The sequence below is a fragment of the Oryctolagus cuniculus genome, chromosome 1, assembly GCF_964237555.1.
Source record: "Oryctolagus cuniculus chromosome 1, mOryCun1.1, whole genome shotgun sequence".
NCBI classification, from domain to species: Eukaryota; Metazoa; Chordata; class Mammalia; order Lagomorpha; family Leporidae; genus Oryctolagus; species Oryctolagus cuniculus.
Window position 1 is genome coordinate 1669762 of NC_091432.1, and position 67864 is coordinate 1737625.

The following is a 67864-nucleotide window of genomic DNA, read 5'->3' on the forward strand; positions in this document are numbered from 1 at the left end:
GCCAGCCCAGGAGGGAGGCCTCGGGAGCCGGCAGTCCTCGGCCGCGGGGCTCTGAGCTCCGCCTACCCCGCTCTCCCGAGCAGACCTGGCTGTCAACCTGTCACTCAGGCCGCGGCCTGACACGCAGCGGGCGGTGGCCAGGGAGGGGCCAGCGTGAGAGTGGACAAGCGTGTCCTCCGGGGATGTGGGGCCCGTGAGGGCCGCCCCCAGCCTGACAGACACGCCAGCCGCCCTCGGGCCGGAAGCTGCTCTCAGGTGGCTCGAGGGGTGTCTGCTGGTCATCCCGGGGACCCCTGGAGCCACCAGCCCTGAGGGCTGTGGCTGGTGTGGGGCGCAGGGCGCGGGCAGGGGCGGCCAGGAAGGGACTCGGTCACCCCTTGTCCCTCACGCAGCCGGCAGTGGAGCCAGGACGGCACCTGGGTCCCTCCCAACGGCAGGCCGGGGGGCTTGGGCCAGGGGCTGCCGCCCTCTGTGCTGGCTGGCAGGAAGGGCTGAGCCCTGGGGATGCCTGGACCCCCAAGGACCTCCACGCCTCAGCGACCCAGCAAAGAGCAGCAGAGGAGCCTGGGAGATACCCAGGGGTGAGGGGTCCTGGGCGGAGGCCATGTCCTCGGGAATGCCTGGCTGGGGGTGGGGGAGACATCGCTCAGAGTCCCAGGGTGAATCCTGACGTGGCCACCTGGTGGCCCTGGCTCCGTCCTTGCCTCAGTGTTCTCGTCTGTGAAGTGGGCTGACAGCGCTGCCTCTCTCCACATGATGTCCCTCTGTAGCCTGTAGCCACCATGGCACCTCCTGGGCCTTGTTACCACGGATGAGGGACACCGGAGGGACAGGGCAGGTGACCGACTGCTGGCTAGCAGATTCGGTCTGACCACAGGGAAAGTCCTGGGAGACCAGGGCTGTGACACAGGCTGTGACACTTGTCCCCAGAAGCTGAGTCAACACCTCACAGCCCTGGGGGGGTGGTCAGAGGGCTCCACAGCGGCCATGTTGCAGGAGTGAACAGGACGGGCTCTCCGTGGGGCTTGGGTCCATCTTTCCGGCAGCCCCCAGGGCCCACAGGCCACCGTCCTCCTCCTCGCCGCCAGCCACGTGGCTTCCCCTCTGTCTCACTCTGCCACCTCCCTCACTCCACCCCCGGGACTTCCAGAACAATCTCCCCTCCCAGCTTCTCGTCTCACCTCTGCCCTCCAGGTTCAGGGTCGGGGGGCATGGACCTCCTGGGACATTTTTGGCCCAGGCCAAGAACGGAGGTCTTGGTGGCCAGGAGGGTCCGGGAAGGGTGTGTGGGAGCCGCGGGCAGAGACCAGACACAGCTGAGGTCCTGAGGCAGGAGGAGGGGGTGACGGGGCCACGTGGCTGTCCCGGGCCACAGGCTGGGCGCGTGGGCGCAGAGGCCCCTGCCCACGGGGAAGCATTGCTCTCGCCGTGGCTCCCCAGCTTGGGCCCTGGAAGCTGGGGCGGCTGGGGAGGTGCCTCTCAGAAGCACAGGCCGCCCGCGTGTCCGGGACTGCCCAGGTCGCGGCAAGGGGAACGCGTCTCATCCGGGCCCTGACCGTCATCCGCGGGGCTGCTGACTTCTGCAAAGCACCCACCTGACCTGGTGGGTGGCATTTCCTCATTGGGGGCGGGGACAGGGTCCCACCCCGCTCTGGGGCCAGCGGTGAGACGGGTGGGGGTGAAGCAGCTGCATGGTGGGGAGCTGGTGGCTGTTCCTGGGTGGGGTGCGGGGGCTGCCCAGTTCTCCCTGGATGGGTGTGAGTGGTGGGCGTGGTCTGTGGATGGATGTGGGTGGGGTGGGCGTGGTCTGGATGGGGTGTGAGTGGCAGTGGGTGTGGTCTGGTTGGGTGGGTGTGAGTGGGGTGGGCGTGGTCTGTGGAGGGTGTGAGTGGTGTGGGCATGGTCTGGATGGAAGATGTGAGTGGGGTGGGCGTGGTCTGGATGGGGTGTGAGTGGCAGTGGGTGTGGTCTGGTTGGGTGGGTGTGAGTGGGGTGGGCGTGGTCTGTGGAGGGTGTGAGTGGTGTGGGCATGGTCTGGATGGAAGATGTGAGTGGGGTGGGCGTGGTCTGGATGGGGTGTGAGTGGCAGTGGGTGTGGTCTGGTTGGGTGGGTGTGAGTGGGGTGGGCGTGGTCTGTGGAGGGTGTGAGTGGTGTGGGCATGGTCTGGATGGAAGGTGTGAGCGGGGTGGGCGTGGTCTGGATGGAGGGTGTGAGTGGGGTGGGCGTGGTCTGTGGAGGGTGTGAGTGGTGTGGGCATGGTCTGGATGGAAGGTGTGAGTGGGGTGGGCGTGGTCTGGATGGAGGGTGTGAGTGGTGTGGGCGTGGTCTGGATGGAAGGTGTGAGTGGGTCTTTCCGTTTCTGTCACTAAGGGTCCCTGCGAGAAGCCGCCGTGGGAGGCAGAGGAGTTTTGCCGTTGCCTCTGGCGGGTCTCGGCGGAGGTTGGCAGTCCCACCTGCCAGGCACCAGGCTGAGCTGCAGCGGAGAGACAGGGAGCACCTCCACCCGGCCCTGCCCATGAAGCCACGGGGATGCAGTCTGGGGCTGCACCGAGCGGCAGCCCCACCCCGCCCGACTCAGCGTCCACACCCGGCCTCTGGGCCTCCAGAGGACGCCCAAACTAATGACCAAAGTGCAGCACCCCCGGGGAGGCTGTGCCCACCCCTGCGGGTGACTCCGCACCTGCTCAGCCAGGACCCTGTCCCCACCTCACTCTGGTCTCCACAGCGGCTCTGCAGGCACCCGCTGGGTGGACGCCACGGCCAGGAAGGTCTGCCCCTCGGAGGAAGGGACGCTGAGTAGCCACGGCAGCCCAGGCCAGCCTCACGTGACCCCCACGCGGGGACAGCAGCCAGCCCTGCAAAGGGAAGGAAGTTGCCCAGAGCCAGGCTTCCGGCGACCTGAAGCAAGGGCCCGCACGCGCTCGGAGGTCAGCAGGATGTGGGCCAATGGTCACCAGGGCCGGGCACTGCCACAGCTGGGGCCCTTCCACCGCCCGGGGCCTGCAGCCACCACCCCGCCCACCTGTCGTCCCCTGGGGTCAGAGTGGTGCCTGCCCCGAAGTCCTGTTTGTTTTTTCTGTAATGCTTATTTGTTTATTTGTACCTACTTGAAAGAGCAACAGAGACAGAGAGACAGAGAGGATCTTCCATCCACCGGTTCATCCCCAAATGCCTGCAACAGCGTGGCCCGAGGCTGGGAGCCAGGAGCTCCATCCGGGTCTCCTACATGAGTGCCGTGCCCCAACCACTTGAGCCGCAACCTGCTGCCTCCCGGGCTCCTCAGCAGGGAGCTGGATCAGAACTGGAGCAGCCGGGGCTCGAACCAGCACCCACATGGGAAGTGGGAGTCCCAGGCGGCCCTCCCCCCTGCACCCAGGCCGTGCCTGCCGCCCTGCTCTCACGGCCACTGCCCCCCACTCGCCAGTCCTCACCGGCATCGCCAGTGCCTCCCCCAGCCTGGGGGTCTCCCGTGTCCTGCTCACTGCGAGTCCACAACAGAGGCACACACAGCCTCCCGGGGGACAGCGTCCTGCAGGGGTGGCTCCACCCTGGGGGCTCCGGCCTGCTCTGGGGCGCACACACTGCCTCCTGTCTGGCACGGAGTCCTCCTGAGAAGGGGCCCCAGGGGAGGCACCCAGGACGCGGGGCCGCCCCTGGACTTGGGCACAGCTCCCAGGGACTCGGAGGGGATGAATGGGCGGGGCCGAGCCACACAGCGAGGCGGAGCCGGGGGCCCAGCCTCCCATAAGCCCTGGTCCTCGCAGCCACACACAGACCCAGCGCCCTTCCCTGTCGGGCCAGGCTCCTTGTCTGCTGCGCACGCGCACGTGGCCGGGTCGCCTGGGGGGCTGCCCACTCTGGCCTGCTCCTGCGTTCCCGTCTGCCCCCAGCCACAGAAACTACAGCCCCGCTGCCCCACGGCCTAGAACATTCCGCAGGCTGCCCTGCCCCCACGAAGGGGACCACGGCCTCCCTCCAGCCAGCAGCAGGAGTGACCGGGAAGTCAGAGCAGAGGCCCTGGGTCAGCCACCGTGGATCACACCTTGGTGTCCAAGCCCACGTCCACACGAGCCCAGCACATGCGTGGACAGTCCCCCGGGGCTTGCCTCCTGAAGGAGCCTGTGCCACCCACAGCAGAGACGTGCTTTTCACATCTTTGCTGCAGGAGCTGGGGGTCCGTCTCCGCCCTCAGGGGCCCAGCCCCAGCCCCACCACTGCACCCTGGGATCCGGCCGGGCCAGCGGGAGCTGCTCACACCGGGCGTCCCCCACGCTTCCCCACCACCTGTGGCCCCAGCGGGCAGAGGCTGCCTGGCTTCCTGCCCGCAGCCCGGGGGTGGGGGTGGGGGGCGAGGGGTGGTGCCTCCCTGAGCACCTGCTGCTGGGCGTGGTCTCCTTGTCTCCAGAGCTGTGCTTCCTGCTGACCGAAAGGGGCTGGGCAGGGGTCCGTCCCGGACCCCTCAGGAATGGGGTCGCCACTGGCAGTCCCCGTGCCTGAACGTGGAGGTCTTAGGATTTGCCTCTGAGCGGGCCAGGCCCCGGGCCTGCTGCTCCACCCTGCCCCCAGCCCAGCTCACAGACCCCCTGCACCGTGGTCCCCCTGGGCAGTGCCCCCCCACCGTCCAGACAGGAGGAATCAGGACCCCACCCCTGCTCCCTGCCGTCCTTCTGAGTCACCACCCTCGAGGGAGGGGGCCCTGCAGCCCCAGACACGTTTGTCCAGCTGTCCAGGAGGGGTATGGCACCCATGTAGCTGGCCTTCCCGGGAGCCTGCGGGCACTGACCACCACCACCACCCATGGGTGGAGGGCGGGCAAGCAAGGCCTTCCGTGGATTGTGCACACAGCTTCTCCTGTGGCCAGCAGCTGCCCTGGGCACCCGACTCCCTCTCCCAGGCACCCACCATGGAACTGGAGATGGGGGCCTCTGGGGTGGACAGAAGGGCCCGGAGCCAAGACAGCCAGGGCCCCCTCCTGGGTGGGCAGCAAGGTCCTTTAGAACAACCGGCCCAGAGCTGGGCCGGGGCGGGAGGCCAGTGAGGCCAGCAGCCTGGCCGGGGTCCCGGCCACATCCGGGAGCACAGCACCCCCCCCCCCGGCCAGGAGCGGGGCACAAGCGCCTTTGTTCCAGGAGAAACTCCCACTCCAGCTGCGCCCCCACCCCGGGGCAGATCAACAGGTGTTGCTCAACTCTCCCTGACAGTCAGGAACCCAACTCCAGAAACAAGCTCAGGCTGGACTGGGGGCCAAACCACCCAAGCGCTGGGACCGCCTGCCCACTCTGTCCAGCCCCAGCTCATCCATCATCACTCCGTCATCCCACCAGCTCACTGATGGCCCCATCCTACCAGCTCACTGATGGCCCCATCCCACCAGCTCACCTGATGGCCCCATCCAGTTCTCAGGCTCAGGGTCCACTTCCTCCCACCATTTCTCTCCCCTTCCTCCCTCCTCCCTAGAACAAAGGGTTTGCTGAGTGTGCATTAGGGGGGCCTGCCCGGGGCGGGGGCTGTGGGGTGTCGGGCTGGGTGCCCCGTGGGGCTGAGCACAGGACTCTCCCGGGGAGCTGTCCTGGAGGACGAGACTGGGCCCCGGCAGGTTCTCGGGGTCTGGGCAGGACCGTGTGGGGTGGATCCTGGGCTGCTCCCCGGTGAGCTGCTGCTGGCCTTCATCTTCCTCAGCCCCGCGGCCCCGCGCGCACACACACACACACAGGCCGATTCCTGACCTCCTAACACATACACACACACACACACACAGGCCAATTCCCGACCTCCTAACACATCACACACACACACACACAGGCCGATTCCTGACCTCCTAACACATCACACACACACACACACAGGCCGATTCCCGACCTAACACATCACACACACACACAGGCCGATTCCCGACCTAACACATCACACACACACACACACACACATAGGCCGATTCCCGACCTAACACATCACACACACACACAGGCCGATTCCCCACCTCCTAACATCACACAGCACACACACACACACACACACATCACACAGCACACACACACACATACACGCTGATTCCCGATTTCCTAGCTGACACACACAGGGTCTGTGTGCTCTGTGTGCTCCTGGGAATCCTGCAAGCCAGGGCCCCCACTGTGTGGCCATGGGTCCCCCGCTGAGCAAGGGGCTGGACTAAGGTTCACAGGCACAGGGGCCCCAAGGCCATCATGGACGAGGCGGAGCACAGCGCGGGGCTGCTGCACCAGGCCAGGGCCCCACAGGGCACTCAGCAGGACAGGACCTGGGCCAGGACAGCGGCAGGAACAGCTACGCCGGCTCTCCTTGCCCTCCCCGCCTGTGCCTGGGCGCCCCCTCCCCTCCCCACCTGTGCCTGGGTGCCCCTCCCCCTGACAGTCCAGCCATCGCTGCCGGCCCTCCCCCTAGCCCCTGGCGGAGCTCAGCTGACCAGAGACTAATCCTCTCCTGGCCTCCTCAGCTGCGCTACCAACCCAGGGCCCATGGCCATGGCCCCAGGAAGCCTCGCCCCCCAACCCCTTCCTCTGGGGGCCGGCGGTGGCCTGGGCCCTGAGTGGGATGACTCAGGCTAACAAGAGGGAGGGGCCGGGACACGGGGGTGACTCAGGGCCCCTGGGCCTCCCCACCCACTTTGCGGGGGCCCAGAAACCACTTTCCTCTCCGCAACGAGCTGCCCCCAGTCCCACAGCCCCTCCCTCCCCGGGAGCCCCAGGAGGCGTCCCATCCAGGTGCCAGGGCCCCGGGGCTCCCCCTGCCCCATCAGCTGGGGCTTGGCCTCTTCCCGCCCCCTCCCCCACCCTCTGATCTAGCAGGTGTCCCAGGCCCGAGGGTTGGGGGTGTGACTGGGACTGGGGGCCCAGAGTGTACCCATGCCCCACCACTCCGCGGGGCAGAGCTGGGGCCAGGCACTGCATGACAGTGAGGAGGGAGAAGCCCGTCCAGGCACAGCAGGCCCCCTGACCCACGCCTCTCCTGCCCAGTGTGACCAGGTCAATTGGGGCCAAGTCCCGGGATATGGAGCTTGGGTGAAGACACGGCCTGGGCCGGGCCACAGCCCCAACCCGGCGCCCCGTCTGCCCCTAGCTGAGGGCGGGGGCTGGAGGAAAGGAGGACCACGACCCCTGGGCCCGGCCCTGCCCGTGGTGGCCGTCCCACCTGCTGGGGGCTTAGGGCCCCCTGCTCCGACCATCAGATTTTCCTTGACTCCATCACTCCCATTTGTCTACAACTTCACTTTTCTTTTCCTTTTTTTAATTTTAAGATTTTTACTTTTTTATTTATTTGAGAGGCAGAGTTAGAGAGGAAGAAAGACAAAGACAGATCTTCCATCTGCTGGTTCACTCCACAAATGGCCGCAATGGCCAGAGCTGGGCCAGGCTGCAGCCAGGAGCCAGAAGCCAGAAGCTGGGGGCTTCCTCCAGGTCTCCCATGCAGGTGCAGGGGCCCGAGCACTTGGGCCATCCTCCACTGCTCTCCCAGGCACATCAGCAGGGAGCTGGATCGGAAGTGGAGCAGCCGGGACTCGAACCGGCACCCATATGGGATGCCGGCGCTGCAGGTGGAGACTGAACCTGCTGTGCCAAGCGCCGGCCCCAGCCTCTCTTTCCTTAAGGTGCACTGATTTACTGGGAAGGCTATGGGACCCGTGTTGCGGCAGAGCCCGTGAGGCCAGCATCGAGTCCTGGCTGCTCCACTTGCGATCCAGCTCCCTGCCGATGGCCCGAGTGCTCGGGCCCCTGCACGCATGTGGGAGACCCAGCCGAAGCCCCTGGCTCCTGGTTTCTCCCTGGCCCAGCCCTGGCTGTTGCGGCCACCTGGGGAGTGAACCAGTGGGTGGAAGACCTCTCTCTGTCTCCCTCTGTGCCACTCTGGAAGCATCTCTGGCTGCTTCCCGTTCTTGATGGTTAGGAGTCGAGCTGCTCGAACACGCGTGGGCACGTGTGAACGTGTTCTCAGCATCTCCCAGCACACGCCAGGGCAGCATCGCTGGACCCCACGCCGAGAGCAGGTGCAGCCAAGGGGCTGTGCCCCGTCCACACCGGAGGAGTCCTCATTCTGGCCGTGGGCCCACCCGTCACTGCCTCCGCGTCCGTTCAGACCACTCGCCCACGGCTAAGTCGGGCTGTTTGTTTTCCTGCCGTCCTGCGGGAAGCCTGCTTTGTCTGGGAGACCAGTTCTTCACGCCAGGACGGGGCTCGGCTTCTCACTGCCATGTCTTCTCCGAGGCGTGTTGTTTTTGTGGGTGCACCGTTGAAACAACAAGAGGCTTTGCCGTGGCCGGAATCAGCAGCCATGTGCGTGTGTGTGTGTGGGAGTGTGAGTGTGCAAGTGTGTGTGTGCACGTGCTGGGGGAGGAGGGAGACACCTCCCGGCCGGCACTGGGCCTGTAACGAGCCACCTCCGGTGGTTTTGCGTGGACGCCTACGGTGTCCTCGCTGGCCCCTCCATCACACACCAGAACCATCTGTCGGGAGATTCTACCAGACTCGCTCCACGCACAGGGCAGCCTAGGTGATGCCCCGGTGGGCCCCGGCTCTGCCTCCACTCAGGCGCCCCGCCCAGTCCCACACTGCCCCTCCCCCGCGGCTGCAGGCCCGGTGAGTCACCTGGCAGGCCCTCCCCCGACAGGCCAGACCTGCCCCACCTCAGCGGCAGTGGGTCTTGCCCAGTCCTCTGACCCCTCACCTCCTCCAGGCTGCTCCCAGCAGGCCACTGGGTGGCAACACCGCCCCCGCGCCACTTCCTGTGCCGCGCCCTGCACCCACTTTCAAGGTCCCCGGCATGGCTCCTGCCTCGTCAGGTCTGCCCTGGTCTAGAACCAACTCCGCAAGGCGGCGACTTCCCTGCTGTGCCTGCCACGTCCCCAGCCCGGGGCAGGTGCCCCAGAGTCGAGTGTGGGACGAACGCGTGGGGGCTCAGGGTCCCAGCCGGCCTGGCCCAGGAGGCACGGTGGCACCTGGCTGAGGGCAGTGGCTTCTGGCCCTCTCTGGCCTCTGCCATGCCCAAGTGGACCCTGGCTGTGACACCTGGGGACACCCCTCAGGGCTCTTGCCGCCCCCGCCCCCGCCCCCAGGAGGGGCTGGCAGAGTGGGCGCCGGCACACCTGGCTCCCTTCTCTGCGTCTTCCCTCCTCACGATCCCCGTCCCCTGCTTCCTGGACGCGCCCAACGGCCAGGAGAGGTCTGGGGTGGAAAGCACATGGGCACCGGCCAGGCCAGCAGGAGCCCTGGCCAGCAGAGGCCGGGCCAGAGCCCAGGCCTGCCCCACACCTGCGCTGTGCACCACACAGCCCCACCCCTTCTCCCCAGCACCCCCACGGCTGCAATGCTCCCTACCCCGTGAGCTCCAGGCCCCGGCCTGGCTCAGCCCTGGCTTTTGAAGAATGAACCAGCAGATGGAAGATTTCTCTCTGTTTCTCCATCTGCCTTTCTAGTCAAATAAAAAAAAAAAAAATCCCTTAAAAAGAAGAGAGGGGGAGGTAGGCGCCCTCAGCTGAGGAGCCCCGCAGGCAGGCCTGAGGCGACCAGCGGCCCCGGGTCAGCTCGGCCGGGGCAGGGGGCTGCAGCCGGCAGGGAGACCGGTGGGCTCCCGTGTCTCTGTCCTCAGCGGGCAGGGAGACGGGTGGGCTCCCGTGTCTCTGTCCTCAGCGGGCAGGGAGACGGGTGGGCTCCCGTGTCTCTGTCCTCAGCGGGCAGGGAGACGGGTGGGCTCCCGTGTCTCTGTCCTCAGCGGGCAGGGAGACGGGTGGGCTCCCGTGTCTCTGGCTCCTGGAGGCGCGGCTGCAGCTCAGCCCTGGGTCATGGGGGTCCCAGCCCAGGCCTGGACAGGGCGGGCTCTGCCCAGGCAGCCGGAGGTCAGCGGTCAGAAGCCACCTCTGCCTCCTGGAGCCCAGGGCCTCAGTTGCTCTGGGACCTGGAGCACCCAGGCTTTCAGGCCTCCCAGAATCCTCCAGGCTCGGCCCCGGCTGCCGGGGAAGCAGGCTGATGATTCTAGTGAGTGGACTAGCAGACTGCACTGGTGGGAACCCACCCCCCCACCGCCCCCAGCAGCCGGCCGCAGCCCCCAGGGGCCAGGCGGAGCTCCCGGCCGGCCGGACATCGGCCCACTCCTGGAAGGGCCTCCCAGCCACTGTCCCGCGGCGCCTCTGCCCAGAACGCCTTGGGTGGGGCGGCCACAGCTCAGGGTCTGCTGCCTCACGGGTGAGCGCCTGAGCACCCGGGCACCTGCCTTGCTTTCTCGGAGGCACGTGACAAACCCACGCCGGTCCCCCTCCCCAGACGGCACCTTCCGCCACTGCCCAGCTGGCCTCCTGAGGACACTGTCATCCCCTGCCAGCTCCCCGGGCAGGTCTGGCACTCCCGCGGCTCAGGCAGGGAGGTACCGGGCCTCGCTCCGTTCCCAACACCAGGGAAGGAGTGGCCAGCATGGCCTGAGGGTAGCGCCGAGGGCCCCTGGCCCAGGGCACCCTGCAAACAGATCCTGGGGTCCCCCCCACCCCCGCCCCCGCCCGGCGCTGGGAGACCTGACCCCTTCTCTGGTTTTGTTCAGCCATCCTTTGAATGCCGGGGTGTCGAGAACAGGGCGCGGGTTACAGACTGGACGGACAGGGAGGAGGGCTCAGGACACCGCGCAGCCCCGCGAGGAGCTGCTCCCGGGAGGGGCTGGGCCAGGGTGGCCGGGATGGCGGAGGCACCGGGATGCTCCAGGGCACCTTGGAGCCCCTCAGCGCCAGGCAAGACGTGCGCACGCGCGCGAGGAGCAGGTGCAGGCGCTGCGGCGGGGGAGGGGGGGCTTCCCACGCCCGCGCGTGCCGGCCCCGGCGGCAGGCGGGGGCGCTCGGTCCGTAGAGGGCCTCTAGGGTGAGTCTGGCTGGGCCCCCGAGAGCCCGGACAGGCGCGGCGGCGGGCGCGCTCCCGAGGGCCGTGTGCGGGCACGGACGGGGCGCGCCTGCGCCGGGCTGGCGGGGGCGGGAGAGATGGGCGGGAGGGACCGGGTCGCCCCGCCCCGCGCACGCCGGCCGCGGCCACGTGACCAGCCCGGGGGCAAACAAGCGGTCAGCTGACCAGGCCTGACTGCGCCGTCATCCCGGCTATAAGCGCGCGACCTCGCTGCTCCTGGGCCACCGCCGCCATGCAGCCCCCCAGCCTCCTGCTGCTCGCCCTCGGCCTCCTGGCCGCGTCGGCTACCGCGATCATCAGGTGAGGCCCCGGGTCCCAGGAGCGCGCTCAGGGCGCCGCGGGGGGAGGGGGCGCGGCTCTGGGGTCCCCGCGCCCTGGTGGTCTCCCGCGCGGGAATGCACCAGCGCCTGCGGGCTCCGTAGGTGCAGGGGTCGCGCTCAGCCCTCGCCGGACGCCCTAACCCTCCTGCCACCCCTCCGTCTTGGGGGGTTCAGCAGCCCGGAGCGCAGCGCTGCCCCAGGGTGACAGGTGGGGCGGAGCTGCGCTGCTTCGGGTCAGGTGTGGACTCACCTGGGAAGGCGGCACCGGCAGGTGCAAGCCCTGGAGCCCCTGAGCCCGGGGAAGACGCTCCGGCAGCTTCCCCCAGGGGACCTTACCCAGCCCTGGGAGTCCCACAGGTGCCAGAGAGTGGAGAGGTCCCGGGGCGTGGCCCAGCCTGCCCACCCCGGGACTGGGGCTCTGTCGAGAGCCCTGGGGCCCAGGGACCTGTCCCCTGTGCTGGGGGCATTGGGCCTGTTGCACAGGACATTGGAGTGAGCTCCAAGGTGGCGGGCTGGGCGGGCTGGGGGCAGGCTGCAGCCTTGGGGGGGGGGGGTAGGCTCCATGGCAGCCACTGTGGGGCAGCAGGCACGGCGCCCGCCTGCCTGCCTGGGCCTTGCCTGCCCCACCCACAGCCTCCGCTCTGCCAGAAGGGCAGAGACTGTAGTAGGGAAGGGAGCCCAGGACTTCCTGGGGAGCCCGGCAGTTGAGGGAGAGGCCCACACACCTGACCCAGGTCCTGTGGGACTCAGGGCACCTGTCTCCTTGATCCCTGGCCACGCCCAGGACTCCCAGCCTACCCAGTCTTGGGCAACTGGGAGCATGCCCTTGGCGTGCCGGGAATAGCCAGCTGTGACCTTGGGCTCAACGACGACACCTCATCTGAGTGATTAGGAGCTGGGCGAGTGGGGAGTGAGCCCAGACACAGAGTGGGCGGGGCCCTGGGCATCAGAGCCCGCGGGACACCTGCCCTGGGCCTGGGGCGCTCTCCTGCACAGCAGTGCCCAAGGCCTCACCCCAAGCAGGGGCACGGGGGGTGTGTTAGGAGGAGGCCCAGAACCCCCCAGTGCCCCATAGTGGGGTGGGGGCCCCTGGGGCAGTCAGGGTTCAGGGCAGGGAGCTAGCGTTGAAGAGACCCCTCCGATGGCGGACAGGCAGGTGCAGGGAGGAGTGGCTGGGAGGCCAGGTACAGTGCGGTGAGGAGCCCTGCACGCTGCTGGCCACCATCCGGGCAGAGCCAGGAGCAGGTGCAGGGGAGGGTGGAGACTGAAGGGGTGAGGGCGGCACAGGCAGGCGGGTGGGCACAGCGGCCCCTGGTTTGCATGTGGGCTCCCCGAGGGCTGGGTGAGTGAGGCCTCCTGGGCTGGGGGCAGAGGGAGCTGGACCCCCAGGTGCCCGTGGCAGTTTCGTGCTGGCCATGCCTTAGACCCACCCAGAGGGTGGCTGGTGAGGGTCTCGGGCCCCGGGACGGCTGCCCTCGCCCAGCTGCGGGTCCCGGGGTGGGAGGGAGAGGCTGTGGCGGCCAGAGCCCCGCCCTGGCACAGCCCCCACCGCCGTGTGTCTGCACAGGATTCCGCTGCACAAGTTCACCTCCATCCGGCGGACCATGTCGGAGGCCTGGGGGCCCGTGGAGGACCTAATTGCTCAGGGCCCCGTGGAGGAGCCAGGAGCTCAGGGCCCCCTGTCCAAGTACTCCCAGGAGGCGCCCGTGGGGACCAAGCAGCCCGTGCCCGAGATCCTGAGAAACTACATGGATGTGAGTGTGGGCGGGGCCTGGCCGCAGGCAGGGAGGCGGTGGGATCGCACACGTGCTGCTGGTGGGGGCCCGGCCCTGCACCTGGCTCCCCTGCCCCAGGCTCCCTGGGTCTCCAAGCCTGCGGGGGCCACTTGCCCCCACTGGGGCTGAGACAGCACCTCGGTGGTGCCGCCCCTGTGTGTCCCCAGCTCCAAGCCCCTGCTCGTGGCTGAGCCGATGGCTGGTCCTCACGGCCACAGTCCCCTGGCCCTGAGCTTTGGGTGGGCGACCCTGATCCTGGGCCGTCAGGGTCTGCCCTGCAGCCCCGTCACCTGCCTGTCCTGCCGAGAGGCCTGGGTGACGCCGGGGACACTCTCTGTCCCCTCACGCTCTTCAGCAGCCCCCATGGTACCCCCTGCTCCTTCAAGGGGAAGCTGGCTCAGAGGTGGAACATTCCAGAAGCTACACACACAGCAAGCTGGGACCTGGTCGGCCTGGTCCTAGCTCTATGGGGGAGAGGTTCTGGGCCAGAGCTGCCCCCAGCCTCAAAGACTCCCTCCCTGCTGCCCAGGCTGGGCTCTGGCCTGAGGGCTGGGAGGCGGGGCTGTGCCCTGTGTCCTGCTTGGCCTGGGTCCTGGCCGGGACAGGAAGCTCGAGACTTGGGCATGTGACTGACTGGGGGGAGCGGGGACCCTGCTGACCGGTCCCCTGTCTTCTCTGCACATGGACACTGCTGAGTCATCCCACCACGTGGTGCCTTCCTGTCGGTCATGAGTCAGCAGTCCAGTGGCCCCGGGGCGGGGGCAGAGGGGACAGGGGGCTGGAATCCCACAGCAGGGGAAGCCCTCGGGACCCCAGGATCAGAGGGTTCATGATGTCTTGTGTTTGCCTGACCCTAAGGCAGCCTCGCTGGCTGCCCCCGTTGACAGATGGGGAAACTGAGGCCCAGCACAGCCAGGGCTGTTTCGTCCTCCACGCTGTGCTTGGTTCCCTGGCTGCCCCGGGGGTCGGGGGCAGGGCTGGGACTGCAGCCTCTAGAGCTGGCCCCGACTTCTGGGGAGGAGGACACTGCTCTTCCGGGCCCACACTGGCCTGGCGCCCGGCTTGTCCACCGTATGACAGGCAAAGCGGGCGGCAGTACCCAGGGCCAAGGGCCAGAGGCCGGGGCTGAGCCTGGTCCCTAGGCAAGGGCCCCCCTACCCCACCCCAGCTCAGCAGAGGGCGGGCGCCAGGGCTGCCTTCTCCTTCCGCGACCCCACCCTGCCGCCGTCTCCCGCCAGGCCCAGTACTACGGGGAGATCGGCATCGGGACGCCCCCGCAGTGCTTCACCGTCGTCTTCGACACCGGCTCTTCCAACCTGTGGGTCCCCTCCGTCCACTGCAAGCTACTGGACATCGCCTGCTGTGAGTGGCGCCCGCCCGCCCGCCTGTGCACCTGCTGCTAGGGGAGGGAGCGGGGGAGGCCCCGGTGGCCCGGCCAGGAGAGCTCCCATCTCTTGGCCACTGCCACTTGGGCCTGGCCCCTCCGCCCTGCCCCCGGGCACCTGCTTTCTGGGGAAACCTGCTCCTTCAGCCACTGCCTTGTTTCTCGTGGGTGCTGGGGGCCGGGAGCAGGGCGGTCCCGGGAGGCAGCCTGGGTGGCGGCTCACGGCCCCTCGCTCCCTCGCCCAGGGATACATCACAAGTATAACAGCAAGAAGTCCAGCACCTACGTGAAGAACGGCACCACCTTCGACATCCACTACGGCTCGGGCAGCCTCTCGGGGTACCTGAGCCAGGACACCGTGTCGGTCAGTCCCGTTCCGGCCTCTCCCAGCCAGCAGCCTGCCCAGTGGTGGGGACCATGTCCGCGGAGCAAAGGCCCTGGGGTCGGAGCAGCTAGCCTGGCTGTAGAGCGAGGAGGGTGGGAGCAGGCCTGGTCCTCCGTGCAGGCTGCAGGGACGGCCGGGACCCCCAGGGTGGGAAGGGCCGGGGTTCCCCAAGAGTCGGGGCTGATGGGCAGGAGGCGGCAGATGGCCAGGAAGCAGAGCGGAGAGGAAATTGCAGCACCCAGCAGTGGTGGCGACACAGGTGCAGGCGTGCCGGGCGGGGCCTGCCGGGCCGGCTGGGCTGTGTTGGAGGGAAGCCGCCTCCCGGGCCCCAGGCCCCGGGCCGTGGAAGGAGGAGCCTGCCGGGAAGCAGCCGGCTCCATTCTGGAGGCGTCTGAGGCCAGGCCGGCCGATGGACGGGTTCCTACAGCCGGTCCCAGGGCGGGTCGCGTGCCCTCCTGCGAGGAGAGGGCCAGCGCTGTCCGCCCCCTGCACCACTGGGCGGGTTCTTGGCCCTGGACGAGGTGGGGATCGTGAGCAGCGGGGAAACCACCCTGTGGCCCCCGGGCCAGCTCAGGCCAAGCAGGGGGCAGAGAGGAAGCCGCTCCAGCCTCCTCCCGCAGGGCCGGGGGTCTGCGAGGGGGCCCCTTGCTCCAGCTGGTCTTGTTTCTGCGGGTGCGGCCCGATCCGTGTCTTGTGTGGGCCTGGTCGGGGGGCCTCTCCCCACGGGGACTGCTGGTGTCCAGATCGTGTGGGACTCCCGGTGCAGCCCCTCTGGGCTTCTCCTCCCCAGCCTCACTCAGCCTAAACAGGATGTCGCCCCCCGGCTACCCTCCTCCCGGTGTCAGCCCCCGGCCGCCGCCGTTTCTTTACCACATCCTGCCCTGGCCTCCATCTGCAGCCTTGGTCCCAGGGCTGGAGGAGGGGCTGGCGGCAGGGGGTCAGGGCCCAGCATGCATCCTGGCCTCCCGCTCCCTGGACTCCGCCCTGGCTCCTGAGCTCCGCGGGCCCCTGTGCCCCCGTCCTCGGCTGTTCTTGGCCCCCTCTGCCCATCTCACCGTCCTGGGCGCAATGAGCAAGCTGGGTTTGCAGCCATGGCTGCCCCAGGGTGAGCCGGTGGCTGCGGCCCGCTGACCCCCGCCCTGCCGGCCACAGGTGCCCTGCACGGCGTCCAGCAGCATCCAAGTGCAGAAGCAGATCTTCGGGGAGGCCACCAAGCAGCCGGGCATCACCTTCATCGCCGCCAAGTTCGACGGCATCCTGGGCATGGCCTACCCCCGCATCTCCGTGAACAACGTGCTGCCCGTCTTCGACAACCTCATGCAGCAGAAGCTGGTGGAAAAGAACGTCTTCTCCTTCTACCTGAACAGGTGCGGCGGGAGGGGCGGGAGGGGCAGGAGGGGCGGGGCCTGGGCATGCGGTTCCCGATCTGGGACGGGAGCTCCCAAGGTGGGGACCCCAGGTGCTGTGGGGGAGACCGTGGGCCATGATCGCGTGTGGACGCTGGCTCCCTGGCCGGTGCTGCTGTCCAGCAGGAGGGTGGCCTGGTCCCTCCGTGCCCCGGGCAGCTGCTGCCACAGCCTGGGTGACCTGAAGTGAGGGGACCTTGGGCTCCTGGCCTCTGTGTCCTGTTCCCAGGCCAGGCACAGGTCCTGAGGTAAGGGGTGCTGGGCACCACACCTCTGGGCTCTGCTTCCTGGCCTGGGTGGGGTCAGCGGACAGCCTCCTGCCCGGAGCCACTCCTGGTTGCTGCCCGCTGACGCGCTCCAGCGCTGCCCTGGGCCGGAGTGCCTCTCGCTGCCCATGTGACACCTGGGGCTCCGAGCCTGACCCTGACCCCTGACCGGACACTCATGCCGGCCTTCCAGCCTGGAACCCTGCCTGCCTGCCGAGGCCCTCGCGCCCCGGCCTGCGTCCAGTGTGGCCTCCAGTCTGGGGCTCCAGTCTGGGACCTGCTCGGGGATGCCCAGGGCACAGATTGCAACGGTCACTCCTCAGGGACAGGGGTTCCCAGGAGGTCGGCCATGTCTGAGATTGGGGGGGGTGCAATGGCGTGAGTGTCCTTGGAGGGGGCAGGGCTGGTCAAGTCTCCAGGATGTCAGAGGTGATGGCAGGAGGGGCAGAGCCGTGGTGGAGCCGAGAGGCGGGGACTGGGGGACAGCAGCTGGCACAGCCTGGCAGGGGGCAGTCCCGGGACAGCTGTGCCCACCGAGGTGTGGGATGTGCTAGGTGTTGAAGCCCTACCTCCTCCCAGCAATTTAACAAAGAACCTCGAGTGTTCTGGGCCACAGACCCGAGCCAGCAGTGACCCTTGTCCACCTGCCCAGGCGTCTGTTGCCTTGTCTGTGTAGAGGTGAGGTCAGGGCGGGGCAGTGAGGGCAGCCTCCAGGGCAGAGAAAACTTCGCAGAGCAGCAGGTGCAGGCACAGGCTGGCCAGCTTCACGGGGCCGTGCTGTGGTCACCTCCTGGAAGCCTGCTTGCCCCCCCCCCCCGAGTGAGCAGGGTCTCTGCCCTCCTGCGGCCCCGACACCCGCTTCACTGGGTCCTCCGTGGCTGACCCTGGAGCAGGAGTGAGATCGGCAGGGGCCAGGCTGGGCCAGGCCAGCACAGAGCGGCGGGGACCCAGGTGTGGGGTCCGAGCCCCTTCCTGGGAAGACGCCCCCGGTGCCTGTCCCTGCTGACCAGCCGCTGACTCCTGGCTTCTCTGTGCCCCAGGGACCCGGCCGCGCAGCCCGGGGGTGAGCTGATGCTGGGCGGCGTGGACCCCAAGTACTACCAGGGCTCCCTGTCCTACTTGAACGTCACCCGCAAGGCCTACTGGCAGGTGCACATGGACCAGTGAGTGGGGGGCCCTGCCGGACGGGATGGGGTGGGGCACAAGGGCCCTGCCTCCCCCCTGCAGCCCCGGGACACCCCCTACCGTGGCCCCTGCCGCCCCCAGGCTGAACGTGGGCAGCGGGCTGACACTGTGCGAGGGGGGCTGTGAGGCCATCGTGGACACGGGCACCTCCCTGCTCGTGGGCCCCGTGGACGAAGTGCGGGAGCTGCAGCGGGCCATCGGGGCGGTGCCCCTCATCCAGGGCGAGGTGAGGCGGGCCGGGGGCAGGGGGGCAGGGGCGGCGGGCACAGGCGGCTCCCCTGCTGCAACCCAACCCTCTGCTCTGCTCCCCCGCCCCCCAGTACATCATCCCCTGTGAGAAGGTGTCCAGCCTGCCCCCGGTCACCCTGAAGCTAGGAGGCAGGGACTACACGCTGTCCTCGGAGGACTACACTCTCAAGGTGGGCGCTGCGGCCCCGCGGGTTGGGGACGCCTGGCTCGACCCTGGCTGACCCCGCCCCCCCCCCTGGCTACAGGTGTCACAGGGCGGCAAGACCATCTGCCTCAGCGGCTTCATGGGCATGGACATCCCCCCGCCCGCCGGGCCCCTCTGGATCCTGGGCGACGTCTTCATCGGCCGCTACTACACCGTGTTCGACCGCGACGGCAACCGAGTGGGCTTTGCGGAGGCTGCCAAGCTCTAGACGCCCGCGGAGGGGCGGAGCAGACCGCAGTGGGGGCCAGCCGGCCCCTCCCCCTGCCCCACACACCCGCCCGCCCACGGCCCGCACTCAGCCTCACCCGCCGGCTCAGAAAGTCCAGCGCCGTCCTGGGCACGTGTGGACCTCACTCACAGGGGCTGAAGGCTTTGTGCCTGGTGCCCCCAGCCATCCTCGGGACCTCCCCCGGGGCCCCTCCCCGCCCTGGGTCCCTCCCCCCGAACCGGAGCTGGCACCAGGCGCCACATCCCCACCTGTCCTTGTGTCCCTGACCACTGAGACGCTGGCCCGCCGAGGCCCCGTGGATAAGCAGGAAGGAGCTGGCCGTGGGAGAGGAGGAAAGCCAGCTGTGGGGGCTGTGGGTCTCCCTGGGGCCCGGTGTTGCCCTGGGGCAGGGGCCGGTGCCTGCTGTCCTCCTGGGGTGGCCAAGCCAGGTCTGCGGTGGGAATACAGTGTTCTGGCCTGGCCTCTGTGTCTCTGCTGTGTGCTTGGGGAAGGAGCGGGGGCCGGCGAGACTCGGGGCAGGGGGCTGACTCACCGGGCTCAGGGAGAGGGCAGCGGTGGGAGTCCAGGCCGCCCTGCCTACCCTGCCTGCTGGCCACAGCGGGGGGAGGGTGTGACCCTGGCTGCTGGCTGGGGTGGAGCTGGCACCGAAGCACGGTGCCCACCACCCGATTGCAGAGGACACTGCTGCCCTCGGAGGAGACCCTCCGATCCCCACCCCCACGGCCCCTCCCAGGCCCAGAGAGGAGGAGCCTTGGGGCGGGGCGGGAGGGCTGCCCCGTGGGCCCCTGGAAGTGGCCAGGGAAGGGTCGGGAGTGACGGAGGCCAGCAGAAACGCCTGTGCTCAGACTCAACAATGGCAGTAGCCAGTGGGGCTTTGGAGCATGAGTAGGAGTTGGTGTGGGACCTGTTGGTGGAACCCAGGGTCCCTTGGGGGCAGTGGTGCTGGAGTCCTCGCCAGAGCCCGCCACCCCCAGCAGGTGCACTTGGGAGCAAGGTGACGCCCGTCGGCCTGGAGCCTTGCCCGCCTGTGGGATGGGCTGGCGACCTCCCGGGCTTAGGCACCAGCAGCTCCGAGTGGCGTTCGCCCAGCAGGGGAGGGAGGAAGCTGGCACACTGCTGCCCTTGTTCCCTGCACTGAAATCCGAGCGCAGCACTGGCAGGGTTTCCAGGAGAGACCATTGTCCTCAGGGCCTGGTGCCCTGGGCCCCGCCCCCTCCTGCCCCAGAGCTGCCCTTGGAGGCCTCCGTCCCGCGGGTCCAGGTCCTCGGGGCTCTGGGGTCTGACGCGGGGTTCGCGTCCGGCCGTGGGGCTTCACCGGCCTGAGCCGGCGGTGCCTGCCGCTGGCGGAGGGGCGCCGTGGGAGCTGGGCCCGTGCTGTCAGCCGTTTCCCCGGCGTTTCCTGGCGTGCGCCCCGGGCCTGGAGCCTACCTGAGCTCAGAGCAGGGGCTGAGAGCTGGCAGGGAGCGAGGCGGTGCCCTTGGGCAGGCCCACGCCCAGGCCCAGGCCCGCCTCCTACTGCTGGGGCCTGTGCACAGATCGGCCCTCCGGGAGCCTGCCTGCCCAGGGCAGGGCTCAGACAGGCGGTGTGGAGAGGGCCCTGTGGTTGCGTTCGGCCCAACCGTCCGAGTGTGGGGTCCCCTGTGCCAGGACTTGGGTGTGCAGCACCGGGCCCTGTCCCACCCCCACCCCCAGCAGGCCTTGCCTGCCCACGCAGCGGGCGGGTTCCTGGAGGAGCCTGGGCTCTGTGAGGGGATGTCTGGGATGTCCCAGGAGATGGGAGGGGTGGGGGGCGGGCCTGGTGCTGGGGACTTCCTCCCACTCACCCGGGGTTTCAACACAGGTTAAGATCCAGTCTGTGGGGCTGGATCCTGCGAGCCCTGGGCAAGGCCTTGCCAGGGGTCAGCAGGCGGGGGTGGGTGGGGACTGGTTTGGGAAGGGGAGGGGCTTGGAGAGAGGCGGGGCCTGTCCTGGGGCACAAAGGCTGAGAGGAGGGGCTTCTGGGATGACCAGGGCTCAGACCTCAGCCGGACAGACACCCACTGAGTTCGGGGGTCCCTTGGAAGGCCCGGGCATGGGGAGAGGGAAGCGGACTGCCAGGGGCACTGGAGACAGAGCAGAGCAAGGCCGGGGCTGGGTCAGGAGCAGGGGTTGGAGAGATGCGGGGGGCCTGGGGGCACCGTGCATTGACCTCCAGGCTGCTGTGGGCGGTTCAGGGCTTGGTGGGGGCTGGCAGATCCGAAGGACGGCAGTGAGGGAGGGATGGAAATGCCAGAGGCAGGTGGGTCTGAAAGGGGCAGGGAGCAGGCGGGGGGGAGGGGGGCATCTGGAGGCCGAGCACGCCTGGGGGCCGGGGCTGAGGGGCCAGAGCTGCACTGGGCAGGTGCTCTAGGCCAGGGGCCAGGGCTGGAGCAGGACAGCTGGTCCGTGAGCAGAGGGGAGCTGGCTGGGGCACCTGTGCCAGTACCGGCCAGCTGACCTGGGAGAGGCTGCCCCCTCGAGGACTGGCCTGTGTCAGCCAGAGTGGGCCGGCTCGGTGGGGGTCAGATTCTCGGGAAGTGGGAGTGGGCTGGGAGACCGAGTGCAGAGGCTGGGGGCTGGAAGGGGCTAGAGCATCACGAGGCTTGGTTAGGGACAGTGTGCAGGTGCACCGGGCACAGATGGGCCAGGCTGGGCCTGAGGGCACAGCTCGGTGTCCGGGCAGACTCCCACCTGGACTGGGTCTTCGTGGGGAGTTGAAAGGATTGGGACCAGGGTCGGGGATGAAGCTTAGCATAAGGAGCAAGAGCCGAGGGGCAGGGGTCCCAAGAGGGTGGGCGCAGAACGGAGAGTTAAAGAAGCAGGGTGGGGGCTCTCTCCTGGGGAGGCCGATGGGGCGCTCAGAAGGAGCCGGGCTGGGGGCTCAGCGAGAGGGCTGGGGGCAGGGGCGCCGGCCGCAACTCCCCCTCCCCCGGGCGGCGCTTCCGGCCGGCCGGGCCCCCACCCTGCGGCGCGGGAGGCGGGGAAGGCTGCGCCGCGGCCGCCGCCGTGAGTCAGGCGCTGGCTGTGGCCGGCCGGGCGCTGCGGAGCGACGCGGGAGCGGGGGAGGCAGCGGCGCCGCCGAGCCCCGCGCGCTCCCCACCCCCAAGGTTGGGCCGAGGGACGCGGAGCGGCGGCGGCGGACGGAGCGCGGCGCGCGGGGCGGCCGCCGTGGAGTCGCCAGCAGGTGAGGACGCGCCCGTCCCGCGGCTGCCGCAGACCCAGGCCGGGCCGGGTGGCGCAGGGCGCGGGCGCCTGGTGCCTCGTTGGAGAAGTGTCCTCCTCTCCCAGAGGGTCCTCCGGTGTGGCGCCGGGGCGGGGGAGCGGGAGGACGGGGAGGCGGGGAGGGGGGGCGGGGCCGTGCGGCGCTGCGCTCCTGGGGTCCCGCACCGCTTTCCGCGGGGACTGGCGTGGTGCGATGCGCGCCGAGTCTGTGGTCCCCGCACCGTATGGCGATGGCGTCCCAGCCAGTGTCGCCGTGTGTGTCCAGCTGCGTGGCCTTGGCCGAGGGCCGGGGTCTGCGCGCGGCAGGTGCCTCAGCGAACTCGCCCCGCTGCCGGTTGCTGGGGTCTGCACACCCTGTGCGCGCCCGGGGCGCAAGGGCTGCGTTTCCGGCAACAGTGTGGCAGGCGGGGTAGCACTGGGTGCGCCGGGCCGGGGGAGGGTGCTGCTGTGTCTGTCGGTGGCTGAGTGTTTGTGCGCAGATGGCAAAGTGATGAAAAGTGTCCATGTGCCAGCCAAGGCTGCTGCGGAGGGCCTTGGCATGGGCAGTGGCCGCCGGTGGCTGGGAGGGAGGGGGAGAGGCAGGTGGCCGGCTGGCTGCCCGCTCTCCCAACCGGGGACCGCCTGCTCAGCTGGGGTTGTTTATGGGGCTGCCGGCCTGGGGATGCTGCAGGCCTCCAGCGTGGCTGCTACTGGGCAGGCAGGGCCCTGCCTGTCCTCACTCTCGCCCTCCCTGCAGGCCCAGGGCCCCGGCCAGTGCCCAGCCCCGCTGGGAGCCCCGGACAGCACCACGGACGGCACCCAGGAAGGCCGAGGCCCCCTGGACGGGGCCTTTTGGATCCCGAGGCCCCCGGCGGGTTCCCCCAAGGGCTGCTTCGCCTGCGTGTCCAAGCCCCCGGCTCTGCAGGCGCCCGCGGCCCCCGGCCCCGAGCCCTCGGCCTCACCCCCCATGGCGCCCACCCTGTTCCCCATGGAATCCAAGAGCAGCAAGACGGACAGCGTGCGTGCGGCCGCCGCCCCCCAGGCCTGCAAGCACTTGGCCGAGAAGAAGACCATGACCAACCCCACGACGGTCATCGAGGTGTATCCGGACACCACCGAGGTCAACGACTACTACCTGTGGTCCATCTTCAACTTCGTCTACCTCAACTTCTGCTGCCTCGGCTTCATCGCCCTGGCATACTCCCTCAAAGTGAGCCCTGGGTAGGGGCACGGGGGGGCGCGGGCGGGCTGGAGGGAGCGCTGGCTGTGCCACCCTCCCTGGGGACCCCACGGGCAGGGCAGGCAGGGGCCGAGGGACACCTGCTGGGGGATCCAGAGAGACAGGGGTACTCCGGGTGTCTCCGGTGGGCTGGGGCCGCCAGGGCTCGGTTCCCTGCACAGCCGGCTTAGCCGAGCTCAGAGCTCTGGCCTGGACAGCAGCCACCCTGGGCGCAGGGGGGTGGAGCTGAGGAGGGGTGAGGAAGGGAGGAAGGGTGACGCCAGGTCCCCCGGGGACCTCATCCCAGCCCTGGCGGAGGAATGACACAGGTGCCGAGGCACGCCCTCCCTGGCACCCAGTGGGAGCTCGGGGGAAGGCAGGGGACACGAGTCTCGAACCTCCCCTCACTGCACACCCCGAGTGGGCGCAGCTCCCAGAGAGGAGAGCCCGTTCCCCTTGAGGGCAGAGCAGAGCTCCCCGAGGGAGGCTTGGCAGCTCCTGTGCAGTGGGACCCGGCCCGAGGCGGAGGGGGCGCCGGGGGGACGCCGTGTCCTCCCCGCCACTCCGGAAGCAGGGACTTGGCTCACGTTTAGCCGGATCATCAGTTCCCCTGCGCCCAGCCTGGGACGGCCAAGGCCAGATGCATGCCGCCATGGCAGCTGCCCAGAGAAGGGGGGGCGGCAGGGGGGCTGCAAGGAGAGAGGGCTCAGGGCTGAGGCCACTCCGGGAGGAAGGTCACAGACTCGCCCCGCCTCTGACCAGACTCGGCGTGCCAGCCCTGGCCCGGCCACCTGGCCCTCCTGCCCCCCTCGCTGTGAGAATGTCCTGTGTGAGTGTGTGCGTGGCTGCCTGTGTGTGTGCACGCCGCGTTGTCAGTGGGTGTAGCTGTGCGTGTGTGGGTGTGTGTGCACGTGTGAGTGTGCACCTTTGCACATGTGCATTTGCAGATGTGTGAGGGTGTGTGTGTGTGTGTGTGTGTGTGTGTGTGCAGAGGAGGCAGCACAGGCTGGGCAGCCAGGGTCTGGGGTGCAGGGCCCTCAGAGCAATGTGGGGCACAGGCCAGCCGGGGCCACGGCTGCCAGAGCTCCACCCCTGCTGCTGCCCTCTGGCCACGCCCTGCTCTGGCCTGCGGGCATGGGTCTGGCTGCCCCAGCTCCTGGCCGGAAGCCGTCCCTCCTCCCCACTGGCTCCGGCTGTGGCCGGCCTGGCAGGCCCATCTGGTACGGGCTGTAGGTAGGCCAGGTGCTTCTAGATGGCACCAGGCCCGCACTGGGGGGAGGAGTTGTGAGAAGGGGTCCTGCCCTGGCTGTGCTCCGCCCCAGGGTGGCTCCTCCCGGGTCCTCCCTGGGGGCAGCGGGGCCCCAGGAGAGGGGTGTGCCAGGGAGCTGCTGCCATCCCGGGCCGCAGAGCCGCCGGCTCGGCCGGAGTCCACCCGTCGGTTGGTGCAGCTGCCTGTTGTGGGCACTTCCAAGGGCACTGGATGGACTCGGGGCCGGGAGCTCTCAGCCGAATCTCAGCTCTGGGGTTCGGCCTCACGGAGCCCCAGCCCCCTTGCCTGTTCCCAAAACAAGATCCGAACCAAAGCGCATGCGAGCCGGCACACGCAAGGGCGTGGGGGTGAGGCCAGGGCTGTGCCCGTGCCTGCCGCCGTCTGTCCATCTGCTCATCACCCCGTCTGTCTGCCTTCCGCCTGCGCGGGCTGGCGCAGGCTGGGTGTGGGACACCCAGACTGCAGCCCCATTTTGCTCAGCCTCTGGGGAACGGACACAGAAAGCTGATTCTCCATTCATGCGGCCCCCACAGCGCCCTCCTGATGGCCGCTGGCACGCTGGCGCGGGCTGGCTGACAGCCAGCCTCCTCCTCTTGGCGTCCCGTGCTCCTCGAGTCCCGGGCCGGCCTCGCCAGCCAGTCGGCAGGTGCGCCGAGAGCCATGGGCACACCTGGGTTTGCGGGGACATTGAGTCCCCCAGACCCGTCTGCCCGCCCCGGCCTCGCCAGCACCTACAGTCAGGAAACCCCTGGGCAGCTCACTTTACCGGGAGACATTTGGGGGGTTCGTGTGCCCGTTTGCTGGGCCTCGGATGAGGGTAGTGGATGGCAGTGGGGGGCGGGCAGAGGGAGGATCACATGTGAGCCAAGTAGGAGAGAGAGAGAGGGAGAGAGGGAGGGAGGGAGAGGGGGAGGGAGGGAGAGAGGGAGGGAGGGAGGGAGGGAGGGAGGGAAGGAGGGAGGGAGAGAGGGAGGGAGTGGCTGGGCCCGACTCGGGCTTCCACAACCGGCCCTCTCATGAGACACCGCTGAGCGTGCGCCCCAGTGCCTAGGCCACCTTGTGGGCTCCGTGTCTGGGTTCCACCCTCTTAGTCCCAGGTGACTCTGGGGTGCAGGCTCTGCCTGAGTTCAGAGGCCAGGCTCTGTTCCGGTGACAGCAGTGCCCCGGGTGGGCCTGACCCGCACCGGGTCCAGGAACGTTGGTGGCCGAATGGTGGACGCGAGCAGGAACCTCCAGGCCTCACAGGGACTCAGGAACGCAGCGCCTCGCGGCGGCCCCGCGCAAGGCAGCCGCTCAGGAGGGAGCAGCAGGCGTCGGGCAGTCGCGGGGATCCGCAGGGCCGCGTCCCGTCTGGGGGCTGGAGAAGACCGTCTTGCACGGGAAGGCTGAGGCCGTGCCGTGACCGGAAGAGGAGGATCGGATAAGCTGCAGCCGGCGAGGAGGAAGGGGACCAGCAGAGGGTAGAGGCTGAGGGGTAGGTCCCCGTGTGGGGGCCCCGGGAGAGAGCGGGGAATGGGGGCAGGTGCAGCCAGGACATGCGGCTGCCTGATCCAGGCCCTGGGGCTGGGAGAGGCGCAGGATGAGGTGAGGACGAACGGGTTAGGAGAGAGGAAGCTTCCCTTTCTGAAAATCAGCTTCTGCCATCCCCAGCACCCGCCTGTGCACCCACCCATCACACCCACCCGTCTGTGCACCCACCCATCACACCCACCTATCTGTGCACCCACCCATCACACCCACCCGTCTGTGCACCCACCCATCCCCCACCACCCCCCTGTGCACCCACCCATCTAATCCACCCCCCTGTGCACCCACCCATCTAATCCACCCCCCTGTGCACCCACCCATCCCACCCACCCGTCTGTGCACCCACCCATCCCCCACCACCCCCCTGTGCACCCACCCATCTAATCCACCCCCCTGTGCACCCACCCATTTAATCCACCCCCCTGTGCACCCACCCATCCCCACCACCCCCCTGTGCACCCACCCATCTAATCCACCCCCCTGTGCACCCACCCATCTAATCCACCCCCCTGTGCACCCACCCATCCCCACCACCCCCCTGTGCACCCACCCATCACATCCACCCTTCTGTGCACCCACCCATCACACCCACCCGTCTGTGCACCCACCCATCCCATACCACCCTTCTGTGCACCCACCCATCACACCCACCCGTCTGTGCACCCACCCATCACACCCACCCGTCTGTGCACCCACCCATCACACCCACCCCCCTGTGCACCCACCCATCCCCCACCACCCATCTGTGCACCCACCCATTCCCCCACCACCCCCCTGTGCACCCACCCATCCCCCACCACCCCCCATGCACCCACCCATCACACCCACCCATCTGTGCACCCACCCATCACATCCACCCTTCTGTGCACCCACCCATCACACCCACCCTTCTGTGCACCCACCCATCCCACACCACCCTTCTGTGCACCCACCCATCACACCCACCCCCCTGTGCACCCACCCATCCCCCACCACCCGCCTGTGCACCCACCCATCACACCCACCTGTCTGTGCACCCACCCATCACATCCACCCTTCTGTGCACCCACCCATCACACCCACCCTTCTGTGCACCCACCATCCCACACCACCCTTCTGTGCACCCACCCATCACACCCACCCTTCTGTGCACCCACCCATCCCATACCACCCTTCTGTGCACCCACCCATCACACCCACCCGTCTGTGCACCCACCCATCACACCCACCCGTCTGTGCACCCCCCATCACACCCACCCCCCTGTGCACCCACCCATCCCCCACCACCCGTCTGTGCACCCACCCATCACACCCACCCCCCTGTGCACCCACCCATCCCCCACCACCCATCTGTGCACCCACCCATCCCCCACCACCCCCCTGTGCACCCACCCATCCCCCACCACCCCCCGTGCACCCACCCATCACACCCACCCGTCTGTGCACCCACCCATCACATCCACCCTTCTGTGCACCCACCCATCACACCCACCCTTCTGTGCACCCACCCATCCCACACCACCCTTCTGTGCACCCACCCATCACACACCACCCCCCTGTGCACCCACCCATCACACACCCACTCTCCCATCCACTCTCTCACCCATCCACATACCCACCCAGGCTTCTCTCCACCCATCCTTCCTCCCTCCCTCCCTCTGTCCATCTGCTCACCGGGTCTGTGGGTCCGCTCATCCTTTGCCTACCTGTGCACACTCACATGCGCTTCCGTCGTGAAGCCGTCCGTGCTTCCAGCTGTCTCCCCACCTGTTTCCTTCCCTTTCCCACCAACCTCCCTCCCGATCCCCTTTGCTGCTTAACTCATCCTCGCCGTCCATGAAAATACCAAACCGTTTACCCGTTTCCAGCATATGCATCCACAAACCCATCTCTGCACTCTCCGATGGTTTTGTTTAAAGATTTATTGATTTATTTGAAAGTCAGAGTTACACAGAGAGAGAAGTGGGGGGAGGGAGAGGTCTTCCATCGCTGGTTCACTCCCCAGTTGGCCGCAGCGGCTGGAGCTGCGCAGATCAGAAGCCAGGAGCCAGGAGCTTCTTCTGGGTCTCCCATGAGGGTGCAGGGGCCCAAGGACCTGGGCCATCTTCCACTGCCTTCCCAGGCCACAGCAGAGAGCTGGATAGGGAGTGGAGCAGCCGGGTCTCAAACCAGCGCCCACGTGGGATGCTGGCACTGCAGGCAGCAGCTGTACCGGCTACGCCACAGCGCCGGTCCTGTGACGATCTTTCGTGACGTCTCCCTCTCCCCTTCTCCCAGTTATTTCCACGCCAATGAGTCACTCATCACCCAGTTTTCCATCTTCTCTCTCTGCTCCTCTGTGTCCTGTGTGACCGTGACCCAGGATTCACGGTGGCTGGGCGCAGAGCGAGAGTTCGAGTCCTGTCCCTGGCGCTCGCTGCCTGGGAGACCTTGGGTAGCTAGGTCTGTGCTGTCTTCCTCCTTGTAGGAATGGGTGTGCCCCTCCCTCGGCGTGTGGCCGAGAGAAGTGATGCACGTGACAGTGGGAGCACCGTGCCTCCCTCTCAGTCACTTTCCCTCCCCTTCCTCCCCTCCCCAACCCCTCCTCTTCCCCCTCCCCCTCCTCCCCTCCCACTCCTCCTCCCCCTTCTCCTCTCCCTCCTCCTACCCTTCCTCTTCCTCCCCCTTCTCCTCCTCTCCCTCCTCCTACCCTTCCTCTTCCTCCCTCTCCTCCTCCTCCCCCACCTCCCTCCTCTTCCTCCTCCTCCTCCTCTTTCTCCTCTTACCTTTCCTCTTCTTCCCCCTCCCCTCCTCCCCCCACTTCTCTCCCTCTTCCTCCCTCTCCTCCTCCCCCTCCTCCTTCCCCTCCCCCTCCCCTTCCCCTCCCTCTCCTCCCCTCCCTCTCCCCTCCCCCTCACCCCACTCTTCTCCCTCTCCCTCTTTCTCCCTCTCCTCTCCCTCTTTCTCCCTCTCCTCTCCCTCTTCCTCCCTCTCCTCCTCCTCCACCTCCCTCCTCTTCCTCCTCCTCCTCTTCTTCCCCCTCCCCTCCTCCCCCCACTTCTCTCCCTCTTCCTCCCCCTCCTCTTCCTCCCCCCCACTCCCCTCCCCCTCCCCCCCCCGGCTTCCTCCCTCCTGTTGTCAGTTCATGCATCCATCCTGTGCTGTCCCCTCTGCTCCTCCACCTGCCCCGCGGCTGACTCAGCCACCTGCCCCGCGGCTGACTAAGCATCCACCTTCTCCCAGCTCTGTGTCCCCGAACCCTCCCTCCCTCGTTCTCCTCTTCCTCCCTTCCCCACTCCTGCCTGTCCCGACACTGCCGTCATCAGTGTAGTCACCCACCGGCTCGTGGATGAACCGGCCTCGGTCTTCCCGGCTTTCTCACGCGTCCAGCCGAACCTCTCACCTCCCAGCCGCGTTCCTGCCCCACGCGTGTCCGCAGTCCCTCCTGCCACTTTGCTTTGACTTACCAACTACCCTGTGTGCGAATCCATCCGGGCATCCACGCATCTGCCCAGGCACCGCCCCCCTTGCCTTCCTCCAGCCCGCTGTCTCCCCCTCCACCCGCACCTGGCCCCCCAGCCCCTCATCCGCCCGCCGTTTCTGCTGCAGTTTGTCACGCACCACGGTGGGGGGAATTGTTTGGTCTCGTTCTCACCTCCTCCTCACCCACCTTCTTCCATCAATGGCTCCGGCCATCACACCTGTCCTCCCTCTCTCTCCTCCCCGCACCCTCCCTTGTGCTGTGTCAGCATCGCTGTCCCTCACTGCGACCTTGTCCATCACCTGTCCGTTCATTCACTCACTCGCCCCGGCGCCCCTCCACCACCCATCCATTTACTACGTGCGCAATAACTGCGCCATCAGAAGCTCACATGGAGCGGTGGGTGGGACAGTGAGGACGCTCGCTCACGTGTGCCGGGTCTCCACTTCGCCATCAGCTCTCCTGTCAACCTGCGCGTATCCAGGAGCCCAGCGGCTGCCCCAGCTCCAGCCAGGCACTCCCCACCTGGTGTGCAGCGCAGCGTCTCAGCGTGCAGCCAGCCCCTGCCCCACCTCGATGTGTGCTTTGCAGGATGGCCAGAGTCGCCAGGCGGGACTCTGTGCGGCCAGGCTGTGTTGCAGGCTCTAACTCACTCTGAGGACCTTCTGGCCCCGCCTGCCTTCCCCGTGCCCTGCCCGCCACGCTGTCCCTGCAGGCCGCAGTGCCTGGGGCTGTCCCACGTTGGCTGACTCAGGCCCCTGCACTCCGGAGCCCCCCCGCCCCGGCCACTGTGCTGGAAGTGCCCCTCGGTGCCCCCGCAGCCTCTGTGACCGTGTTCAGCCTCCTGCAGACCTCTCCCTAGAGTGGAAGCTCCGTGTGGGCACGGACCCTGCTCTGTTCCGTGTGACAGGGCCACGACCTAGAACAACAACTGCAAAGAGCAGGCACAGGTGCACAGTGAGGGAGGAGCCTGTGAACCTGTCTGTCCATGTGCCACCCACTGGTCTACACTGCACTGAGCAGTAGCCCTGCCTCCGAACCACTCAGACACCCAGCCACCCAGCCACACACACACCCATCCAGCCACCCACACACACACCCATCCAGCCACCCACACACACACTCACCCACCCTCACCCAGCCACCCACACACTCACCCATCCACACACACACTCACCCACCCAGCCATCCACCCAGCCACACACTCACCCACACTCACCCATCCACTCCCATCCACCCACACACCCACCCAGCCACACACACACCCATCTACCCACCCCCACACACACCCACCCAGCCACACACTCACCCACCCAGCCACACACACACTCACCCATCCATCCACACACACACCCATCCATCCACCCACCCACCCACACCCATCCATCCACCCACCCACACACTCTCCCACACACACTCACCCATCCATCCACGCACCCACCCATCCACCTACCTGACCACCAGTTCATCCACGCACCCATCCATCCATCCACCTACCATTATAAATCTATTCACCTGTCCATCCGCCCCGTCCCCTACATGCCCACACACCTGCCGTGCCCTGCCATCCCACTCCTACACCCACCTCCCACTCCTACACCCACCTCCCACTCCTACACCCACCTCCCACTCCTACTCCCAGTGCCCACTCCTACACCCACCTCCCACTCCTACACCCACCTCCCACTCCTACTCCCACCTCCCACTCCTACACCCACCTCCCACTCCTACACCCACCTCCCACTCCTACACCCACCTCCCACTCCTACTCCCAGCGCCCACTGCTACACCCACCTCCCACTCCTACACCCACCTCCCACTCCTACACCCAGCGCCCACTCCTACACCCAGCGCCCACTCCTACACCCACCTCCCACTCCTACACCCACCTCCCACTCCTACTCCCAGCGCCCACTGCTACACCCACCTCCCACTCCTACACCCAGCGCCCACTCCTACACCCACCTCCCACTCCTACACCCACCTCCCACTCCTACTCCCACCTCCCACTCCTACTCCCAGCGCCCACTCCTACACCCACCTCCCACTCCTACTCCCAGCACCCACTCCTACACCCACCTCCCACTCCTACTCCCAGTGCCCACTCCTACACCCACCTCCCACTCCTACACCCACCTCCCACTCCTACACCCACCTCCCACTCCTACGCCCACCTCCCACTCCTACTCCCAGTGCCCACTCCTACACCCACCTCCCACTCCTACACCCACCTCCCACTCCTACACCCACCTCCCACTCCTACACCCAGTGCCCACTCCTACACCCACCTCCCACTCCTACACCCACCTCCCACTCCTACTCCCAGCGCCCACTCCTACACCCACCTCCCACTCCTACACCCACCTCCCACTCCTACTCCCAGCGCCCACTCCTACACCCACCTCCCACTCCTACACCCAGCGCCCACTCCTACTCCCAGCGCCCACTCCTACACCCACCTCCCACTCCTACACCCACCTCCCACTCCTACACCCACCTCCCACTCCTACTCCCACCTCCCACTCCTACACCCACCTCCCACTCCTACACCCAGCGCCCACTCCTACACCCAGTGCCCACTCCTACACCCACCTCCCACTCCTACACCCAGCGCCCACTCCTACACCCAGTGCCCACTCCTACACCCACCTCCCACTCCTACTCCCAGCGCCCACTCCTACACCCACCTCCCACTCCTACTCCCACCTCCCACTCCTACACCCAGCACCCACTCCTCCACTCACCTCCCACTGCTACACCCAGTGCCCACTCCACCCAGTGCCCACTGCTACAGCCACCTCCCACTGCTACACCCAGTGCCCACTCCTCCACTCACCTCCCACTCTACACCATCTCCCACTCCCACACCCAGCACCCACTCCTCCACTCACCTCCCACTCTACACCATCTCCCACTCCCACACCCAGTGCCCACTCCTCCACTCACCTCCCACTCCTACACCCACCTCCCGCTGCTGCACCCAGCACCCACTCCACCCAGCGCCCACTGCTAACCCACCTCCCACTCTACACCCACCTCCCACTGCTGTGTCTTACTCAATCAGTCGGTAGAAAATGACATTTAGGTGTTTGGGTGCAGAGAACTGGAAATCCGCGCGCATGAGCGGCCGTCAGCAAGGTCAGGAGTGTGGGAGCGGGGAGAGCCCATGGTCTCGGCACCACCGTAGCCCCCGAGAGCGGAGCGCGCGTTGTCCCCAGGGTGAGACTGGCTGCTCCCTGCCCAGCGGCCACTCCGGAAGGCTCCCTCATGTGGGCGCCCCGCGGCCAGTGCCCTGTTCCCCGAGTTGTGTCCACCGACGGGTGAGGTCCTCTCCACCTCCCGCGGAGCAGAAGCCACAGAACGGGACAGGCCTGCAGCGTTCGTGGGGGCCGCGGGGCGCCCGCCTGGCCGCCGCGCAGCCGCAATCCTGGGGCCTCCGTGCGCCAGCTTGAGCTGAGGACCCCACAGAGGCCGGAGCCACGCGCGGGCACTGCTGGGCACTGCAGCTGACTGTGAGGCCGGTGTGCTCGGGTCTGCGCAGAGGGTCAGCGGGCTACAGCGTGAGCCTGCGGGAGGCCGTGGGCCGGAACCAGGTCCGTTAGAAATGCAGTTCTGCGTTAGGGTGAAAAGCGAAGTAAGGGACCAAGCTGGAATTCGGCGGAGCCGGCGTCCTGGCCCCTGAGCCCAGGGGGCACAGGCTCTCCTGCCGCTGCCTGCTCCCAGGCTCCTCCCCCCGTGCCCCCGCCCTCTGCGCCCAGTCCCATCCACAGGCCCCTCTTCCTGCCACTGAGCTGCCCCTCACCGGTGCCTTTCCTTCCCTCCGAATTCCTCCACCACCACACCTCCTGCACGCACAGGGCCCACCACGCTCTGCCCCACACTGCGAGTCACAACACCCACTCTGCCCACCCACGCCACCCACCCTGCCCCACCCTAGCCCGTCCACTCGCCCTGCCCTTGCTTCTCTGTCTGCCGTCCCGTGTCCACCGTCCGTCCTCCCCAGGCAGCCTGCCCGCTGCCCTGTCACCGCCCCGTCCCCTCGGGCTGCTCGCTGCGCGCCCCCCTCCCCTGGGCGCCGTCCGTTCGCCTCCTCCCTCGAGCTGCTCTCGCCTCCCCTTTCATCTGCCCCGCTGCTCCCGCTCTCTGCTCTCCCGGTTTCAGACCATGCCGTGCCCACACCTGTCCTTCTGTGGACTTTGGAGACAGAGCTCCGGGCAGCGGGAGTCCTGGATCTCGCTCTGGGCTAGAGCGGCCGCGGGGCTCGGTGCCGTCCTGTCCGCTGTCTCCCTCCCCGCTGCGTGGATACTGGCCCCCAGCCCTCCCTGCTCCTCCGCGTCTCTTCCCAGAGGCCGGGGGACGGCTGCCTGGCCCGTGTCTTCCCAGCGTCCAGTGAAGTCAGGAGACACGGGTGCAATCGGGCAGGCTCGGGCCACGCTGGCTCCGGTCGTGTTACGCCCTCGAGGCCGGCTTCCCCACGTAGATCTTCTCGGAGCCACCAAAAGTTGCAAAACCAAGACGGAAGCCAAGAGCTCCCGTGGCCGCTCCCCCGGCCGCCCCAGATGCCAGCCGTGTGTCGCGTGTGCTCTCATCTGCTCTCTGCGTGCACTCCCGAATCCTCCTCTGTGAGCTCTCAGCCAGAGGTCCAGACACGAGGGCCCTGTGCCCCCAAGCCCTTGGCCGCGAGCTCTGCGGGTTAGGGGCGCCGCTGGGAGCTCAGCGGCCACGCTGAGCCCTGTGTCCGAGGACCGGCACCCGTGCACCTGCGATGGCGATGTGCAGCTGTCCCAGCATTCATGCCTCAGCCGTCCTGAGTTCCCGGGAGATGGTTCCGGGTCCGTGGGAGGCTCTGCCTGGGGCTGCACCGTTTCACACGGCCGCCTCCCGTCCCCACGGACGTCGGCAGGCGTCGGCCGCTGGCCCCGTGCCCGCCGCCCTCCTGACCGAGGGTCTCGTCCCCTCCTCCCCGCTGCAGGTCCGGGACAAGAAACTTCTGAATGACCTGAACGGAGCCGTGGAGGACGCCAAGACCGCGCGGCTCTTCAACATCACCAGCTCGGCCCTGGCCGCGTCCTGCATTATCCTGGTCTTCATCTTCCTGCGGTACCCGCTCACCGACTACTGAGCCGCAGCCGGCGCTGAGACGCGTTTCTCGGCGGGACCCCGGAAGTGCAGGCTCACATGAGGGCCGGCAGAGAGGGGCTTCCGCCCTGGGTGCCCCAGGGGCTGTGAGCCGGCACCTAGGCCTCCGGACGCCGACCCGCCCGGGGAGCAGCGAGCTTCGTCCCAGCCACTGCGCCGCCTCCTGACCTCTGCCTGTGCGGGGGCCCTGGGCTCCCCCTCCTCCGCCGTGCTGTGCACCCTGGCTGCCGGCGGCTGCCTGCCCTGCCCCGCGGGGCCCCCACCCAGGCTCCTGGGGCCCCCAGACCTGACACCCAGCAAGAAGGGCTTATGTGGGAGCTCCCAGGACGGGAAGGCTACCAGCTTGGGCGTCACTGTCCCCCACCCCGTCCCCGCCTCCTCCGAGCTGCAACCCTGCTCTGTACTCGTCCTGTGAACTTTCAATAAAACCCCCGTCCGGCTCCCTGCTCTGGCCTCGACTTCTGTCTGTGCCCCGTGCGGAAGGGAGGGAGGTCCGGCATGCTGGCCCTCGGCTCCCTGCGCTGCCCCAGGTGGCCGTCTGACCTGGGATGTGAGAGCCCCAAAGCGTGCAAACACCCGCCCCAGAACCTTCCTCCTGGTGGGGCTCAGGGAGCAGGGATGGTGCTCTGTGGGTCCTCCCTGCTCCCGCGGGACACAGCCAAGTAGCTCGGTGGGGGGCGGCACCAGGGGTGGGGGCTCTGACCGCAAGAAGCCACAGGGCCTTCTGCAGGTCCCCCAGTCACCCTTAACCTTGGAATGAAGGCAGCTGCCCGAAGGCACGGGGAGGGGGTGGAGAGGACAACTCTGGGGCAGGAAAGGGGCAGGTGTCTCCCCTCCCCCACTGCCTGTCCATCTGCTGAGCTGGGCTAAGGTGGCAGGGGTGGTTGGCAGACAGACACGTGGGGGGTGGGCCAGAGATGACGTGGACACAGGGACGTGGACACAGCCTATGCACGGTTACCCCCCCCCCCGCCCGCTGATCAAACGCAGCTCCCACGAATGTGAGATGGACGAAGCTCGAGCACAGAAAGCCAGCGGGAACCCGTCCACGGGGTCTTGGCCGACCCCCGCGCAGGACTCAACAGCGTGGGATCCCCCAAGCCTGGCTTTCCTCGAGGCCTGGCCGTGGCTCCCCCAGCGGCTGTCCACTTCCTGGGCCCCCGTGGGCTCCCGTGGGGCTGGGGCTTCCATCCTGGTGCTCCTCCCCGTGCTCACGCTGTCACACCGGCCTGCGCCAGGTCACAAACAGAAGTGACCAGGTGTCTGTGCGTCCTCGGCCTGAGTGCAAACAGCAGGGGAGGTGTCGCATCCCCGGGCTCCCCCAGGAGAGGAGCCTGGGGAGGAAGCTGGCCCTGGGCGGGGGTCCTGATGGGGAAAGAGATGGTTGCAGGTCCTGAGCAGCCGCCGTCAGGGCTGGGCCTGGGGGCTGCTGGACCGGGCCCCCCTCCACGGACACCCGGAAGCAGCAAGCCCCCCAGCAGCCTCTCTGGCAGGGACCAGAACCCCAAGAAATCTGCCTTCATCGCTGGGGTGGCGGCCGGGCTGGGGGAGGGGGAGGCACAGGTGCGACGCCGTGGCAGGTCTGGGGAGGCGCAGTCTGGGGTAGCGTCTGAGCCCCTGGACCACTCGTGCACCTGCTCCTCTGTCCGTGTGACTGTCACGTCCTAATGGCCCCACGTGGTGGGGTAACTTCTGCGTGAGCTTCGCTGGGGACGTTCCCATGGCGGCAGCTGCTCCTTGGGGTACAGGGAGACAGGACCGGCCACACCGGAGGCAAAGGAACACCAGGGGCCCCGCAGTCCACACGTCCAGCGCGCCCGCTGTCTGTCGAGGTTCCAGGTCCCAGGCACGAGGCCAGGAGGCTCCACTGTGAGTCACGATCGAGCAGACAGGGGTGGCAAAAACACAGGGTCGTGGGCCCCAGAGACCCTCCCTGAGACGGCTCAGTGACAACTGCGGCCGTCTCCCTCTCCCCAGAGTGACAGCAGGGGCGTGGCCTCCTCCCTCATTCTCCCAGTGGGGCTGGCGCTCCCTCGTCCTACCCACGGGCATCCCGCTCTGCCCCTCCCACCCCACGACCCTCAAGCCCCACAGGAGAACTGCCACCTTGTCTTTGGGGCAGGCACAGCGTGTCCGTGACAGGTTCAGGGTCACAGGTGCATGGCTGAAGCGAGGCTGAGAGAGGAGCCTTGTCCTCCATCTTCCATCCCGCCCGCCCGCCTCTGAGCCTGTGCTGCCTGGCGCCGCGGGAGAGATGCTGGGTGAGGGGCCCACGCCCCCGCCCCATTCCCAGTGCTGACTCCAGCAGCTGGGCCCCCGCCACCTGCCCGAGAGTCCCTGGTTGAGCCTCAGGCTCCTGGCCTTGGCTGCTGCAGGCCTGTGTGGGTAAACCAGGCCATGCGAGATCGCTCTGTCTGTCTGCCTGTCTCACTCTCTGTCTCTCAAAACATTCTTCCAGCCTTTACTAAAGTCTTGGCTTTTGTTTTTTCTATTCAGAGGTATCCCTTGTTGCACATTTTTTAAAAAAAATTTATTTATTTATTTGAGAGGCAGAGTTACAGAGAGAGAGAGAGAGAGAGAGAGAGAGAGAGAGGTCTTCCATCTGCAGGTTCACTCCCCAAATGGCTGCCATGGCTGGTGCTGGGCCAGGCTGAAGCCAGGAGCCAGGGGCTTCTTCTGAGTCTCCCACGTGGGTGCAGGGGCCCAAGCACTTGGGCCACCTTCCACTGGTGCGTTAGCAGGGAGCTGGATCGGAAGGCGAGCAGCCGGGACTGGAACCGGCGCCCACGTGGGATGCCAGCCTGCAGCTTATTCCCGGTGAAGAACGGCAGCGAAGAGAAAGGTGTAGGCACTTCTGACGTCGCGCTCCGTGCACAGCCGCTCAGCGCCCACAGACGCCTCCGTCGTCCGGCTGAACCCCACTGCCACTCGCTGAAGCCGCCCCAGCCTCCCCGTCTGCCACCACGGTGCAGTCGTAACGACCAGCCAAGCCTCCGGGAATGTTCTAGAATGTTCCCGTGCCCGGTGGCACCGTGAGCGGAAGCTGTGCCCCACGCGCCTATTTCCTTGACAGCAACACCTGTGGCGCTGGTTCCCCACGTGGCCTGCAGGCGGCGTCTCTTAGCTGTGGCGCTGGGGGCCCTGTGCTGCGGTGAGCAGCGGCCATCCAAGGGCCCGGCAGCTGCGTGGACGCCCCAGCCGTGGGCTGCTCCCTGCCAGGGGCCAGGTGCTGTGCGGGCCGGGGGCGTGAGCGCTCCCCAGAGGCACTGCCCGGCTTCCCGCGGCCCACAGCGCCCTCGTTGTTCCCTCACTCAGCACCAGGCGTGCCGTGTCCCGTCCAGGCCAGTCCTCAGCCCTGGTGCCCCCTCTCCACCCCCTCCCACACAGGCGTTTTCCTAACACAAGCCTCTGCCTCAGATCCTGGCTCGCTCACTGTCCCCCGCAAGTCCCAGACCAGCACAGGCGGCCCTGGGCTCGGCCTGGGAAAACAGGAGGCAGGATGACCACGAGGGCGTGGCCCAGCCCTCGTGGGAGGCGCACACACCTCCATCCTGGGGTTTGGACGGGCGTGGACGGACCCTGGAGCAGGGCGGAAGCTTTGCTGTTGAAGGTTGCACCTGTGGTGACTACAGGATTGTATTTATTTATTTATTTATTTGGAGGCTGTGAGACACAGAGACTCTGCAGGTGCACTCCCCAAATGTCCACAACAGCTGGGGCTGGGCCAAAGCCGGGAGCCAGGAGCTTCTTCCGGGTCTCCCACGCGGGTGAGGGGCCCAAGGACCTGGTCCATCCTCCGCTGCTTTCCCAGGCCACAGCAGGGAGCTGGATCGGAAGCAGAGCACTCAGACACCCGGGTGCTGTTGTGACCTTGGCGTGTCCTTGGACCCTGCGGTGCATGTGGGGTGTGCACCCGGAGCCGTGAGGCGCAGGCTCCGTGTTTAATCTTGGGGCGCCGCCCTCTGCCCAGCAGCTCCACCCCTTGCAGTGCCCTGGCTGCGACATCGCACACTCCCGTGTGGGTGAACATTCCTGGCTCGGTCCCGTGATCCCTGTGTGTGCTGTCTGTGGGTCCCACGCCAGTGGTCAGTCATGCCCTGATCCCTGTGTGTGCTGTCTGTGGGTCCCACACCAGTGGTCAGTCATGCCCTGATCCCTGTGTGTGCTGTCTGTGGGTCCCACGCCAGTGGTCAGTCATGCCCTGACCCTGTGTGTGCTGTCTGTGGGCCCCACGCCAGTGGTCAGTCATGCCCTGATCCCTGTGTGTGCTGTCTGTGGGTCCCACGCCAGTGGTCAGTCATGCCCTGATCCCTGTGTGTGCTGTCTGTGGGTCCCACGCCAGTGGTCAGTCATGCCCTGGTGCACGCGCGACGGGAACCCCCAGGTGGGGGCCTGTGTGCAAGGCTTCATCTCAGGGGTGATTTTAGTCCTGCTTCCTCCTGCTCTGGACCCCAACACCCCCCTCCCAGCGACAGCCGCCTGGGCATGCCCCCGGGACAGAGTCCACCCTTGGTAGAAGGACCGCCAGGGGTGCGCCTGGCCTCCTCCTGGGCAGGCGGGGACCCCAGGGCCCAGGGCCCCCGCGGCTCCTGTTTCTCTGAACTCAGCAGCCTCTCTTTCTCAAAGGAGCAGAGGTCACAGAGCTGGCCATCCTGGCACTGAGCGGTGCATGGGCGCCCCCTGCTGGCAGTGAGCGTCTGGGGCGAGCACCAGGCCGGGAGGGGGTCGTGGGTGGGGGTCTCAGGGTCTGGGTGCCCACAGCTCCCACGGGGCCCGGCACAGGCCGGCTATGGGGCCAGGAAGCCCGGGGGCCATGACCCCTTCCTGGCCCTGGCCTCCACGGGGTCTTCCTGCCTGCGCCTTGCATTGCCCATCACACCCTCCTGGGACCGGCAGGAACCACGAGAGCAGCAAGGCCCTGCACACGGGCAACCAGACGCCCTCCTGTTGAGCGTCCAGCTGCCGCGGGCCTCCATCCTGGTCCAGCTGCCCCTCGCCCTGGCCCCCCTGGGAAGCAGCTCCTGCCTCTGCTGGGTGGTCTCCCCACTCCATCCCCTCCCTCCAGGTCCCTGCACCTGAGCCTCTGCCCCACCGCTCAGCGGCCACCACCTGGTCCCGGGTGACCACTGCCCCCCTGGTGACGTCCCCCGGTTTCTTATGCTCCGCAGCCTCCTGTTCCCGGCTGCGGGACGGCAGGGCTGTAACAGGGCCCGGCCTCACCCTGGAGAAAATGCAATGGCTCCTGGAGCGGCTCGTGCGTGTGTGTCGCATGGCGCCACCTGGTGGCAGGAGACGCACACAGCGGTTTCCCCCAGTGAGCTTCTGTCCACTGGGCTCTCCACGGGCTGGGTCCAGATGCTGGCCAATGCCTTGACCTTGCTTCGAGTCAGGCCCCTGGGGGCTTCTGCCCTGGCGGGGTGGAGAAGGCACGTTTCCAAGGGAGCGACTCCAGGTAGGCCCAAGCCCCTGGGCCTCAGGGTCCTGGTGGACGAATGCCATTCAGTGTCCCTCCCTCGGCTGCTATGAGGACCCACAGCGGGGAGGGCAGAACGCCCGGTGCCCGGGAGGTGGGAAGTGGCCGGGACCTCGCCGCAGGCGCCCGCCGCCTCTGCGCTGCCCGCCGCTGCACCTCCTGTTCTGGTTCAGTGTCCCACCGCGGCTTCTCCCAGGGTCCTGGAGACCTCCAGCTGCCCCCCCGCAAGGGCCTCCCTGGAAACGCGGCCCCTCCTCACCCAGCCCCACTGGCCGGGGCGCTGGCAATGCAGGTCAGGCCCACTCCCCGGTCTGTCCACCCCGCACCACTCGGCCAGTCGCCCCTCCTTGCAACAACCATTTCTGAGGCGCACTCTGTACCGCACGGCGGAGCCCGGCTGGACCTGCTACTCAGCGGGAACCAAACCCTGACCTTTAAGCAGAGAACTGGGCTCCCGGCCGGACAGCCCGGCTCCGTGAGGCGCTGTCAGGCACAAGGGCCGCTTCTGCCGCCGCTGGTGTCTAGAAACCCGCGAAGCCGAGAACGCACTGGACATGGGAGCAAGGATAAGGCGGAAGGAAGCCCCGACCAGGGTCACATGTGTCACATGTGTCACATCGCATGTGCCATGCTGGTGTTACCTGGGCCATGCGTGTCACTTGTGTCATGTGTGTTGCACTGCTCAGTCTCCTTTTCACTTTAGTGTCACATGTGTAGTGTCACCTGTGGCATAGTCTTATGTTTTTGCATGTGTCCTGTGTGTAGTAGATGACGTTACCTGTGTCGTGGGAGTCCCATTCCGTGTGCTACGTGTGTCATACATGTGTCATGATCCCCGCCACACACTGCGGAAGCCAGGGAGGGGGCGAGGAAGAGAGAGGGCCGGGCGGAAGGGCGAGGGGCTGCCGGGTGGTGCCCACAGCTGCCAGCGCCAGGCTGGGGAAGAGGCCCGGTGCAGCTCCGCGGTTCTGTCACGAGGACAGGGACAAAGCAGAGGGCGGCCTTGGGCCACCTCTGGCCTGGGCTCCCACACAGAGGCCGGGATAGGGACGGGAGCCCAGCATGGGGAGGACCCAGGCCGCTTGTGCTCAGAAGCGTGGGCTCCGCAGCTGCCCCAGACTGTCCCGGCCTCGGGCCTGGACTCCGTGCACAAGGGGGAGGGGGGCTGAGTGGCACTTCCACGGGGTGGGGGCGGGGCCTGGGGTGTCTCGGGGAGGGGAGAGCAGAGAATCAGGAGTGGCCTCAGCACTCAACTGAGGAGCCAGGGTGTGGGGACAGCCTGGCCCGCTGCCCTGGGGCCGAGGGGGACGGAGGGGGCCTGTCGAAGGACCACTGGGCCCTGACCCAGACGCCACTGTGGTGACAGTCCTCTCACCATGAGGCAGCCTGTGGGTGGGGCTGGGCCCTGAGGCCAGGCCAGTTCTGCAGGGGCACAGGGGACAGGCAGGGGCGGCCCCACAGAGACCAAGGTGAGGCCTGGTGCTCAGAGTGCAAAGACAGAGCCGGGGCTGTGGGCGTGGGCTGAGGCACGTGGCGGGGCTGGCAGTGTGGATGGCAGAAACCGCACGTGGCACGCTGGGAGCCTAGCCATGCAGGGCCCGAGGGCAGTCAGGAGTCGGGGGGGCAGGAGCGCGGCCGGGAGGTGCAGGAGCGTGGGGCAGTGGCCAGTGGCCCAGAGGCTGCTGGCAGGAAATGGGGTCAGGGGTGCTGAGCTGCTGGGTCAGCTCCTGGGAGTCCTGGGGAGCTGGCACGGCCAGGGCAGAGCTAGGCCTGAGGTGGAGCAGCCAGGGCCCCGAGCCAGGGCAGGGTCGGGAAGGGCCGGGGGGCAGCCGAGGTGGTGCGGGCTCGGGGGAGGCCGGCGCCTGCCCAGGAGAGCAGAGGGCAGCTGCCCAGGCAGGGGCCGGCCCTGGGGACCCCACGCGGCAGCCCCGGGCCATCATGGCAGGGGCACGCACTCGGGGAGCAGGGGAAACGTCTGGGAACGCATGACCCGGAAGTGACTGGGGAGGCCGGGGTGGGCAGGGGGCCGGGAGGAGGGTCAGTGTCCCCCCGGGAGCCGCAGGGTCCCAGCGGCCGTGGCCAGAAGCCAGCGCGGAGCCCGCTGGACCCCGCATGCCTCCCAGCCCCTCTTGGCCGCCCCTGATGCCACGGACCCCGCTCTGAGGCCGGGCCGGGGGCACCCACCCCCTGCGGGCTGGGGCCTCCCGCGGTCCCCACGGTCCCAGATCCAGGCCCCTCTCCCAGCCTCTGCTTCCAGGACTCCCAGAGTTTCCGGGGTCCTGCCCTGGTTCCAGGCGTGCAGATGGCCCCCTGCCCTCACAGGGGCCAGCAGAGGGTCCCAGCCCCACCCCCGACCCCAGCTCCGCCAGCAGCCGAGCCCCGGCCTGCCCGGCCCCCGCGGGGCCCTGGGCCTGCACAGCGTCGGCGCCAGCGCAGGGCCGGGAGGAGACGCAGGCGTGCGCTGCTGTAAACAGTCTCGGCGCAATGCAAGCCAGACTCGGCCACGACGCGGGGCCCACGTGCGCCAGCCCCGGCCCCGCGCCTGCTCTGGGACCCCTCACGTCCCCGCCGAGACGGCCCTAATTAGCCCAGATCGGGCCTCGCATTCTTTCGCTAAATCCCCAAGATTTGGGCCATTGCAGGGCTCCGCAGACGCAAACACTGGGTGATTGAATGACATGGGGGAGAGGGGGCCGGGGTTCTCGCCCGGAAAACGCCACGCGGGGCGCGGCCCTGCCTCCCACCCGGCCTGCTGGGCTGGGGCCTGGGGGCTGGGGGCTGGGGGCCGGGGGCCGGGGGCCGGGGGCCTCTCCACCCGCCCTGCAGCGGCCTCGCCCCTTCTCCCGGGGCCCGGGCAGCTGCGCGGGGCGGAGGAGGCCGTGCTGACCTGGCTCTCTGATACCAGGGCTGGGGGCCGTGAGGCCCCTCATTGCGTCCAGCTGTGCTGGCAACGGCGTGGACAGCGACCTTGGCTGCAAATTCCAGAGATCAGCTCCCCGCGCTGCCGCAGGCCCCCACCCCGGTCCTTGAATCCTGCCTGAACCCCAGGCCCATCTGGGCGGGGCGGGGCCGAGGGGCCCGGGCCTGGGCTGCCCCTGCTCTGACCCCAGAGGCTGCCGCGTTGTCTTCCCAGCTCAGCTCTGCGTGTTGGGCTCAGGGCCTCTCCCACGGCCTCGTCCCCTCCCAGGTGTGCGTGGGGCATGGTGCTGGCTGTGTCCCTCTGAGAAGCGCTCGTGCCATCCCAGCGAGCGACAAGGGCGCAGGGTGCTGCTGTCTCTGACCCTCAGCCCCGGGGCCAGGCTGACCCTGGAACTGTGCCCTGCTCTGCAGCCATGGCTCCCCACAGTGCATGGCTCTCGTTCGGCCAAACGCAAACCAGCGGTGGAGTCGCATGGGTACCTGAGCTCCGGCTCCTTACCCGGCGTCCCGGCCACTTTCCCACACGCAGGCTGCAGTGTTGCGCAGACCCGTGGCTGAGTCCTCGTCCCCGGGCAGGAGCCATCTTTGTCCGGGAAGGCCTGGGGCCATCTGCCGTGGACGCGGAGCCCGGGGTCAGGCAGCGTCCACCCTGCGCCGGGAGTTTTCAGTCCATAGAGTGCAGCCGTCCATGCTGGAGAGGACGCCGCCAGGGAGGCCCCGTCTTCCAGAGCCCCCTCCGTCCTCGTGAGACAGAGCAGACCGCCCGGGGTGGGCGGCAGCGCCCTGCTCGTGTCGGCTGCGTCCCTGGCCGCTCCCCGGGGGGCACCAGCGCGGGCTTCAGTGCCACACGCACAGGCGTGTGTAAGTGGCTGTGGTGTGCTTCCCTGGGAGGGCACGGCTGGAGCACAGGGCCAGGCACGGACACCCCACACCTACTCGCGCCCACAGGCCCACAGCACGCAGGGCAGGGAGAGGCTCTCGGGGGGGGGGGCACGGTAGGCCCAGGAAAGGACCCGCCGGGGGCTTGGTCCAGGCTCAAATCTCCCGGTGCAGAGTCAGGCCCTGAGGCCCGAGGGAGGGAGGCCATTCAGGGAAGTCCTTGTCCCCGGCCGGGCCACCGGGGGAGCGGGAGGGGCAGGCCCAGCGTGTCGTCCCCATGCTGCCCGCGCTCGGCTGATCTCCTGGGCGTCCACGTGTGAGATCCCGCAGCGCGGCTTCCCAGTTCCGAGAGAAAACTGGCACCACCGGGACCACGGGCGCCCACGCCCTGCTCGGGGGCCTGGTCCTCCTGTGACTGTCCCTGTCCCCACTCCCGTGAGCACGTCCTGCGGGGGGCAGGGGCGAGGAGAGGGTGAGGGCGTGACCCCGGGGTTGCGCTCACCCCCACTCACATTTGAGAAAAGGGGGCTTCAGCCGGCCAGGCTGCCTGTGCGCTTGCCGCGGGCCGGGGACCTGGGGGCGCCCCCCCAGCCGCTGACATCCTGTTTTGGCAGCGGGGAGAGTACATTGGGTCGCGGTGACTCAGTCGGGCTGGGCTCCACGGTGGGCCTCATTCGCGGCCGCACCCTGCGCGGTCCCAGCCCAGGGCTGATCGATCGTGGGGCCCTGCCGGGGGCTGGCTCCCCCCCACATCTGGCAGGGTGGACCCTCCAGCCGGATCCTGCCGCCCTGCCGGCTTCCCGCCACACGTGTGGTTTCAGGCGTTGGGGAAGCCACACGCGGGGTCCAGCTCAGCGCTCTGCCGCCCTCGGCAGCCGTGTTGCACGCGTGTGTGTGTGTGTGCACGTGTGCATCCGTGTGTACACATAGGCTCCTTAGAAGGAACACACTCCTGGGCTCTGTGGAGGCTGCAGGAGGCAGGCGGGCTGCGGCTGCAGACCCAGGGCCTGGGCGTGCGGGAAGGTTCTCCTCGCTCGGGAAGGCCGGTCCGGAGGTCCGGGTCGGGCCGCTCCGTGGCTGGGGCGCCACCCCGTCACGCAGGACACCCAGCTTCACCCGGAGCCCACCCAGAGGTTTAGTTGGCCCAGGAACCCCTGCAGGCTGACACAGAAATGAGTCCTCACAGGGAACCTCTGCTCAGCCTGGCACAGGCGTGGGGGGCTTGTCGGAGAGGGAGGCGGAGGGAGAGGGAGAGGGAGGGAGGGAGGGAGAGGGAGATGGGGGGAGAGAGACAGAGACGGGGGGAGAGGGAGGGAGAGAGAGAGGGAGAGACAGAGAGGGAGAGAGAGAGGGAGAGAGATGGGGGAGAGAGAGACAGAGGGGGAGAGAAGGAAAGAGACAGGGAGAGAGGGAGAGACAGAGAGAGAGGGAGACAGAGAGAGAGAGAGAGAGAGAGGGAGACAGAGAGGGAGACAGAGAGGGAGACAGAGAGGGAGAGACAGAGAGGGAGAGAGATGGGGGAGAGAGAGACAGAGATAGAGGGGGAGAGAAGAGGGAGAGGCAGAGAGAGAGAGGGAGAGACAGAGAGAGAGAGAGGGAGAGACAGAGACAGAGACAGAGGGGGAGAGAAGGGGAAGAGGCAGAGAGAGAGAGGGAGACAGAGAGGGAGAGACAGGGAGGGAGAGAGATGGGGGAGAGAGAGACAGAGATAGAGGGGGAGAGAAGGGGGAGAGGCAGAGAGAGAGAGGGAGAGAAGGGGGAGAGGCAGAGAGAGAGAGGGAGAGAAGGGGGAGAGGCAGAGAGAGAGAGGGAGAGAAGGGGGAGAGGCAGAGAGAGAGAGGGAGAGAAGGGGGAGAGGCAGAGAGAGAGAGGGAGACAGAGGGAGAGACAGGGAGGGAGAGAGATGGGGGAGAGAGAGACAGAGATAGAGGGGGAGAGAGACAGAGAGGGACACAGAGCCAGAAAGAGAGAGAGAGAGACAGAGATGGAGAGAGAGACGTTGGGGGGGAATTTTATGATCTCTGGCCATTCCTATTAGACGGGTTCGGCTCTGCCCGTGGGTTGAGGGGTTTGCCGCCCCACGTGTCAGGGCCATGACCCAGCGGGGGACCCCGTGGGGGGTCTGTGTCCCTGCTGCTCCCCGCCCTCCCGCTGCCATGCTCCCAGGGGTCTCGGCCCCTCACACTGGCTGTGTGACTGTGTCTGGAGTTCTGGTTCAGTTCTGCTGTTAGCTGCTCCACTACGGGAATGGAACCCACTTCCGGCGGCCTGGCCGAGGCGTGGCTCACGCACACTACCACCCCAAGGGTGCATGCCACGGTCATCAGCCGGACACCCCCTGGAGAAGCAGCGTCCCTTCCTGCCCCGTGGGCCCCGGCCCCAGCGCCGTGTGGCGTGTCGGTGTGTGTACTCAGAGTTGGGGGAGGAACCTGTGTGTGACATTGTCAGGCAGCTCCCTAGCGATGGGACATGTGTGCCCCCAGAAGCGGCACGCCAGGGCTCATTGCCTGTCCCCCAGATGCCACCCGCTCCTCCCGGGGAGGTGTGTGCCCGTCTCCGTGTGCCCGGGGCCACCGGCCTCTCCTGTGCAGACACCTTGGGTGTTTGTCACCGGCCTGCTTGCTGTCCCACTGCGGACAGCTGACTTTTGCAGGCTGACCTTGTACCCCACATTCTTGCTGAACTCGCTCTGAGCTCCGGCATCTGCAAGATCCCCTGGGATTCCCCGACTGCTTGATTTATGATCTGTTTGCCTGTCTTTGCCCCACTGCCCTGGCCAGGATCTCATCCCAGCGTGAACCAGAGGGGCCAGGCGTGGGCGGTCCTGCGGCTCCCTGTCTCCGGGGAGCGCTGAGTCTTGCACGTTTGGGCGTGGAGCCCTGGCCTGTCTCCCCTCGGAGCCTCCCTATCAGAGTGGACGAGATGTCTGTTTTCCAGCTGAGCCAGCGTTGGCACAGACCCCTCCAGAAAGCTCCCTGCATCAGCGAGTTTTCTGCTTAGCTCGTCGATAGGGAGAATTACTCAGGATTTTCCAAGTCCAGCTCATCCCCACATCTTGTAGATAACCCACGGGTCCGCCTACACGAGTCAGCACCAGGCCTGGCGGGGCCGTCGTGGCTCTGCCGCGGTGGCCTTGGTTCCGGTGGCCGGGGGAGCAGCTGGGCAATGCTCTCGAGTTCCCTGGGCTTGGGCAGGGTCGGGGTCCTCTCTTGGCGGGGGCTGTCACAGGCTTCGCCCTGGATGTGTGATTTCATCCACGGCCCAGGCTCTGCCGCCCACCTGGTTTTTCATAAGCCCCCTTTAACCCTACCGTCCCTAGTGTGCTAACGGTGCCCCTCCCACCCCCTGCCCGCTCCGGTTCGGTCCCCGCGGTCACCAGGATGGCGGCAGGAGGGACGCTGGCCCGAGATGCCCGGATCAGAAGTAGCTGAGGGCCCTGCCGCCCGCTGCCATCCCTGGGCAAAGGCTAACTGTGGCGGGGGACGTGCCACCAGGGAAAGGTTCCTCATGGGGTGGGGGACGCCTTTGGGCCTGGACCCCGCCAGAGGCGAGAGCGTGTGCCTCCTCCAACACGTGGGACCCCTGCGGCACCCGCCACTGCTCTGCTTCGCTCCCGACGTGCAGGGCCCTGAGCGCCCCCACCCCGCCCCACCCCGGGGGCAGAAACCACCGAGCCCTCAGGCAGTGGGCGTCAGCCCGGGCGCCCTCACGCCTTTCCCGGGGACTCCCCTGCCCCCTCCCCACAAGGCTTTCCCGGGACCCCAGGCTCCTCAGGGCACAGCCACGGGAGGGAGTGGGCCCAGCAGAGTACGAATGGGAAAGGGACCGAGTCGGACTCAACACACGGCTGCAACAGGGGCTGGCAGGGGCGGCCAAGGGGAACCCGGCCCTGGGCACAGACGGCTGCGGTTGCACCGGAAGCTAGGGGACCCCCCGTGGTATCCACAAGGGACAGTAGCAGGGTGGGACCCCGCCTGCCGAGAGCAGGGGGCGCTGGGGCAGGCCGAGGCCAGGGAGGGAGCCTCCGGGGGTGGGCTCGGTGCCCAGGCTCGGAACCCCCAGCCCAGGCCTCACCTTGGGCCTCACTGCGGGGCCCGGGCCTGGGGCTCTCAGCGTGACCCCCCCCAACCTCAGCAGGCCCCGCCTGACCCCGGGGGGGGGGCCTTCTCCACATCCTCCCCTCGGTTCCTGCGTGCCCCCTGCCGGGTGCTCCCTGGGCGTCCGTGACATGTGTGGCTTGGAGTTGCCTCATTCCAGAAAGAGGGACGGGGGTGGCCCTGCAGCCCCAGAAGTGACCAGGTCAGAGCACAAGCTGCAAAGGTGTGTCAAGTACTATGCAGTTCAAGAGGTTCAAGTTCAGATTTTACTTTAGGAAAAAGAAAGAAAGAAACCGTATAACACTGGCAATATCTTTCGTTTCTGGAACCCGCCCAGGAAAAATCGCTATTAAATTCATACAAAGGTGAACCGTGAGGGGAAAACAGTGCGGCTGCCCGAGCTAACACTGCTGCAGATGACAGCCCTGTGAAAAATGGAAGGTAAACACGGACAGAACAGTTAAACAGCAGAAATACCACGGGGAGGGCAGATGGAGCCCGGGACGGGACGCCAAGTCCAGAAACAGCAGAGCGCACGGAGCAGCCGCCCCGTGCCACGTCCCGCCGTGATTTAGTAACGGCAGGGCAGCCTTCCAGCGAGCGGAGAGCGCCGGCAGGCCCAGCACTCGCCTCCCCGGCACGGAATCTGTACATTTAACGCCATTCCAGAGGAAAATAAATGACTATTTTGTCCTGCCAAGTGCTCTGTGCAATTCTCACCAGACCGGACGTGCACGAGCCGGCGTTCCAGCTCTGAAAGTGAACCGCGGAGGAACAGGCCGGGTGATGGATGATCCCCGGGGAGCCACAGCCCTGAGAACGGCGGCGCCGGTCCGCCCGGGGGCCCCCGGGAGCCCACCTGCCCCAGGCCTCCGCGGTGGGCGCTGGGGCTCGAGCCGGCAGGGAGGGGGAGGCTGAGAAAATGTTGCCAACCTCGCCGCTCGTTCCAAGTAGACCAAGGAGATCTCAGCTCAAACACGCGAGCGACTTCGGGCGGACAGAGACACGACCACAGAAGCCCTGCAGGGACACGCGGGGGACGTGGCTGGGTCCTGGGGAGGGGTCCTTAGAAGCAGAGCGGGAAACACAGGAGCAGGGGGAGAGTGAGGAGGGGGCTGTTGCAGTTGCAAGAGTTTCTTGTCACTCCCGGTCACAGAGCAATGTCCTAGCAAGCACGGCCGTGCACACGTGCCCTGTCACAGCGCCCACATCGGTCACACGGGGCAGTGAGCAAAGACCACCACTCCCCAGCACTAGGGGCAAACGGAATTAAAGGCAGGCCTATGCCCCCGCAAAAAAAAAAAAAAAATGCTGATCCACACAGTTTTTCTGTAATGCACATTTGCTGTGAGCTTTCTGCCGACCCTGGCTTGGCAGCCCATCACCCGCGGGGGAGCTGACCCCGGGGCGCTCTCACCAAACTGACAAACAACAACCGATAAACTGATTCTGAAATTTGCACGTGAGGGCAAAGTGGGGGGCGAAGTGGGAAGTCGTGCTGCTGGGATCCAGGGCAGGGGTGGGCCCCCCGGCCGCAGCAGGGGGTCTGGGCAGGGACGTCCCCGGGTGGGGGTGGACGCACGGCCCGGCGGAGGAGCGGGCGGCCTTCCTGACACCATGAGATCGGCACCGTGGCCTCAGCCCTAAGCTCACAGCCTCTGCAAAAGTCACCTGAAAAAAAACCTGTAAAAGTCGAGAGCAAGGCGTGGAGTGGACGTGCAGGCCCGGGTGGAGAATTCTCACCCAAAGCATCTGCTTTTAAGGGAAAACAAAAAAAAAATCAACAACCGAGACCCGTGAGGCGGGGCAGGGTCTCACGGAGGCCTTGGGCCACGGCTGCGGATGGAGCAGACGTCCCCGCCGGTGCCACCCGGGAGCACGCAGCCAGCACGGAAGCCAGGGCCGGGGTCGGGGGGCCCAGGGACCCAGGGACCCAGGGACCCAGCGCGTGTGGCACAGAGGGGCCAGCCGACGGCTGCCCCGGGCTGGAAAGAACCAGTCTCCATGGCTACACAGGTCCATGCCCGTGACCTGCCCCAAACAGCTAGGGCAGACAGCTCAGGGGGCCGGGAAGGGGGTGCAGCCCTGGGGCCGTGCGGTGCCGGGTGCCGGGTGCCGTCTCCTAGGGCCGTGCGGTGCCGGGTGCTGTCTCCTGGGGCTGGCCCGTGGCTGCACAGGCTGAGTTCCCAGGGCACCAGCTCCCACATGTGGCTGTGCTGCTCCTGGTGCCCCCGTGCTATGCTAAAGCCCCCCGCCCGTGCCCCGAGCCAACGGCTCACTGCGTTAGGGTCCAGAGGCTCTCTCTGTACAGTTTCTAAAATCTCAGTATTTCAGCATGCACACTTTTAGAATGAGGAGCTTTGCAAGGAGAATAGGATCGTGTCCCGAGGCCTCCGTGGACAGCAGAGAAACAGGACCGCAGGTCCTCCCGCACACAGGCAGCAGAGAGCGGGCACCCACGGGTGAGGACAGGAAATTCTGATTTTGCAAAGTTTTGCGTGTTCAAAAAAATTAAATAAAATGCAAAAGGAGGGAGAAGGTAAATGGAGTAAAGGCAGAAGTGTGGCATCCAGCCAGCATCCTGCTCCTGAGCTCAGCCCAGCCCGGGCCCCTCGGCCCCGCCCCGCCCAGATGGGCCTGGGGTTCAGGCAGGATTCAAGGACCGGGGTGGGGGCCTGCGGCAGCGCGGGGAGCTGATCTCTGGAATTTGCAGCCAAGGTCGCTGTCCACGCCGCTGCCAGCACAGCTGGACGCAATGAGGGGCCTCACGGCCCCCAGCCCTGGTATCAGAGAGCCAGGTCAGCACGGCCTCCTCCGCCCCGCGCAGCTGCCCGGGCCCCGGGAGAAGGGGCGAGGCCGCTGCAGGGCGGGTGGAGAGGCCCCCGGCCCACGGCCCCCGGCCCCCAGCCCCCAGCCCCCAGGCCCCAGCCCAGCAGGCCGGGTGGGAGGCAGGGCCGCGCCCCGCGTGGTGTTTTCCGGGCGAGAACCCCGGCCCCCTCTCCCCCATGTCATTCAATCACCCAGTGTTTGCGTCTGCGGAGCCCTGCAATGGCCCAAATCTTGGGGATTTAGCGAAAGAATGCGAGGCCCGATCTGGGCTAATTAGGGCCGTCTCGGCGGGGACGTGAGGGGTCCCAGAGCAGGCGCGGGGCCGGGGCTGGCGCACGTGGGCCCCGCGTCGTGGCCGAGTCTGGCTTGCATTGCGCCGAGACTGTTTACAGCAGCGCACGCCTGCGTCTCCTCCCGGCCCTGCGCTGGCGCCGACGCTGTGCAGGCCCAGGGCCCCGCGGGGGCCGGGCAGGCCGGGGCTCGGCTGCTGGCGGAGCTGGGGTCGGGGGTGGGGCTGGGACCCTCTGCTGGCCCCTGTGAGGGCAGGGGGCCATCTGCACGCCTGGAACCAGGGCAGGACCCCGGAAACTCTGGGAGTCCTGGAAGCAGAGGCTGGGAGAGGGGCCTGGATCTGGGACCGTGGGGACCGCGGGAGGCCCCAGCCCGCAGGGGGTGAGTGCCCCCGGCCCGGCCTCAGAGCGGGGTCCGTGGCATCGGGGGCGGCCAAGAGGGGCTGGGAGGCACGCGGGGTCCAGCGGGCTCCGCGCTGGCTTCCGGCCACGGCCGCTGGGGCCCTGCGGCTCCCGGGGGGACACTGACCCTCCTCCCGGGCCCCTGCCCACCCCGGCCTCCCCAGTCACTTCCGGGTCATGTGTTCCCAGACGTTTCCCCTGCTGCCCGAGTGCGTGCCCCTGCCATGATGGCCCGGGGCTGCCGCGTGGGGTCCCCAGGGCCGGCCCCTGCCTGGGCAGCTGCCCTCTGCCTGTCCCCGTGTGGCCAGGGGCCGGGGCTATGCAAACATGGAAGTTTGGCCCTCTCAGCCGGTGGGGTCGGTCCTCACCAAGACCGCTATGTGCCTTCCTGTCCCCCGCCCGCTCCACACCCTCCACCCAGGGAGCAGACCCAGAATTCAGATGCCCCCCGCCCCTCCCCTGCCTCCACTTCCGTCTCCCCGTCCTGGCCTCTGCCCCTTCCCTGGAACCCTCTCCCTCTCCCCTTGGCTGTGGACAAGCGACCCCCGCAGGAGCCTCCGGCCCCCACTGCCCAACAGCGCGTGTTCCCAGGCCGACCGGGGCTCCCAGATCTCAGCGCCCCTGCACAGCACTGTCCCTGGGGGGAAACTGAGTCACCCTGGGCCTGCTCTCTGTCTCTCACCTTGGAACTGCGCAGGGGCTGCCCTGTGTGCCCCCCAGCCTTGCTCCCCTGCTGGGAGCTCCTGCTCCCCACGAAGTCACCGCTCCCCCACCTTCCTCCCTCCCATCTAAGCCGTGTTTGTCTCTTGTTTTTAAAGATTTGTTTTATTTGTTGGGAAGGCAGAGTTAGAAAGAGAGGGAGAAGGAGCAGCCATCGGCTGCTTCACCCCAACAGCCGGGGCTGGGCCAGGCCAAAGCCAGGAGCCCGGAGCTGCATCCTGGTCTCCCAGTGGGCAGCAGGGACCAGGCACTTGGGCCATCTTCGGCTGCCTCTCCCGGTGCAGTAGCAGGGAGCTGGATCGGAAGCAGCCTGGACTCGAAGCAGCGCGCACATGGGACGCGGTGTCTCAGGGGGAGGCTTAGCCCACCACGCCCCTGCACCAGCCCCATTTTCATCCCATTGTCCATGATTACTGAGCCACTGGTGCCGTGACGGCGCGAGGCTGCCGGGGCCCAGCCCGTGCTGGCCTCATGCGGACTGTGTCCATGCCGGGGCCGAGGAGCCGCTCTCCAGCCTGGGCCGCCGGGGCGTGGGGCGGCACGGGATGCTGCTGCCCCGGCCACGCCCTGCGGGACAGCAGCCCTGGGCCCACTCAGCCTCCTGTGTGACCTCCTCTTCTGTTTCTTCACGCGTTTGTCTTTCTTGTGTGGAGTGTGCTGTCGGAAGCTTTGCTCCTGACTCGCTTGTAATTATTTCGAAACGGCCAGGACGGCTCCCCTCCACTCTTCTCCCTGTAAGCAGGGAGGAATCCGTGCTCGGTGCCACTGGACGCACACACACTGGTGGAGAGACCAGCTGGGCCACTTTCCTCCCGGCCCTCCCCACGGCAGCCCACACCCCCCAACGAATGGCGGCTCCCGTGGGGCGGGTTTTATCTGGCTCCTTGTGCTGTTGCCCACGTGTCTACGGCTGCTTTTTATTTCTAAAACAAGAGAATGCACAGCTCAGTGTGGCTGTGCACACGTCCCCACGGTGCAGGGAACACACAGCTCAGCCTGGCTGTGCACACGTCCCCACGGTGCAGGGAACACACAGCTCAGCCTGGCCGTGCACACGTGCCCACGGTGCAGGGAACGCACAGGTCAGCGTGGCCGTGCACACGTCCCCACGGTGCAGAGAACACAGAGGTCAGCCTGGCCATGCACACGTCCCCATGGTGCAGGGAACGCACAGTGCACACGTCCCCACAGAGCAGAGAACACACAGGTCAGCCTGGCCGTGCACACGTCCCCACGGTGCAGGGAACACAGAGGTCAGTCTGGCCGTGCACACGTCCCCATGGTGCAGGGAACACACAGTGCACACGTCCCCTCAGTGCAGGGAACGCACAGTGCACACGTCCCCACAGAGCAGAGAACACAGAGGTCAGCCTGGCCGTGCACACGTCCCCATGGTGCAGGGAACACACAGTGCACACGTCCCCTCAGTGCAGGGAACGCACAGTGCACACGTCCCCACAGAGCAGAGAACAGAGGTCAGCCTGGCTGTGCACACGTCCCCACGGTGCAGGGAACACACAGGTCAGCCTGGCCGTGCACATGTCCCCACGGTGCAGGGAACACACAGTGCACACGTCCCCATGGTGCAGGGAACACACAGTGCACACGTCCCCTCAGTGCAGGGAACGCACAGTGCACACGTCCCCACAGAGCAGAGAACACAGAGGTCAGCCTGGCCGTGCACACGTCCCCATGGTGCAGGGAACGCACAGTGCACACGTCCCCACAGAGCAGAGAACACACAGGTCAGCCTGGCCGTGCACACGTCCCCACGGTGCAGAGAACACAGAGGTCAGCCTGGCCGTGCACACGTCCCCACGGTGCAGAGAACACAGAGGTCAGTCTGGCCGTGCACACGTCCCCATGGTGCAGGGAACACACAGTGCACACGTCCCCTCAGTGCAGGGAACGCACAGTGCACACGTCCCCACAGAGCAGAGAACACAGAGGTCAGCCTGGCCGTGCACACGTCCCCATGGTGCAGGGAACACACAGTGCACACGTCCCCTCAGTGCAGGGAACGCACAGTGCACACGTCCCCACAGAGCAGAGAACACAGAGGTCAGCCTGGCTGTGCACATGTCCCCACAGAGCAGAGAACAGAGGTCAGCCTGGCTGTGCACACGTCCCCACGGTGCAGGGAACACACAGTGCACACGTCCCCATGGTGCAGGGAACGCACAGTGCACACGTCCCCACAGAGCAGAGAACACACAGGTCAGCCTGGCCGTGCACACGTCCCCACGGTGCAGAGAACACAGAGGTCAGCCTGGCTGTGCACACGTCCCCACGGTGCAGAGAACACAGAGGTCAGCCTGGCCGTGCACACGTCCCCATGGTGCAGGGAACGCACAGTGCACACGTCCCCACAGAGCAGAGAACACACAGGTCAGCCTGGCCGTGCACACGTCCCCATGGTGCAGGGAACACACAGTGCACACGTCCCCACAGAGCAGAGAACACACAGGTCAGCCTGGCTGTGCACATGTTCCCACGGTGCAGGGAACGCACAGTGCACACGTCCCCACAGAGCAGAGAACAGAGGTCAGCCTGGCTGTGCACACGTCCCCACGGTGCAGGGAACGCACAGTGCACACGTCCCCATGGTGCGCGGCGTCACCCTGTGTCCCACCAGCCGCGGGGGCCGGGGCCTGGCTTCCACGCTGCGTGTTTGCTGTTGTGCTTCTCCATGGCGGAGCCGCAGCTGCGGCGTCCTGTGCGGAGGAGCCCGAGCTGACACGCTGCTCCGTGGGCTCGCAGAGCAGCGCGAGAGCCAAGGAACAGCGCGTCCCCGACGTGAGAGACGAGGTGAGAGCTCACAGGAGGCAGGGCGGCGGATGTGCAGGGCTGGCTGCAACAGGACGGGGGGCCGCTCTGTCCCCCCCCAGCCCAGCCTCCCGGGGGCCCCCGCCCGTGGCTGGAGATGGTGGGACGTGGTCCTCAAGCACTTGAGCTGCTCCGCACAGCCCCTGCCCTGCTCGGCCCCGCTGGGTCTCGCGGCGCAGACACTGGGGGCCAAGGGCAGGCCCTGGCGCCGTCCCATCCTCACCCCAGGGCCGGGGCCCCCGAGAGTCTTGGCCTTTGCTTGGTTGTTTGCCACGCTGCTGGGAACGGGTGCCAGGTTTCGTTTTCTGCACCCAGCGTCTCCCCGGCGTCAGCTGTGCTGGTGGGCTTCTGGCCACCGCCATCTTTCCCGTCAGCCCCGTGCTTCCGGAGGCGCAGGGGTTTGTGGGGCTCACTGGTTTCTCGAGGCAGGGCCGCAGCCTCTCCCGGTCTCCACGGCGGAAGAGAGGACAGCCCAGGCCACCCCCACGCTGGGTCCAGCCGGTTGTCGCCTTCCCAGCCGTCCCCAGCCCACCGAGGCCTTTTCCTGTCCCTGTGTGGAGTGGTTCAGGGGCCACTGAATCATTGTGGACAGAGATGGCGCCGGACTCGCCCCCGGGTCCCTGAACAAAGTGTGGGGGTGGCCGCCCTCGGCCACACACGGGCTCCACGCTGTCCCCTCTCCCCGCCCAGAGCCTCGCGGGTCCCAGGAGTGCCCGAGCCCAGCCCCCGTGACGTGCTCCTTCTGGGGGCTGATGGGGACGGAGGGCTGAGGTCCCCTCCCCACCGCCTTTGCCTCCAGATCCGATGGCACCAAGGCCCGCGTGGGCTTAGAGGCTCCCCAGGCCTTCTGGCTGTCCCTGCCCCCTGCCCTGCCCTGCAGGTGGGGACACAGGGCACCTGGGGCAGGCGGCTGCGTCCATCACAAGCCTGGGGTCTCTGAGCTCCTCTGTCTCCGGTCCCTCACGTTCCACCCTCCTGGGGGTGCGGGCAGAGCCAGATGGGGAGGGAGGGGGCCAGGATCCCACACGTGTGCACACACACATGCGCACACACACGCAACACCCTGCTCTGTGCAGCCAAGCTCCAGAGCCTGGCCCTCAACCCCGAGGGAACACCCTGGGTGGGCACAGGGCGGGGGCAGTGCAGGGTCAGGGGTCAGGGGTCGGGGGTCGTCACAGCCGCAGCTGTTGGAGGGCGGACAGAGACGTGATGGACAGTGGCCGCCTGGCCAGGGCGCTGAGACAGCCGCAGCCAGGTCAGCGGTGAGTCTGAAGACCCGGCCTGGACACCCCCCCGGGGGACAGGGGCTCGGCAAAGCCGCCGCCCACCGCCCCGTCTCCCGGACAGAGACAGAGACAGGGAGACGTGGACACGGGGAGGGCCAGAGACGCAGAGAGCGCGAGGCGGAGGCAGCCGTGCCTGTGGACCGGGCGCCGTCCGCTGTGGCCACCGCTGTGCACCACGGGGCAGGCTCTGCTCCTGCGGGTAATGTTTAAATACTCGGAGACACGAACCCTCACGTTTGGTGCCAGCGAGACCGGGAGAGCTCGGGGCCGATCAGCAGCCTGAGCCCCACACAGGGGCCCCGGGATCAGGCAGGACACGCCACGCGGGGCAGCGGCCGGCCCCAGGCGGCGAGGGGCCAGCGCCGAGGGACGGCACGGGGGAGGGGCAGGAAGGGCCTCGTGAGACCCAGGCTGAAGCCTTTCCCGGCCATCCAGGCTCCACAGGCAAGGCAGGGGCCACAGCCTGCAGGCAAAGGGGCTGCCTGCGGGCGGAGGCATGGGGGCTGCCTGAGGGCGGAGGCATGGGGCAATCTGAGGGCGGAGGCATGGGGGGCAGGCCCAGAGACTCCTGTCCGGGGTGTTGGTGCGGTCCCGTGTCCACGCCAGGCGTGTCCTGCAGAGGCCCTGACTGCTGTTCGGAGAGCTGGCCACAGGGCAGCGGCCGCGTGGGCAGGCAGGCACCGTCACAGGGGACCTCTCAGGGGTCTGGGGCGCTGGGGGGCAGTCTCTGGGATCAGCCACCCTGTCCTGCACCCCACAGGGCGCGCGGGGGCCTCGTGGCCCCTTGAGGACCTACAGGCACTGACCCAAGGAGAGTGTCACTCAGCCCTGCAGCCCGCAGCTCCCCCAGCTCTGGAACCCTCGGCCTCCTCCTGGGGGCTCCCCTTCCTTTCCGCCATACAACACTGCCACCTGGTGGCCGACCCTGCGGCTGCAGCGGCCAGGCCTCCCTGGTCCCAGTTGCTAAGATTCTGGAGCGGAGGTGCCTGTGCCGCGTGCTTCCTTGGGCTCGTTTGCGCCAAGAGCCGGGTAAGGGGCTGAAGCTCCTAGAATCACGCTCCAGGGAGCGGCAGAGCCTGGGGCAGCGCCGTCCGGGTGCCCTGAACAAGGGTGATGCCGCTTCTCCTCCCCAGCCGGCCGGGGGCTCCACGCAGGGCGCGCGGGCTGTCAGGGCAGCCCCTCTGTTTCCATGGACGGCAGGCCTGTCCTTGATGGCTGCGGCATGGCCCGCTCCCGGGGAGAGGACATGGGCCAGGTGACCGCAGTCCCCCCGCCCACGTGGCTGGAAACCACTCAGGTCCGTGGCTTCGTGCTCACGTCAAGGGCAGCCCGGTGGTGCTAGGGAGTGGTCAGGAGGTGGGGCTGGCGTCAGAGTGTCCCCTCCAACGCGAGGGGCTGGGGAGGTGTCGGCACAGGGGGCTCCCCTTCCTGGCCGGGCACAGGGCGTGGTGCCCGCCGAGGCCAGCCCTGGCCCCTCCCTCCCGTCTCCTGAAGACCCCTGCTCGTCTCTCGAGGCTCCTCCTCCCACAGAGCACCGGGCAGGGCCTCGACTCAGCCAGGGCAGCAGGCTGGGCTTTCCACCTGTCCCCACTGGGGCTGCAGCAGGACGACCGCCCTGCCTGTGGCTCTGCCGTGGTCACGGCCACTTCAGTGACTCAAAGGAGGTTCACAGTACGGAGCTGGGACTCTGCCCACGGCCCTGGACACCCACCCACGAACTGGACGTCCACTCGTAGCCTGGACGCCCACTCATGGCTGGGATGCCCGCCCACAGCCCTGGACGCCCACTCGTGGCCTGGATGCCCGCCCACAGCCGCCGGCACCCACTCACAGGGATAGGCTGTCCCCAGGGTACCCAGTGCCCGGGTGGGCGCCTCTGGACGCGGACACCCTGACCACGGGGGCCCCGGCCGCCTGGTCCAGCCCAGAGCTGCAAAGGACGCCCTGAAGACCTCCTCTGCCCCACTGTCCAGACCTGCGCTGGTGACGGCACGGCCTCTCAGCCCCGGCCACACCCCTCCCGCACGGGCAGCAAACCCCTGGGGGGGGGGGGGACCGGCGCCCGGCCGCAGCCTGGGACAGTTAGCATCAGTGTGGGCGTTGCTGTGACTCGGGGTCAAGTGCACGACCCCTGCAGGGTGGCCGGGCCTCAGCCCACGGGTGCAGGCCTGAGCGAGGGAGAACGAGGCCCCTGCACGCAGGATGGAACCCCGGGGCTCGGGCGGCAGCATGCATCCGGGCCGGAGCTCCCAGGCCCGCCCTGTGGGGTTGCACTGCCTGCTCCCACCATGGCGCCGGACAGTTCCTGCATACACCCGCTCCTGTCCCAGCCTCTCTCCGCCTGGGACCTGCAGCTGAGCGTGGACGGACAGCGGGAGCCACAAGAACCACCAACATCTGCTCCCCTGGGATGGGCACTGTCTCCATCCGCGAGGGCCCTCGGAGAGGCCTCGGGACAGACGCAAGCTAAGCTCATTGCTGTGCCAAGCGCTTCAAAATCCACACATACGGGGCCGGCGCTGTGGCATAGCAGGTTGAGCCACCGCCTGCAGGGCCGGCATCCCATATGGGCTCCGGTTCAAGTCCCGGCTGCTCCGCTTCCCATCCAGCTCCCTGCTGTGGCCTGGGAAAGCAGTGGAGGATGGCCCAAGCCCTTGGGCCCCTGCACCCACACAAGAGACTGGAAGAAGCTCCTGGCTTCAGCCTGGCCCAGCTCCAGCCATTGCAGCCATTTGGGGTAGAAGCTCTCTCTCTCTCTCTCTCTCTCTCTCTCTCTCTCTCTCTGTAACTCTACCTGTCAAATAAATAAATAAAAAGTTTTAAAAAATCCGTGCTTTCGACGTAGGGGTCTCCACAAGCCCACAGCTGCCAATCGTGGAAACACTACCCCGCCTTTCACGTGCTTTGCCCCAGAACAAACTTGGCTTTGAGCTCCACCTCCTGGAACCTTCTGGAACCTTGGTTCCTGCTGGCTCTTTCTGGAGAGTCCTGGCAGACAGGTGCACAGCCAGGAATGTCGATGAGGCCCGGCGGGCGGGCGGGCAGGGGCCGCAGCGGGTGCTGGGCCTGGGGGAGCGCCCAGCGGGGGGTCCCTCCGTCGACGCGCACCTACTGAGCACTACTGCATACAGTGATGCCCGAGACTCCGCCTCTGGTGATGTTCCGGACAGACAGGGTCTTCCGTGTGTGCTGCTGGCCCTGTGGCCTGGACCCCCGACCCTGGCCCTGCAGGCGTGGACCCGGGCGAAGTCCCACTGACCTGAAAACCACAGCGCCCCCCAACTCCACCCCAGCCGCTCAGGGTCTGCTCCCACCGCAGCGTCAGGCCGGCTGGAGGCCGGGCACGCACTGCACCCCAGCCCCTGGACGCACACCCCCACGCTGCGCCTCACCCCAGCCCCAGCTGAGGCACCCGGGGAGGCAGTGGTGCTGGCCCACGTGGGCGGGAGACCCGGATGGAGCTGCTGGCTCTGGGTTTCAGCCTGCCCGGCGCTGGCTGCCCTGCCCATGCTGGCTCCAGGACGCTGGAGCTGGGGGGTCTGGGGGCCAGATCTGAGTGTGCCCCTGCAGGTGCTCACGGGCTGCGGGGGCAGGGGCGGGGAGAGGGAGGACTGAGACCCTGGGGTCAGGAGCTGTGGCATGGTCAGTGGACAGCAGAGGCTGCCCTCCTCCAAGCCCGGCTGCGGCCACCCAGAGCCGCGGGCGGCACAGGCGCAAAACAGCTGGGGCCGACTGCCTGCCCCAACTCCTCCCTGGAAGTCCCCGCGGCGCCGCTACTGCGCCCTCTGGTGGCGGCCAGCGTCACCAACTCAAAGGAGACCTCAGGCAGGCAAAAGCTCCGTGGAGATGCTGGTCATTTATTTTTTAAAGACTAATGTTGAAAGGCAGAGTTGCAGAGAGAGAGAGAGAGACATCTTCCATCAGCTGGGTCACTCCCCAAATGGCCACAACGGCCAGGGCTGGGCCAGGCTGAAGCCAGGAACCAGGAGCTTCTTCCAGGTCTCCCACGCAGGTGCAGGGGCCCAAGCACTAGGGCCGTCCTCCGCTGCTTACCCAGGCCATTAGCATGGAACTGGATTGGAAGTGGAGCAGCCGGGACTCGAACCAGTGCCCATGTGGGATGCCAACACGACAGGTGCAGCTTTACCGGCTACACCACAGCCCTGACCCCGTAAGAGCTGATCCTTTGTGAAGATGGTTTTACATCTGAACATTTTGGGGGCATTTGGGCGGTTGACCAGTGGATGGAAGATCTCTCTCTCTCTCTCTCTCTCGCTCTCGCTCTCGCTCTCGCTCTCACTCTGTCCTCCAAGTAGATAGACATAAACATTTGTGAAAACCCAAACACCCCACGTTAGCACTGTCCACAGCGCCTGATGCAACCTCACCTTCAGTCCCGGCCACCCCAGAACCCGGGTCTCATGTCCAGGCTAGCCCAGGCCTGCGGGGACGCCGTGTTCAGGCAGCAGAGGGTCTCCTGGTGCCCCCTGGGCCATCTGCATGGAAACCAGGGACCCTGGAGCTCCGGGTCTTTCCCATGGTCCTCTGCTTCCTTTTCTCGTTGAGCCACTGTGACTTTTGTCATTAAAAACACTCAGAAATGCAAGAGTTCAAAATTGAGACAGGTCCAGGGCACCGGGCGGACAGAGGACCCGAGCCCCACCCCTCTCCGCTGAAGCCACCAGGCCTCACTGCCTGACAAGAGAGCCTGGCGGGAGAAGTCAGGCAGCAGGAGAAGTCAGGCAGGGAGCAAGTGCAGAACCCGTGCTGAGTCCGTTTCTCCCACGCGAGAACGTTCTGGTAGAACCACAGAGCTGGGACGACCCGCTGCTGGCCGAGGGAATCAGCCCTTGCTGGTCGGGGGCCGAGGGAGGCGGAGACCCCGGCAGTCCCGGAGCCCAGGGCACCTGTCTCCCGGTGAGAAGAGGTGCCCACGGCCACGCAGCCTTTGCCGCCCACGGCTGCCCGCAGCGCCTGTGCACGCGGCTACACAGGGTCCTGCCCGGACAGCTGGCAGAGACTGGCTTGGACGCCTTCTTGTAACGGCCTTGGGCCTTTCGGTGGCCAAGGATCTGCAACCTCGCGAGTCAGGGTGGCGTGGGGGTGGCCGGTCAGGGTGGCGTGGGGGTGGCCGGTCAGACGCCACTGGGGACGCCCGAGCTCCCCGAGAGAGGGCTTGGGATCCAGTCCCAGCCCGGCTTCCGACCCGGCTCCCCACCAGCGAGCAGCCTGGGGGGCAGCTGGTGATGGCTCAGGTGCCTGGGCCCCTGTCCCTGGCCTGGGGGCCCTGATGGGGCTGCTGGGGGCGTGTGGGGCTGAAACGGCGGAGGGGCCAGCTCTGCTCTCTGTGCGTCTCCCGGTCTCTGTCTCACTCTGCCTTGCAAGCGAGTGAACATAAACTAGCAAGAATTCAGACTTTCCGAAGTGCGCGGCTGTGCGCTCTGGGCCACGTGCGTGACGCGGCGTCCGGGGCCACGGTGAGGCCCTTCTCGGCGGGGCGGGGGCCCCAGAGCAGAGCTTTGGCCTCTCACGGTTTTGGGTTTCTAGTGGTGCCCGGGTTTTTACGCCTCGCACGGGAAATCAGCGTTTTCCCCTCCTTTCCTGATCGTAGAGCATCTTTGTCTGAGGCAAGATGAACTTGTCGGGAAAATCAGATGAACCTGTCGGCTCGGCGGGCGCCAGGGCCGGGGGCTGACCGCTCGGCAGTCGGTGTCTGCGGCAGGAACCGGACCCCACCCTGCTGCCCTGAGTCCGGCGCCTCCCAGTGCGCCCGGGTGAGACGCAGGTGCCGCCGCTCAGCGGACGCCGCGTCCGTGGCCTCTGCTCCAACACAACCTGCGACTGTCGGAAGGGAAACCGGCCGAGCAACGCGACACCGTGGGAGCTGCCGGAGCCCTCTGGGGTGAGGACCACTTCCGGGAATAGAAGTTCACCGACGTGGCTGAATACGCACACGACGCACAGGGCCACCGGCACAGGACGCCCTGCGAGCAGAGGCCCGGGAACGGCACCGGCCAGGTGAGCCTCCCGGGAAGGCATCGCTGGGCACAACGGCCGGCGTCTGAAGACCAAGAAGCCCCGACGACAGAACACAGGGAGAATGAAAAGGGAGTCCCCCCGGAGAGCCACAAAACCAGCAAAGCAACGAGGCAGCCAGGCCGTGGAACAGGGACCTCGAGCTGAGACGCTGGAATGTTCTAGAAAGCTGTGCGTGCGCCGTGGCAATGGCCACAGAACAGTGAGATCCCAGGAGTGTGCAGTCCACCACGCGGCCGTGGCCGGCCTCCCCCACGCCTCCCCCACACCTCGGGCCCACGGGGCCACCGCTCAGGGGAGCTCGGCCTGCAGCAGGGCCCGGCTGAAGATGGGCGTGGACAGCTGCCCGGCCACAGTGCCTCCCTGCACGAGGCGGGCGTGAGGCAGGCGACGCGGCTCCGCAGGGGGCAGCGCCCGGCGGTCCCCACCCCACTGCACAGGAGCCCGGACGCCAGCCGAGGAGAGGGCACCAGGCTGCGGAGGCCGACTTTGCTCGGGGACAGAACGGCTCTGCCTCCGAGACCCCGTCCCCCTTTGGGAGGCCTCGCGGGGCCGCGGTCCCGGCCAGGGCCTGCACGCGGGGCTGCCTCCGTCATGGCGTTGCTTTCCCCGCAGCCGCAGGGCTCGCAGGGGGCGGGGCTCCCCAGCCTGTGGTCCTCGAAGCCTGGCCAGGCAGAAGCCAGAGCTGGGGCCGTGCCACCTTCCGAGGGCTGGGGGCATGGTCACTTTCTGTCTGGCTGGGCCCTATTTACGCACACCGTCCACCCCCGGGCGCCAGGCTGGCTCTGCGCCCTCGGACAGTCACCCTTGCACGGCGCAGGCCTGCCCTTAGCGCTGTCGGGAATATTCCAGAAGGTGTTTTATTGCTGTGTAAGTGCCCGGTACTTGCTGAAGGAGGCAAGGGTCTGGGCTCTGGACTGGACCGAGGGACCCGGCGTCCTGCCCTGCGCCCGCTGCGACGCCTGAGAGTGACCGAGCTGCGGTCACTGCCCCGGCTGCGGCTGCTGCCCTCCCAGCAGGCCAGGTGCTCAGTGGGTGGGGACTGTGAGAGACGCAGCAGCTGGGGGGGGGGTGCTGAGACCCGCCTCCTCACTGGCTCAGGAGAGGCACCCCCACCTGAAATCCTGTGTCACCAGCCTGCGCTCTGGTGGGTGAGGGACCGCCGGGGCAAGCGCCCTGTGCACCCAATAGGACGATTTTTCCCATAAATCACTTCTCACACTCTCCCCCGCGATGGAGCTCCCTCCCTGAACTGGTCTCAGCCCCTGGGCCATTTTGCCCTGGCCTGCTCCTGGCTCGTGCAACAAACGAGAAAAACGCAAATGGAAACTGTGCCCGGCTCGTGTAGGCTACAACGTCCGGGTGTCCTTAAGGACCGGGCTCTGTGAAGTTGCCAGCTCCCCCCAGCCGGCAACCCACAGCCCCGGCCACCTGTCGCACTTGCAAGACTTCAACGGTTAGCGCCGGCGCCCCCTGGTGGCTGCACTGAGGCGAGCAGGCGGTGCTCTGACCTGGAACTGGAGCAGGTGGCCCAGTGTCCGCGCATTCACTGGCCAAATACCGAGTTTCCACTAAGTGTGGGCGCCATCGCTGGCCCAGAGGGCACAGCGGTGGCCCAAACCACGAGCCCTGTTCTGGGGGCGCTACCCTGGGAGCGGGCCAGGCATGGAGGGAAATGGGGGATAGGGAGTCAGGGGTGGTGCTGTGCTCGGCTGGTGAGCACACACACCCGTCTGAGTCCCAGCCGCAGGGTGGTGCATAGAGCGTGGGCTCCAGCCGGGGGCCACAGCCTGAGCCGCACCTCCCCCCCCTCCCGGGGGAGGCAGGAAGCAGTCACGTGACCTCCGATCACGCAGGTGCGCTTAGGGCCAGAGGAAGGTGCATTGGGGGAAGCCGCCGTCCCGGGGGGGCGTGTTTCTCTGACCTTTATACAAATCTTTCAAGGCCCTGGAGGGGTGGGCGCTGAGAAGCAGGAGTAGGGGTCCTGTCTCCATGGGCGGGAGAGGCCCCGGGGGACCCAGCCCCACTGAGGGACCCAGGCTGGCGGCGACCCCCCCGGCCCCCAGCTCAGGCCCTGGCACTGGTGTTGGAGCCCCGACGCCCTCACCATGTTACAGAACCAAGTCCCCTCTCCTCGATGCCATGTGGGACACACGTGACTGCGCGTGTTCCGGGACGCGGGGCCGGGCGTGCCGGCCAGAGGTGGGTGGTCCCCTGGTGTCTGATCCTTTGTGAGTATTGGCGACGCACGCCGAGTCTGTGGCAGTAACCCGGTGACCATGATGAAGGCCGGAGTGAGCCCCCAGGTGCAGCCTGCAGTGTGGACGCGGGTAGCAGCCTACACCGCGCTGCACACCCCAGAGTCTAAGTGTGAACCGGAGAGGCCCAGGATCCCGACGTGGCCTCGTGACTCCAGGGGCCCGCGCCCATGACAGGTGCAGCCCGTCACCCCCGCTCGCTCGCCCGCAGCCGGCCCCTCTGAAGCTCCCTGTGAGAAGGCAGCCTTTCCCGCCGGACCCTCGGCCCCTGCGCCCGGGCCTGGCTGTTCACGCCATGGCCCACAGAGTCCTAGCGGTGCCGGGGACAGCGGGGCCTCAGATCCCGCAGGACGTGCCCCTGTCTGCTCTGGGCACAGACACGCTGGCTCGCCAGGGCCCTGTCCCCACGGGCTGCAGCGGCACCTGCCATTGCTGCTGCATCTACCTGGGGTTCCCCCAGTGTGGCCGGGGTCTGTGCCCAGGTGTGCGCGCCTGTCACTCACGCGCCACCTGGCGTCTGCACCCTGCCTGCTAAACTGCGAGGGCTGGTGCAGGGGCGCAGCGGGGAAAGCCGCCACCTGCAGGGCCGGCATCCCATATGGGTGCCGGTTCGAGTCCCGGCTGCTCCACTTCCCATCCAGCTCTCTGCTGTGGCCTAGGAAAGCAGTAGAAGATGGCCCAAGTGCTTGGGCCCCTGCACCTGTGCGGGAGACCTGGAGGAAGCTCCTGGCTCCTGGCTTCGGCCTGGCCCAGCCCTGGCCATTGTGGCCATCTGGGGAGTGAACCAGTGAGTGGAAGATCTCTGTGTCTCTGCCTCTCCTTCTCTCTCTGTAACTCTGACGCAGATAAGTAAATCAATTTGTGAAAAAAGCAAAAAAACAAAAACAAAAAATGACCCCAATCAGAAGGTTAAGGAGGCGCAGGCAGTGGCCCCCGTGTGTGTGCGGGGGCCTGAGTGGCAAAGCCCTGGGAGACCCGGCCGCCCACAGGCAGCAGCCCTGCCTGGCTGGAGGCGAAGGTGGCCAGGTCTCGACCCCGGCCTCTGGCAGTTCCCGCCTGGCTGTGCCCAGCCGTGCACTGAGCCCCAGAGCCCACGCGTGGCCACGCAGGGAGCCACGGGTGCTCCTGGGCGGGACTCCTGGGGGCTTAATGGGCGAGCCTGGAGCAGGCTGGGGGCAGGGCAGATGGGAGGGGCTTGGGGGAATGGGAGGAGGGGCTCTGTGCTGGGGCAGAGTTTATTTAGAGGCGTGGGCTTGGTGCCCAGGGAGATGGAAGGGAGCCGTACTCCTGGGAAGGGGCCGCCCTCAGGCCGGGGGTGTCCTGGTGCCCCCTGGGCCTCTGCAGGAAACTTGGGGCCTAGGTGCAGGGGTGTCCTGGGGACGGGGGCAGCTGGAGCCAGAATGGGGGCCAGGCAGCGAGCAGGCGACGCTGAGTTCCCTCTGTCGGGAGTCGGGCAGGCACTCTGGGGCCAGGATGGAGCCAGAGAGCAGGTCTGCTGCCTCCAAGCCGGGCGCTGGCCTCAGACAGGGCCCTGGGAGCTGCCTCCAAGCCTCAGATCTTGCCCTGGCAGCACACGGGCACACAGCAGCTGACTGACAGCAGCCACAGGAGCCACAGCCCCCCTTGGAGCCCCCACAGGAGCCACAGCCCCCCTTGGAGCCCCCACAGGAGCCACAGCCCCCCTTGGAGCCCCCACAGGAGCCACAGCTGGAGGAGCAGGCGGGCACACAGCAGCACACGGGCTTGCAGCAGCACACGGGCACACAGCAGCTGGACTGGGAACAGCAGGGTTTACAACAGCTGGACTGGCAACAGCTGGACTGGGAGCAGCACGGTTTGCAACAGCTGGACTGGCCACAGCTGGACTGGGAGCAGCAGGGTTTGCAACAGCTGGACTGGGAGCAGCAGGGTTTGTAGCAGCTGGACTGGCCACAGCTGGACTGAGAGCAGCAGGGTTTGCAGCAGCTGGACTGGCCACAGCTGGACTGAGAGCAGCAGGGTTTGCAACAGCTGGACTGGCCACAGCTGGACTGGGAGCAGCAGGGTTTGCAACAGCTGGACTGGCCACAGCTGGACTGGGAGCAGCAGGGTTTGCAACAGCTGGACTGGCCACAGCTGGACTGGGAGCAGCAGGGTTTGCAGCAGCTGGACTGGCAGCAGGCACTGGAGCCACAGCTGGAGGAGCAGGCGGGCACACAGCAGCACACGGGCTTGCAGCAGCACACGGGCACACAGCAGCTGGAGCCGCAGCCCCCACAGCTGGAGCCGCAGCCCCCGGAACAGCCAGAGCAGCCCATGGTTCTGGAGGTGGAGGGGAGTGGTCGCAGGAGCAGGTGCAGAGGGAGGTGTCTGTGTGGCGCCTCCCCCTGCTGGGCCCTTTATGCGCCTGACTCCTGCTCAAGCTTCCCCGGGTTGCACGGCGGCGCTATTTCAACGCCTTCCCAGTCCCCTGAGCTGTCATTCTGCGGCCCAGGTCCACTCTCCCCGGCGCTGAAGTAGGGCCTCTTCCTCCTCGATTTTCCTTTGTAATAAGAAGCTGAGCTTCCTCCAGCAGCTTCCCAGCAACTCCGGGAGCAGCTGCCGCCCTGGGTGCGGCGGGGGGGGGGGGGGGGGGGGGCTCGGTGCCCAGGTCCTGGCCCTGGTGTCCCTGGGAGGGGGCCCGGCTGTCCCCTGGGCGCTGCGGAGTCTCCATCCCCTTACTTCCGGGCTGGCGCTGTGGCGTAGCGGGCGAAGCTGCTGCCTGCAGTGCTGACACCCAGGGGGGCTTCAGTAGGAGTCCTGGCTGCTCCCCTTCCTGTCCTGCTCCCCCGGGAAAGCAGCGGATGACCCAAGTGCTTGGGCCCCTGCACCCACGTGGGAGACCCGGATGAAGCTCCTGGCTCCTGGCTTCAGTTTGGCTCAGCCCTGGCCGTTGTGGGCATCTGGGGAGTGAACCAGCAGATGAGAGACCCCTCTCTCTCTTCCCTCTCTCTCGTCTGTAACTGACTTTCAAGTAAGTAGATACATCTTTTAAAAAATCCCCATACTTAAAAATGCACTGTCCAGCCGGCGCCGCAGCTCACTTGGCTAATCCTCTGCCTGTGGCGCCGGCACACCGGGTTCTAGCCCCGGTCGGGGTGCCGGATTCTGTCCCGGTTGCCCCTCTTCCAGGCCAGCTCTCTGCTGTGGCCCGGGAGTGCAGTGGAGGATGGCCCAAGTGCTTGGGCCCTGCACCCCATGGGAGACCAGGAGAAGCACTTGACTCCTGCCTTCGGATCAGCGCGGTGCACCGGCCGCGGCGGCCATTGGAGGGTGAACCAACGGCAAAGGAAGACCTTTCTCTCTGTCTCTCTCTCTCACTGTCCACTCTGCCTGTCAAAAATAAAAATAAAAATAAATGCACAGTCCCACTCTCCCTGCCCCCCCCCACCGGCTACCAGCACGAATGGTCTGTGCCCGTGGGACAAAGCTGAAGCCCTGGGCTCGCAGCGGCCGTGGCTGCTGTCCCTGCTCCTTCCTGCCCACGTGACCACCACTGCGAAGCCGCGTCAGAGTCGGAGCCCCCAGAGCCCCGCGCGCGGTCGGCTTCAGGGCCTTTGTGAGCATCTCACAGGCGCAGGCGGCCCCGACACGTCCCGGGATGACCCCCGGAGCCCGGTCAGCCACGCCGCTGCTGGGCTTTCACTTTCCAAACGCTTAATTCTGCTTGACGGAGGCGACAGTCGCATCCTGCAGGGGGCGC

The 67864-nt window shown here is 67.3% G+C and overlaps 2 protein-coding genes and 1 long non-coding RNA gene across 3 annotated transcripts; 2 read left to right on the plus strand and 1 right to left on the minus strand.

Moving 5' to 3' along the window:
* Positions 1-11029: 11029 nt before the first annotated feature.
* On the plus strand, positions 11030-18776 carry CTSD (cathepsin D). The gene is made up of 9 exons (XM_070059797.1): positions 11030-11211; positions 12799-12985; positions 14245-14368; positions 14636-14754; positions 15928-16142; positions 17488-17610; positions 17714-17858; positions 17953-18051; positions 18127-18776. The coding sequence occupies exons 1-9, from the start codon at positions 11144-11146 to the stop codon at positions 18292-18294; spliced, it is 1248 nt and encodes a 415-aa protein (XP_069915898.1). The 5' UTR covers positions 11030-11143; the 3' UTR covers positions 18295-18776.
* A 2580-nt stretch (positions 18777-21356) lies between these two features.
* On the plus strand, positions 21357-34574 carry IFITM10 (interferon induced transmembrane protein 10). The gene is made up of 3 exons (XM_070059820.1): positions 21357-21517; positions 22292-22744; positions 33962-34574. Exons 2-3 carry the CDS (start codon positions 22502-22504, stop codon positions 34109-34111), a joined length of 393 nt encoding a protein of 130 aa, XP_069915921.1. The 5' UTR covers positions 21357-21517; positions 22292-22501; the 3' UTR covers positions 34112-34574.
* LOC138845911 (uncharacterized) lies at positions 27437-33756 on the minus strand. Its single transcript, XR_011383231.1, has 3 exons — positions 33169-33756; positions 32046-32601; positions 27437-27665 (listed from the first exon to the last, which is right to left on the minus strand). It is a non-coding gene; the product is annotated as an uncharacterized lncRNA (long non-coding RNA).
* Positions 34575-67864: the final 33290 nt, after the last annotated feature.

Excerpts from the sequence above, each read along its gene's own strand:
- CTSD (XM_070059797.1), top strand. The coding sequence starts at position 11,144 with ATGCAGCCCCCCAGCCTCCTGCTGCTCGCCCTCGGCCTCCTGGCCGCG. Across the intron at positions 16,143-17,487 it reads TTCTCCTTCTACCTGAACAG|GGACCCGGCCGCGCAGCCCG; the intron begins GTGCGGCGGGAG and ends TCTGTGCCCCAG. Across the intron at positions 17,859-17,952 it reads TGCCCCTCATCCAGGGCGAG|TACATCATCCCCTGTGAGAA; the intron begins GTGAGGCGGGCC and ends CCCGCCCCCCAG.
- IFITM10 (XM_070059820.1), top strand. The coding sequence starts at position 22,502 with ATGGCGCCCACCCTGTTCCCCATGGAATCCAAGAGCAGCAAGACGGAC. Across the intron at positions 22,745-33,961 it reads CCCTGGCATACTCCCTCAAA|GTCCGGGACAAGAAACTTCT; the intron begins GTGAGCCCTGGG and ends TCCCCGCTGCAG.